Genomic DNA, 72,089 nt, shown 5'->3' with positions numbered 1-72,089 from the left:
GTAGAAAGAAATTAGTGTGCCATGACAATCTCCCACTGGAATGTGATTTTTGTAAGTATTTTTAAATTTGGAGTAAATTGAAACATGAGAAACATCTAAGGGCCTAAATCACAACGAAAAGTGAAAATAATGCACTTTTAACATTAGTAACTACCAAAGCAAAATGGCTACTTGTACATCTCTAGAACCAAATTATAACTTCCACAGAGTTATGTCATCCAGAACAGTCATTTAAAACATGGAGAAGGAGCCAGTTAGGTGTGCAGTGAAAGCTGAGAAAGATCCCTCAGATACATCAGCAAATAGAGTTCCAGGTAAAGAGATTCTTCCTTTGTTTAATGAAGGGAAGTTGGAATAATGTTTCGTTCTAGTGGAGTAACGTTTAGTTCTAGCATTCTATTATACAGAATAAAAAAATAAAAAAAGTCATGGGCTGCTTTAGCTGTCAGTAAGTCACAGACTTTAGCTACCCTAGATTTATTCCCTCATGTTAAATCCTGGTTTTCATTCATCTATTCCTCTGTAACACCAGCAGAGATATTATGCCACGCCTGCAGCAAAGTAACACGCCTGCCTTGGCACCAGGCTGTGCTGGATGTGTGCAGGAGGCCTGTTCAAACTGTACATTCTTTTTTTGGTGGAAAAATACTTGCCTAAGTGTTTCCTATTTACATCTACTTTCCACAGACAAGTTTCAAACACCACTAGGTGAGGAGCCAGGATCATCACTCTGAACCCCTTTCCTGCACATTAGCATATCAGTGTGCAGACACTGAGCTCTGCCATCTGGGAGGATCAGACTCTTCTCAAAGCAGACTTCCCCTTAACATATTTATACAAGATATACACAACAAGTGGGGAATGCAAATCATTGCTTTTAGCTTGCTTTATTTCAGTCTTATCAAGTGCCCAAGAGTTGTCAGTCTCATAACTGAAATATTTTTAGTGTTAGTTATACAAGACATATTTTGTGTTTTGGCTCTCCAGAGTTGCATGAAGTACCATCAACTTGATGGGGTATTATTCAGCCAGAATGCAGTTATAATGATTGCTCTTAACTTGCATGCCCACATTTTTTTGTGGGGAAGAGACAAATAAAATGAGTATAAATCAAGACATGGGGAGAGAAAATTAATTTATTGGAATTTCACCAGAACTCCCACCATGGATATGAATCTTGGGAAGAAAAAGCCACTTACTTTGGAATTTATATTTTAAAGATCAAAAGATTTCACTAAATAATATTGCAACATGACTTGGAAATCATCTTTAAGTTTTGTGATACAATACTTAAAAGTACTTAAAATGTTTCCAAGAGATTAATAATAATGATACAAGGCTTGTCACAAAAGTTTGAGTGGTATTTCTTCCATCAAAATATGCTTGGTCAAATGAGCTATTGTTTTAGCAGCACACAAATCTCAGATGATTTTACCAGCTCTGGTTTCACTGTCAGCTTTTCTTGGCTCCAATACTCTTCCCTGGCTAAGTACCCATAAACTGGACCTTTGTATCAGGCTGATTTAACATGCAAGGATTATGACAGTTTTCTACACATGGCATCTCTAATGGAACTTCAAAAGTTTTTCACACCTGTTATGTTAAATCAGAAGGTCACACATTTCTCTCCATTTTTCGGGGTATGAGATTATCATAAAAAATAATTTTGAGAGAAGTTGTTAGAGACTTCAGATGATTTTGTACAGCCTTTATTGGATACCATTTTATTCAGGCAGATACTCAGGTTAGATACTCAGGTTAGATATTGCTCTTAACCTGAGCAGTTCATCTGCTGGTGATTCTCAGACATGCATGAACAGGATTCTCTTCAGAAAACACAATATAACTCAAATCCCTGGTTTAGGTTGCAACACATATGATTTGTTGTACATGCCTGGGGGTTTCCTGATTTGTTGCCTATTTCATGCCAAAAGGATGTTATAGACGCACATGTCCAAACTCAGTTATTACCTGAGAGTTTTAAGGTTGGGGTTTTTTTGCTTAGTTATGTTGGTTTTGGTCTTGTTTTGTTAAATTAGGACAGATGATGAGTTCATCTGGTTTTGTCTGTGTAATCTTCTAACAGCTCTGCCACCTGAGCATTGAAAAGTGCAATTTGGTCTCTCTTTCTCTCTCTCCTGCTGTCTAACCCATTTGCACATGCATACACACACTTTAAATTCTTTTATTAAAGCTTATAAGCACTTGCATTGACAGTTTTGGCAGAAGTGCACTGCTGGCAATCAGTCTGATAAGCAATGACTTGTGATTGTGGTAACAGCAGTGACATGTGAAGGTAGTGACAGCTCTGGAGTCCAAAGTGTTGATTGAAAATATGCATTTAAAAGATGCAAATTTCCAAAGCAAGTGACAGTTGCTGCCTTGGAAGTAATTGATACAGCACTGCTTACTATTAGAGCTGGTTAAACAGCAGGATTGCCAGTTCACTGGGAAATTATTTTTTTCTAAGCTCCCCAGTAAAAGACCCCTTCTTTCAGTTGTTCACAAGCAGTGTTTGTCCATTTTATTGCTAACAGCAACAGTGGAGTGCATTTTAAAAATTTGCTGAAGCTTATCAGGGACAGACAGGGTGGTTTGAGATACACAGCCTCTTTGGGAGCCCGGCTGGCCAAACCCTCCCCTGAAAATTGTGCTTCTTGTTAGTGCCCAGCAGGATGATGGCCACAAACCCCTGTTTCCTGTTCCTCACTTAAATCTCTTCTGCCTTATGTCTCTTCCTGGCTCTCCTTGCCCTTTGCATTTTTCCATCAGTGTTGCTCAAAGTAGAAATTACAGATGATTGGAGCTACACACTCTTGCAAGCATCTATGGACTATTTTGTGTCTTTCTGCGCTTCCACAGTTTAAAACTCCTTCAGGTTCTCAGTGAACTGAACAGGTCTCTCTCCACCATTCTGGCCCATGTAGATAGCCAAGGTACCAAATTACCCAGGTGTCATGCTGCCTGGCTTGTTTCTTTGCTCCAGGTCATCCTTTCCATCAGAGGGTCTGTCGTGTGCAGGCTGTGGACACAGAACTGCCACTCCTGAGACTCTTGTGACATCAGAGATCCTCCTAGATTGCACCTCATACAAGTATCAGTGATTTTCACACTCTGCCCTCCCCAGAAATGGGGTTTGTAACTTTTTACTCAAGTATCTGTCTTACCAATGTTCTTCCTGCATGAATGTTGAAAACAAGCGACACTGACAATAATTTCTGGCCATTGTATGATGTATGAAATAAGTTCTGGAACTGGAGATACCTGAAAGGACACCTTTTTGCAGAGCCTCTCATCCAGCTAAGGTAGCTTTCGGTACTGGAATCAGCACGGGTGTAGCTGTGGAAATGGAATTTAGAAGATGCCCTTTCCTTCCATCAAATCCCCCAATCAATGTGTCTCTGACATACTGTAGCTGGTTTCTCATGGCCTGGGGAAGGCAGTGTCACAGCCATCGTTAGTGTGTTGATGAACAGGAGTGGCTCCTCCTGCAAATGCCAATCAATCTCTTTCCCTGATTTATTTCAGGAGCCTTCAGCCTTGGCAGCCTTTCTAGCACACAGGGAGCACAAATAGTTGGAGATGATTTAGTGTGATGAAGAGAAATAGTTGGTGCAATTGGTATAGGAAGCATTTCCAGGCACTTTCTGCAGCCACATCAGAAGAAGTAACTGCACAGGTGGAAATGTTCCCTTCTGTCCTGCACACGACTTAAAGTAGAATGAAATACTGAAGTTGAATGTGTGTCTGAGGTGTCTGTCAATTTACCTTGGCAAAAGGAAAATGTTCCTAATATTTCACCATTGAGACCAGAATATCAAGAAACATCAAAGTTAAGTTACATTTCTGGTATTCTACAGCCAGTTATTCTGTATTTTATATATATATATAATTTTATTTGCATATTAATATATATATAATATATATAATTCTGTATTATATGCAATATATATTATTGCATATATATATATGAATTTATAAAAATAAATATATCATCTATATATAACATATATATATATTTTATATATATACATGTTATATATGTATAAAAGTTACTTCTTTTTTTTTACTATATTCTCATTTGTAGTAATTACTGATTTTATTAATGTTCCAGTGTTTCTCCCACTATGGTCCAGGCTGATTTCCTGGGTTAAACCATGACAAGCTTCTTTTAGCTATGAGAGTGTTTAAGCAGTGACAGACATCATATCTATTTATATATTAGGATTTAATTTTGCTGAGAAGAATAAACTATAAAGAGGACACAATTAAATAACATGCTCTGAAGGTATTTAGGTGTCCCACAGTTGAATTGAACATCTATAATGTGGGCAAAATATGATCCCCGTGCAGTGTACATATATTAATATAGGTTTGCCTCCTTTATCCTAGATTATTACTGCCATAACATATTCTTTATAAAAGACATTAATGTGAACAAACTGAATCCAATAACCTTTTAATATGGTTCAAAAATATCAACTTCAGACAGATAGAATTGTATAAACATCCATATACCACCTGAATAGATCTCTAGCTGGTTCCTTGGGACATGTAGCAATGCAAGTCACTTCATTCATCAGTGAAATGAACTTTGAATTTGGTCACTAAATGAATTATTAGAGATTAAACAATACACAGTGGTTCCCTGAACTGAGAAGGCTTTGAATTACTATATTCAGATGCCAAAAGCATAGAGTTCACTTTCAGTCACAGAAAAGAATCTCAGGATACTCTGCAGCTGTTCTTCAAAAAGCAGGGCAACACAGAGTGGACTGTGTCTGTCCCTTCCAGGACAAATTCTGCTCTCATTTATATGCACGTGTGCACTTGCAGAGAAAAACAGGGCAGTGTTTTCACAAGTGAATGTGAGCATCAAATTGCCTTCAAATGGGTGAAGTGTTCTGCAGTGTCCCTGAAGGCTGCATGTTGCATGTGAAGTGCAGGAAGAAGTCACCCTATGAAAATACCTTGTCTTTTTTTTTTTTGAAACTACTTATTTACTAAGTAGTTTCAGGATGTAATCACACCTTTATGGCAGTTACCACACAAATAATTCCAGCTGTGTAATCCTGCCTCTTAATTTTGCCAGTCTGTTCAAATATGATTGTACAATAATACATTCTTGTGCCTACCAAGGGCAACACACTGAAAGCTGCAACACATCCTTGGAAATGAAGCTGTCCTCAGATGTTCTTCTTCAGTGTGAATGTATAAATAATCCCACATCTACAACTTTAGAGGCCTTGCATAACCTTCTCCCTCCATGGAGATGCAGAGGAGAAATGGGCTCATACAGACAAACCTTGTGGAAGCTGTGATTTGCAGTCAAGTTCTCAAGGAGTGTTTTGTACCTTCACAACAGGCCTTGATGGAGATTATTATCCATGCACAGCTACTCCTTCTAAGATTTATATACACACACAGGTGTGTGGAATGTGCACCTCAAAGGTCCGTGGGTATGGCAAAGTCCTAGGAATGTACCTGCTCGAACGTGCGCACACCAATACCTGCTGTTAAAGAAGCTTTCAGAAGGAATGTGTATGAATTCTCAGATTAATATCTCATTCTCATTTCTGGTGCTACTTAAAAAGAAAATCAGAAATGAGATCCACTGGGCTGTTGAACAAATTCAATTGAAAATGCCTGTACTTGCTTTATGTGCTTAGCATTATAAAGAGTGGGCAATCGTGAAATAAAGCAGTAGGTTTATGAATGAGAGAACAAGTGGAAAATTTTCCTGATAAAACACCTTTCCTCTAAAAATGCATATTTGACTAAATTATATTTTGAAGAAACATATTGCTTTTGGTGCAATCCACTAAAATTGTCAAGACTTAATTTTAATTGAGTTGAAAATATATAATTTTTTCCTCAGAGAGATATCAAACTTCTCGAGTCAATTAGCATGGATTCCTACATGCACCAGTGCAAGCCTAGCATCTCAAGAGAAGGCAGTTTTCTCACAGCATGGATTCCTATTCCTACTCTTCTTTTCACATGGGAGGCACACCCTGCAGCAGTAACCAGCCTCCACAAGTGTTCTGAAGCACATCCCAAAGGACAGGATTTCTGGAAGGCTGGCTTAAGTGGGAATACTGTAGGGATTTTATTCATAAAGCTTTACAAGATATCTCAGTGTCTCAGAAATCTGAATGTCATTGTTTACCACAATCAATATTAAATTCTTTATTTCCCATTGTCATCCATGGGTGAAGCCTTTCAAATGGCAACCCATGAAGCACCATGAGCATCCCAACATGTCTGAAATAGCTTCCTTAAAATAAAAGCCAGGTGAAAGGAAGGGGAGGGTTCCCAAATATTGCAGCAGTTGTTTGTGAGTCATCTTTAACTCTTACTGTAAGTCCAGGTGATACTGAGGTAAAATTAACTTCACAGACATTGCGTTCTCTTACAGTGGTGAGCTCCTAAAGGTGATGAGTAAAATTTTTCTAGGTATTTTTTCTAGGCGGTAGTTTTACTGGCAAGATTTCTGACAGACATGATCATTGTTACACTTTCACTGAAGTTCCTAACTTCAAGTATGAAGTTTAAAACCTATGAGTGTTATTTTTATATGCAAAGCCATGCTTTATGAACTAAAGCATAATTTGCTATATAGTGTGCCCAGACTGCCCAAACTATGCCAGTGTGGAATTCCAGAAATGTTAGTGGAAACTTTCTGTTTTTTAAGCAAGTCACAATTTTCTCTAAATTCTTCACCCAGAAGTGGTTGATGCAATGTAACGAAGCTATTTCTACTGGTATAAGTAGATTTGCCTAAATGCTTTTAAGTCTATAGTGTCCATAATAGGATAAATAGGAACAAGAGCAAATATAATGCACAGATTTAAAATTATTTGCCTCTTATATAGAGGCAATATCTTTTTTTCCTTTAGCAGCTATTGAGAATTATGCATACATCAGTCAGTCTGTGTCTAGCCTCTGTTCATCATCATTAAAGTAAATGTTCTACCTTCTATATATTATTGGTGATGGAGGCTGTAATACATGCATCAGTATTTAAGAAGTTTCTGCAGTGTTGACTTTGTATCCCAATGCATGTTATAAGTGGATTTATGTGTAATAAATCTATGAAACAAATGCATGCAGAAACACATTTCTGAATTTATTACTTCATTAAGTTAAGCTTCAGTAAGGTTGCTGAGGTAAAGTTAATATCAGGGCATGCTGTATTGTACAGGCTTTCTAGATTTTTCTAAGCAATAGAAATAAATCATTGAAACATTTCTTGCTGTGTTGTGGAGGCTTATGGGTAATTACCAATGTGGCCATTCTCCCACTATTTTAGGATTACTCCTATATTTCATTTTCAGCAGTAAAATCTTTCTAGTAGTGATAAAAATGTTGAATTTAAAGAAAAATATAACAGTTCATAAAAAGAAACTGATAGGGTGGTTTTTTTTTTTTTTAATGCGGTCATATTTACTTACCATTTTGCATCTCTAAATATGTTTTTTTGCTAATTAAAACTTATGGAGATGGGTCCAGTCTGAAAGGTCTATAATCTGCAAGGACTTTCTCACAGGACAGCAATTTAGGGCCAAAATATACAGAGAAAGTCATAAATCCTGGCGAGAAACCTAACTTGTACTACAATCCCACAAAAAAAAAAAAAAGAGAGAAAAGACACTGCTTTGTCATTGTTCTAAGTTCTTGATTTTTAAAAACAGATAGTGCCTTGAGGAGAAAACTTTCTCTATTTGAATTTACTAACTATGAACATCATCTGCAGAAGCTGATGACCGTGTTGCCATGGCTGTGACTGTACACCTGGCCTTGCAGGCAGGGCTATCAGCACAGACCCAGCATTACTGGCACATTTTTGTCCAGCTCAGAGAAGAGGCAAAGCTTCCCAGGAGCTCTACCCCAATAGACATACATTATATAGAATATCTCCTCATGGCCAGCTATAGCACTATGCTCCAACACTGAGTAGAATGGAAAAATCCTGCTGGCAGTGCCCTGTCTAATGTAGGCTCTTTTCTGACTTCTCTCCAGCCTGATGTCAACCAGAACCCCTGTGTCATTTTCTGCAAAGCTACTCTCCAACCAGTCTGTCACCAGCCTGGCCAGGTGCATGGGATTATTCATCCACAGAAGCAGGATTTTTTAATTCCCTCTGTTGAAGTTCTGAACCTTTGTTGAGGGTACTGATCAGTCCATTTCTCCACATTGTCCACATTCTTCTGCAAGGCAGTGAATCCATTTGGTGTATTGACCATTCCTCCTGATTTTATACCAGCTGCAAACTTATTGAGAGCGTGCTGTGCCCACGGCATTTATGATGATGTTAAATAGTAACTGGCCCTTATGGGGTACACCTGGTAACTGACATCCACCTTGATTTCATGCCACTCATCCCCATCCTTTGACCTTGACAGTTCAGCTGTTTTTTAGCCCACCCAACTGACCACTCATGCAGTCTGCACTTCTTCAGTGAGTCTAGAAGGGTGCATTAAAATCTGGTTGGATCTCTTGATTTTACAGGATAGCAACCTCTTTGAAATTAATCTTTATTTTATAAGTTAATTAGGAAAGGAAGAAAACACACCAAAAAAGGGCTGAATCCCACCTGTAAAGATTGGTCTAATGTGGATTAACTAGACCATCTCCTTGTTAATTCATTCACAAACTTTCTAATTTGCAAGTTCTCTAATCCATAACTCATAACTTGCAATTCATGACTTGTGCACCTAAGAGCAAAATAATTACCCAGCCAATGGTGAGAGTGCTCATCCTTCCTCCTCCATCACACTGTAGGGTGAAGAAGGATCAGCAGGACACTGCAGAAATCCACGTGTGGTTATAACCTTCTCCTTGCTTCCCATGAGCCACATGGACAGTTAGGCTGTGGTGCAGAGTGGAACTCCTACCACATTAGTTAGGAAGATGATCCCACAATCTTATTCATGTTGTTCTTTGGAGTTCACGGTTTGAATACTTATTGTTATTGTTTTTTGCCCTTTTGTGGCATTCACATTCTCTGAAAAAATTCCCTAGCCCTTGATTTTTCCCCTGGGAAGCTGAAAGGCAGTGAGACAGGCCTCAGAGAAAAGGAAAACAATTCTTATCTAATTTGCTTCTCCTGTGTTGTGCTCATATGGAATTGTTTGGAGATTGTTTACCCACAGGCAACTGCCTGATTGGATTCCAGTGCGAGTTGTTTTGACTCTTTGGCCAGTTGGGGCCAAGCTGTATCAGGACTCTGGAAAGAGTCAGGAGTTTTCTTTATTATCTTTTCAGTATTCAGTAAGTATCTTTTCTGTATTCTTTAGTATAGTATAGTATAGCATTCTTTAATATAATATAGTATAATAAAGTAATAAATTAGCCTTCTGAGAACATGGAGTCAGATGCATCATTCTCTCCCCTCGTCAGTGGACCTGCATTTGCAATACCCTTTCTCCCCTTTTTCAGATAAAACATGAAGTAATTTTTAAAGCTTTTGTTTATGTGGTCTTACAACACAGCATGGTTCAAGGTTTAAATATTGTGTGCAAACGTGCTTGACAGCTACTTGAAGATTTTAGCTCACTATTTGATATTATCTGCATTTCTAATGCTAGATCTGTTTAAAGAGCAATTAATCACCTTTTTTTTTCCTGTTTGTATGCTTCTAAACACCCATCATAATATATAGTTGTATTTTCAAGATCAAGAAGATTACAACTATTCAAGGATACCCTATTTATCTTTCTGTCCTTGGAGACAAAGTTATCAGAAGTTATGGATGTTTGTGAGTTATCAAAAGAAAAATGCCTATAATGAAAGTTACAGAAAAGACATGTAATGAGTAAGGAGTAATTTAAATTCAAAAGAATGAAATTAGATTCCATAATGAAAGATGCTGTCAAATTATATGGCAATATTTTGTCACATAATGACAATATATGCTTATTGCAACAGAGTGATCTGAATTGTGAAGAAATGGAAAATATTTGAAGAACTGTGCAAATGTGATGATTCATCATATTTCTTTTTAGATAAAGACAACTTAGAGCTTTGAGAAAAAACTGATAGTTCTCAGCTTATCTTTCAATTGGGTTTTTCTGACAGTTACAAATTTGACAAATTTTAAATCCAGCTTTTTATAAAAATCAGGAGATTCTTCAACAAACTGCTTATTAACCTGCAAGAGGTTTCTGCAGTAAAAAGTAGTTTTTGCTTGCTTATATGTTTTTAACCCTATGCTATTACTTGTCTACTTTTAACTGGATATGACATTAGGAGGATTGATTACATGCAGGGTTTGCACAGCATCTCAACACAGTGTTGCATTTGGGTGTGTCATGTATATTTAAGCACAGAATTGCATCTGAATGTGCCCCTCCTATGAAACTGTGCACCCACTGAAGCCCTAAAAGCTGAAGAAAGATGGAAGCAGAAAATCAGAACCTTACTGTTCAATTTGGGCCACTCTTTCCCAGGACAAGTTCACTGCCAATACAAAATCAGTGATTTGGGTAAAAGACATTAGATTTCTGATAATTGAAAATCCTTATGTTTAAGAAGTTTTTTTTAAAAACTGTTCAAATAAGCATGTTATTATGGCATGCAAAGACCAAAGAGGTTGAGTGTATCTTATCTCTCAGCATCTAAATTCTACATGTTTGGGCCAAGCTAAAATCTCAGTCCTTTTGGAGAGAATTGCATTCATGTATATAACTTAAATTAATTTGATGCATGTAAAATTATGCATTTTTAAAAGCAGCATTAATATTCTTCAGCAAGAAACTCATGGTGAGAAGCCGTCACCACACCTTGGAGCCCAGGTAATGCTGATTACATTAAAATACCTCACCTAGCACAAAGCTGATGTAGCCCAAAGACATACACTTATTTGCATGAGGAGAATGTAGCACTTTTAGCTGCAACACTGTGTGTTTAATATCTATTTTGCCAGCACCACTGAAACTGGAGTACTGAAGCTAATTTAGTTGGAAAACAGTGCAGGAAAAGGAGGAAGCTGAGACCTCACAACTCCACAATCCTGATGGAGCTCCAGATGACACCCCAGCATGATTTGGAGTTGAAATGGGGGAAGAAAAACCTGATAAAAAAGATAAAATTAGTTCCCCCCAAGGACATTTTAATTAGGGTTTATTCAGTGCCATGTGATTTGGTGAGAAAGCAGCTCCTTCAGAATATGGTTGTGTTTGCCTGTATTTCTTTCCCTCTCTATCCTCTCTTTGAAGGCAGTAGATAAAACAATCCTAAAGTAGAAAATGAAGGAGCAAGTGGAGGACAAGAATTTAATTCCATCATTATTGTAATTATGTTTCAAGTCTTCATCACATTAACTGTTCTAAAACATTAATAATGCTAACAGAAAATAGCAATACACTGCAGTGTTCCTAAGGCCATTGGGGTTGCTACAAGCATTGCAATGGAAATGTTATGGACTCTGTCATGCAAGAGGTGGTTTGACTTGAAGATCAGCTTCATCCCAAAAAACAGCCTCAGAAAGCAGGATTTTCATGAATAAACAGACTATTTTGATGCTAATCACCTGTCTCACATATCTGCAAAGGAAAACTGCAACTTGCTCCCAGATGTAGCCAGCAACGTTGAAGCGAAGTGCTGAGTTGCTGAGTTTACAGAAACAATTTAAAATATTTTTGTTTGCTTGGCAAAATAGTCAGCAAATAAATAATTTGATCTCTAGCTCTAAATAGAAGTGTAAGAGGCTGAGCTCTGTTGCCTGATGTATTTTCTATTCAGGTAAGGAACTAGTAGTGAAATTTGCCTCAATAATCAATTCTTTCACTTATTGCTTTTTCCTATTTTAGCAAATAACTATGAAACTAAGGTATTTATTTACTAATTTGATGTGGAAGAAACATCACTGTGCTGTGAGAATTTGTACTAAGGTGCATATAGCACCAGAACATGAGTCCCAGTATAAAAGTCAATTGATATATAATCTTCCTGCACTAATAAAGTAAACTTATATTAATGAAAATTTTAAGAATTCCTTTGCCAAATGGGACCTGATTCTGATTTTTTAACAGCAGTTTATTTCTTTATTTACAACAGCAGTTTAATTTATTTACAAACATTGTTGCTATCAATACCAATAATTTTTCTAAACATTGGTTTAACAAACCCCAATTACATACATAGACATTTTGTAGGTTTTTACTGTATTCTAATCAGCTGATCTAAACCACTAGGCTAACCTGCAAAATCATGCTTGGCTTTGTATGTTGCTCATCAGTGCTATGTGACTCAAGATTTTGCTTCATATCCCCCAGTAAAGGTCTTAGATTTGCTGAATATAATTTATTAAGGGTAAGATGAAGCGTCTTTTAAATTTCACCACATGATCTAGAGCTGGTGATGAGAAAGAAATATGGAGGCTCCACAATTCTTGGGAATCTATAAAACACTGTGCTGGCTTTAGCATTTATCAATTTTTAACTACTGCTACAAGGCTTCAAGCAATCAATTATTTCCAAGCTCAGTAAGAGACTCAGAGTTTTACCAGATAAACCAGAAATCAATTTTACTGCCTTGTGGCTGGTTGCTAAATATGTTTCTCCATACTGCACTTAAAAACAAACAAAGCTAGACTTTTTTTTTTTTTAATTACAGACATGGCTGAATTTCCTTCCTACTTCACTTGATGTTTCAAATTCAGATAGGGATAAACCTTATCTTTTTTGGGATACAGATACATTGTCCTTTTAGTATTGTTTTCTAAAGAAACAGAAACAAATCTGTTCTTTTTCATTTTTGAGCCTGGCAATGTATCAGGGAACTATTTTTCATTGTGAAGGGTCTCTTGGCTGTTCTTGGATATCACCCTTCTGGAGTTGTCTGCCATAAGGGAAAGACTGGATTGTCATAAAAGGTGCACAATTCTGCTAAGGAACCATGGGAGGTATGATGGAAATTACCGGCATGTTTATGAAAAGCACAGTCTCCCCCAAAGAGGGAGCAAAACCTTTCATGATATCTATCTAAAGAAAATATTTTATGGATGTTTTTAAAGGTAGAACGAACAACTCTTCGTTATAGGGGAGGTCTAGAGCACACAAAGGCCCTATTCCTCCTCTGCTGTGTTTATCAGCTCACATGTACTGTGTACCTCAGCCTTAATATGCACTGTAGCTCCATGGTTCTGTATAAAACACAAAACAAAACAAAAACTATTTCTACTTTCGAAACATTTGAAACGTAGACAACTTCTAAGGAGTGTTCTTTCTATTATTTTCCAGTTATATGAAATTTAAAAAACAATTAAAAAAACTTGTCTATGTGGCTGTACTCAGGTCCTGGTGGATTTTTTTCACTCCTGCATCACAGAAAAACATTGAATGGTTGAGGTTGGCAGGAACCTGTGGTCCAACCCCCTACAAAACCAGTTGTCCAGGACCATGCCAAGACAGGTTTTGAGTAAATTCACACATGGAGACTCCACAACCTCTGTGGGTAACCTGTGCAGGTGTCCAGCAACCCCCACAGTTTCCTGACATTCAGATGAAATTTCCTGTGTTTCTGTTTTTGTCCATTGCCTCTGGTCCCTGCCCTAGGCACCACAAGAGGGCCTGGGTTCATCCTCTTTGCATACTCTCCTGTAGTATTTATGCATGTTAATAAGATTCCCATTCAGATTTCTATTCCACAGGATTTTAACTTCTCTGTGAGGATCTTATGGGACACAGCATTGAAAGTTTCTCTAAATTCTGGGTAGCCCATATCTGTTACTCTGCCTCTCATCTAGTAGGCCAAACATGTTATTATAGCTGCATGTAAAGGCTAGATAGAAACTTAGAAAAGTAGAACATATTCTAATTTTCCAGTCTTTTGCAGCATTTTGCAACTGTTTTTTGTCAATATCCAAATAAAAATGTTTAAAAAAATCACTTACTAGATGTCAACCTGTACAACAGGTCTCCTTTGCCTAAAAAATACTTCTTTAATTTATTTTAAATGCATTAAATTAAATACTCCATAAATTATTTTAAATTATGCAAATATGAAGGCTGGAAAAAAGGACAGATTAATTTCAAAGCCTCTGAAATTCAAACTGCTTGATATAGTTATTTTCCTATTGAATCCTTTTCTGTTCTGAGCAGCTCAACCTGGACAATGTCCAGAGGCCAATGAAACTTTGACCATCAGTGAAAGCACAGGTGAACAGTGGTGAGGACTTGTGCAAATGTTGGAAGCATTTTCATTGGAAATGAGTCAAAGGTTCAAAGCAATAGTGCCCTGAACCCATTTCAAATACAAACTAGGCGTGTTCAGCTGTTTAAGCCTGTCTTACCAGGAGATTCATGGCCACTACAGGGTCATTATCTTCCTCAGGAATGGCATCAAGCACATGTTGATTGCCTGCAAGTGTTCCTACAGCACTTTGCATTGAGAACAGTTCTGCTTTTACCTTTTTACAAGCTGAGCCATTTGCCTAACAGCAATAACTCATTTGTATGTTCTTTTCACTCAGCAGATATATAAACAATCCCCCTCTGGTATGACTTGTAAAGATATTTTTTGAGGCTTTGCCATCTTATTCCAAATTAGGTTTATTTTCCTGCATAAATTTTTCCCTATGAAAACTTTATTAAATAACTAAAATACAGAGTCAGAGTAAAGACCTATCCATTTATACTTTTCCAAATGTACAGAGAAATGGTTTAAAATGCTTTATGCAGTCTGTACCCTATTGGATTTCATTAAAATTTAAAGTAAATACTGTTGATTTACAATTTCATATATACAGCCTTTTTTTTTCTCTGAGAGAAATGTACATACTCTTTTATCAGATTTTACACTATATGAGAAATAAAATCTTTCTGCACATTGTAAGCTCAGAGTGACAGTGACTGTGTTGTACTGCACTGTAACCTGAAAGGGGCCACCGAGGACAGAGGTTTCAGTTCAAGAAAAGATGACATCTCTGACAGGATTTTGCAACCTGGTTGTTGTCATAAAGTGACTGGAACTTATACAAAATATATATATTTATATATATTTCTGTCAGATCAATATTTTTTATAGAATCCTAGAATGGTTTGGGTTGGAAGAGGACCTAGAAGATGATCTTGTGCCAGCCCCCATTGCCATTGGAAAGGACAACTTCCACTAGACCAGAGCCCCAGGGATGGAGCATCCACAACATCTCTGGGAAACCTGTTCTAGTGCCTCAAAATCTTCACTGTAAAGAACTTTTCCCTAATATCCAATCTAAACCTACTCTCTTTCAATTTGAACCTATTCCCCCTTTTCCCATCACTACATGCTATGGTTAAAAGTAATTCTCTATCTTGCTGTAAGCTCCCTTCAGGTGCTGGAGGGCCACAATTAGGTTAAAGCAAAGCCTTCTCCTTTCCAGACTGAGAAATTCCAATTCTCTCATGCTTTCCTTGCAGGAGAAGGATCTCCAGCCCTCTGATCACCTTGGTGTCCCTCCTCTGGACTCACTCCAGCATCTCCATGTCCCTCCTGTGCTGGGGATCCCAGAGCTAAAGAACTGTAGGTTGAGTCTACAATTCAATTTTATTTTTAATTTCTTTTTTTTTTTTTTTTTGCCATGCCTACATAGTACACATTTTTCTGTTTTACACAATATGTAACACAATAATAGCTGCTTTTCATGCCTGTTAAGGAGAACAACCTATCACAAGCTTTGTTGACATGTTTAAATCACACTAACAGAACATAAACCAAAGATTTATTCTATTAAAATTAGTTATTTTGATATATTTCAATATATGTGCTGATATTACATATATATATATATACATATACACATATACACTATAGTATAATATTAGTTATTATTTATTAGATGAATATGCAAACCTATAACCTTTAATGACATTTTATACCACACATAACCTGCATAAACTAGAACCTGGGAATGTATGGTATACATACACAAGAACACTCAATGAAGAAGAAAGAGACAGAAAAATAAAAAAAACTAACTGGTCATCCTACTCTATTTAATATCCTTTAATGAATATAAATATAAATAAAATCTATGAATATGAATATAAATCTATGAATATAAATATAAATAAAATCTATCTTTAAATATATATATATTTATATATATATATATATATATATATACACACACACACACACACACACACACACATATATATATATATATAATTGGTTGGGGGTTTTTTTGGTTGTTCTTTTTTTAAAGAGTGGGCCAAAATCTATTCTCACATCAGTGCAAACTAATTTCAGAGAACTAGAATTGTGTGAGAGTAAATGAAAGCCTAATTTCACAATGGATCAGATCTTAGACAGATGGAAAATTTGCTTGAGCTTTAATTCCACCCAAACAATTTTAATCAATATATGATAATCATCTGAAAGTTTTACTTTGCTTCTCTTTTGAGCAGTTAGCATGATACTCTTGTTGAGAGAAGATTTCATTAAAAGTTATTAAATTCAGAAAAAAGGAAAGATTTTTACCTTTCAGGAAACATTAAGCCTGGTAGTGATGCCTAGAAAAGGTAAGAAGTTGTCCACTCAGCATTAAATCCCCTCTGGTCTGTGTGTATCCATTGCATGTGTCCATGGACACTGGACATATGGACATTGCTTGGATTCCATGGTCACCCCCTCTTTCTTGATCAGATGACCCTCTGAGGTCCCTCCAACCTGACCCATTCTGTGATTCTGTGAATCAAATCAGCTCAGGGGATGGAGCTTTTTCACCCCATGAGAAGACACCCTCCTCTGAGTTTTATCTCCCTTATTAAATACGTAATCCAGTGCCTTCTTCCCTTTCTGTGATTAAAATCCTGTTACAGAATTATTAATTTCCTCAAGGACTTTCCACTATATTAGTAGCTATTACTAGTTCATAAATACACATTTACTTTGCAACAGCAGACCATTGCACTATTTTATAGAAACAGTGAAGCACAAAAATACCACATTACTTTCAAAAATGGAACTGATCCAAAATTCATAAGGCCCGAGTTTGGGAAAAAATGAAAATTTAATGTTAAAGTGTAAAATACAGTTTTTATATTTTATTGGCTCAGAAAAAAAGGAATTTACTTTCCATCACAAAGTCTTATCACATCTGCAATTCAGGACTATGTGTCCATCTAACCTCACATGAAATAAGCCAGACTGCTTTGGCATGGCAAAATCAAGTTGCCTCAAGATAGGACCGTACAATAAAGTGATAATTCAGGTTGGAAGAACCTGTCTGATATATCCTTCAGTTTAGAGCACAACAAAAAATGTTATGACTTGTTCATTGTAAAATGGGTATAAAAACTGATCTTGGGCAAACATCATATTATGCTAATGTCCCTATGTGAAAATCCTGTGTATTCACTACGTGGGACCTGCAACATTGTAAAAAGTTCTTGGAAATAATACTTTGGAAATCAGCTTACATTCAATCCCAGATAAAAACCATTGTCTCCCATAATATAGATAAAGTGTAGAGGAAAATACAGTAACATAAATTCTATTAAGACTATAATAAATTTTTATAATCTTATTTTAACAACTTTTCTGCGTGTTTCCTTTCTGTTTCTTAAAAAGCTAAATTTCCATGATATTAATTTCTGTATGGTTTATCAGCCACTTGGGACCTCAAAAAACTCTTCACAGAATTCTGCTTCCTTTTGGACAGTATTAACTGCAAAAATACTGCATCTCTGTCTTTCAGCCTTTTTCTAGAATTACATGCAAAAATATATGTCTAGTACTGAGATAAAATGTTTTAGTTGCTATTGCCTACAATCTCAGCCCATCTAATCAGGGAGACTGAGACTAAAAATCTCTTTTTAGGCTCCCAGATTTGAGCTTGCTAGCATTGACATTAAAGAAAAAACAGCTGCTTTGTTGAGAGCAGTAGCATCCTGTATTCATTTTAGGACACTCAAAAAACAGGACAGCTATGAGGAAGGAGGATTATTTTTCAAAACGGCCAGTGGCCATGGCCTAAAGCCTAAAAGGTAAGGATGGCATTGTAATTTGCACGTTTTATTTGGAAGCTCTAAATTGGGCTACTTTTTAATTAAGCAGTAAATTCTTTTACCTGACAAGGATGAAATTGGTTCTGTACTGCAGCAACAGTGTCCGGTCTGTGGCAAAAAAAAATGCATAAAAAGCAGATTTTTCTGGTGGGGGCAGACTCAGCCTTCCCTATGTATGCAGGAGAGGAGAATGCAGAAAGTGTAAAGGAGATGAACTTTTGGTCATTTTCCCTTAAGAAGGAACAAAGGCAAGGTCAAAATATCAACTTGAGGAACTGACAGTTCCAATAAGAGAGTAAAAAATGAAATATTACCCAATTTCATATGATATCCCTCAAATTAAGTTGCTGTCACACTTCTGCATCAAGAGACCGGGGTTGGAGGCACCTCAGTGCTGTGCCCAGGAGATCTCAGGAATTTCACACACTGTCCTTGATGGGTGACAGCTCAAATCACCTTCCTCACCTGCTGGGGATCATCCTTCCAGCACAAGGTGCAGACACCGACCTAAGACACTGCCTAAAATAAGAGGTGGGCAGAAGCAGAAAGAGGAGGGAATAGATTCATTAGAGCTAATTAGCAGCAAGGTTCTCGGAGTTCACGGCAATGACAAATATTTTGATTTTTATGAAATATATGCATAAATGTATGTCATTCTTTTGGCAGGAGTGATCTAAAACACTCCTATTTCTTGAAAAGCACATATAGTTGAGGATATTAGTGCTAATAAGCCTACATCAGCTTACTACTGCTATCATGTAACAGAGATTGAAAAGAGAGTATTTACAGTCACCCACCTACCTATTTTTTGATCTTTCCATCTGCCTTTAGCTCTTCTGACATTCCACAGCTCAAAAAGGAGAAAACGCGTTCAAGAAAGGACAAGATTCTCTCCTGGTGTTTTCAGCTACCAAATCATTTTTTTCTCTGTCAGCCACTGAAGCAATGAAGCTTCCACCATTAATCCCCATGTTCTCAGGTGATAGCTGCCCAGGCCCTGTAACACAGGGACTTTTCTGGCTGAGCTCTTTCTGATCATCACCACTGCATGCCCTTGATTCATGGCATCAATATCGTGGTGCTGACAGGAAATAAAAATGGGCAGGAATGTTGACAGTTGAAAATACCTTGTAGGGCTGAAAACCAATTTTATGAAACAAACTTCAAAGAAACTTCCAAATTCAGAGGTATCAGTTTCATTTATAGTAGTTTCTGTGGGTTTGTGGAAGCTAATCTCTTCGCCTAACAAGATTTGTATGAGACTTTTCTGCTCCATGTGTTCAAACATACCCCCAAGTCAAGAAATATCTGTATTCTTTGATTGCTTTTAATCTCAGTTCTCCAAGAGCTGTTGAAAAGATGCTTTGCTTCAGCCTATAGCATTTATAAGAGTCAGCGGTTAAACCAAATTTTTGTCACACTGATCAGTTAAACTGTCTGTGAATTAAAGAACTTACAAGGAAAAAAGCAGGAACAGTGTGAGAAAAAAAAATCCATGCTGTTTTGATAGGGAGAACAAAATGATCCCATGGCATCAACATCCCAGTAAGATAGCACTAAGAATTCTTTATCTACAGTAGTCCATCCAGTGATATTGAAGCTCACAAAACAGTTTGAAAATGGCCAGTTCTTTGAACAGTAAGCAAGTTTGAGCAGTAAGAAATTTAGCAATGGAATGGATGAAAAAACCACAACAATAGCATGGAAAGTGTATACTCTGAATTTAAATTTCTGGGTCTCAGAGAGAATAGAAATAGACAAAACATAGGGAATGGTGTTCCTCACCCATAAAAAAATTGATGTTGAGACAATACTCTGCACAGTGATGCCTGTGCAGTGGTACCACAGGGATGAGCTCCCCAGGTGTTTTTTGGCATATTCCTTGAACCCAAAACTTTATAACAGCACCAAATTTCTCCTCAATCTCATGAACAGTAACAAAACTAGAGGAAATGACATGAAGATGAGTCAGAGGAGCTTTAGTTTGGATATCAAGAAAAAGTTTTTCACCCACAGGGTGCTTGGGCCCTGCAACAGGCTCCCCAGGGCAGTGCTCAGAGCACCAAGCCTGGCAGAGTTGAAGAAGCATTTGGACCACAGTCTCAGGCACACAGGGTGACCCTTGGGTTGTTCTGTGCAAGGCCAGGAGCTGGACTGGATGGTCCTAATGGGACCCATCCAACTCAGCACATTCTATGAGTCTATGATAATTTTAAACTTCCTGAATCTTTATGGCTCTCCAGGTGTTTTCATATAAAATATAAAGAACAAAGCAAGACTAATTTATACCAACACTCAGTGGTCAGACAAATCCTCTGAACAATTATTCCCACCCCAGAAAATCCCAGAAAAACCACTGAAGGGGTCAGTCCTACAGTGCCAGAAAATAACACCTCTGAACTCTCTTAATAGGGACAAGATGTCTTGTCTGAAGACTGGACACCACATAAACACAGAGAAGGATGTTAAATATGGGCTGAAAATCTATGCCAAGCTACAAGAAGGTGACAAGACAGCGTCATTCTATGGAATATTACTTCCCATTTCTCTTTGTTAAAGAAAATAGGGGTTAATGTAACTAGAATAATTGATGGCTTATCTGGCTGCTGCATTAAGCCAATTCTAAAAGTACTTTTGAAACTAAAGATTTTCTGGAACATTTTAGTTTCATACCAGGAAGAAAAGCAAATGAGAGAAAGACTAGACTCACAAAACAAGAGAAAAGTAGAGGATAAACCCAGTGGTTAGAGAAGACATAGGAGGGGAGTATTAATCAGTTTTTCATTTTATTTAATATATTCAGAGATCCCCAACAAGACAGAAAATCCTTAAGCAGTCAAGCAGAGTATCTTAATCCTTATCTTGCTATAAACATCAATAGATCAATCCATTCTTTAAAATGATCTAGCATTAAATAGCAAGGTAGCTACACACACTGTAGAATTATCACAGCCTAAGGACATCAAACAAATGGACAAAATGGTCACATTTAATTGTTTTAATCAACCAATCTTCATTATACACACTTCTTTTGATTTGTTTCACCATTTATGCATTTTAGCAAACAAAGGAACTGATGATCATTGGCTGCACAATTCTCTTATTCTATGTGTTAAATTAAATTAAGGGAGTGGTTTTAGTGGTCAGGGATGAGCACTGGCTTCTTTTACAACGTTTGCCATGGTGGGAAGTTTTTCTGGATGCATTACCGAGGATGTGATAGCCAGAACCTTACCAGGCCTGGAGTCAGCTCCAGCCTGTCACTTTGTGCCCATCCCATGGCAAAGTCCTTCATTGATAACTGTGTTTGAGACAAGCAAGCGTGATCTTTAAGTCCTTACAGCCTCTCAAAGTGTTTTTAATGTAGATTTAAGGCTGAGAGGGAAAGTAACAGCCAAAAACAATGAAAACCCTTTCAGAATTTTTGGCCCATCTGTGTTTTGGCAGAGGCACACGCAGTACAGGACCCTGCAGAAAAGAAGCCACTGGTCACACTCCTCTCAGTGCTGTGAGCTGTTTGTAAGATCCCTGTCACTTATCATCTTCTTGCTCACAGCTAATACACACTCCCAAAATACAAAGAGAGCTTAAAAAAAATCAAGTCTAGCTCAAATTAGGAAAGCACTTTTTACCCTGTTATTTTGATTGCAGCTGTGACAGGAATAGGAGTTTAATGACATAAAGGCTTAGCAGAAGGGAGGTTGGCAGATCTAGGACAAATGAAAATGATATTTGTGAATTGCATTCACCAGTCCTTATGAAACAGTAAAATACTGCTGTCTCAGAGGTTTCAATAGTGTCAGAACCCATCTTATTTTTTAAATTAAATATTTTGGTAAAGTCTAAGGAATTCTCCCTCAAGAGTCATACTCACATTATGGCTCTGCGTCCATTTTTCACAGAGGGCTATATTTTGAGCCTGACTCAGTCATTTGTGACATAAAAAGGAAAGAATTTTAGCTAAAGCTGTGAGGGTTTTTTCACAATATCTGTTTGCTAAGCTGAACAAAAGAAAAGTCAAGTTGAAATCAATGATGCTTCCTGCTCTCCTGAAAGATAACATGCAGGCAATAAACTAGTGTGTAAAATGGTACTGTCAACAGAATGTGGGGCTCTAATGGCTTTCAGTCTTTGTTATAGATATATCACACCCCTTTGGAGCTAACAAAGCAGAACCAAGACCCTAAAATACAGCATTAAAACCTGCCCAGTCCTGTGCAGACACCATCCCTGGAGAGGAACACAGTGGGAAGTAAATTTGAAATTGACGTTAAGCCAACTTTACTCAAGGCTGCGTCAAATCCACAGCCCAATTTTGTATTGGAGATTGCTGGTGGGGACTGGAATGTAACAAGGTTTTTAATTGGAATTCAAAAGACAAAGAGAGAGCATGGAACACTGTCCTGTTACTATATGATATGGGCACATGCAAACCACATAATTTGATATCTATTTAACATCAGTCTGCATCTGCAGACATGCTGCTGAGAAGCAGTACAGCGCCACAGAAGGGGGTGTAGCAATGAGCATTTGCATAAACTAAAGATTTATCACCTAGAAGGTAAAAAGGCAGAGGCCATGGCATGTACGGACTTGATAGTCTCTCATCTATAAGAAAAGAAGATTATAAGATTATTTTTTTTGTCTTTTTGCACCAGAGTCAAAAAGCAAGTTTGATGGAAAAGTTTCTTGAAATAAAGACCACACCACTAGTACTTCCCATGGACAAATTCATTTAGGGAGTCCTTCAACTGACAACAACAACAGAGATGCATTTACTTAGACTACAAAGTTTTCAACAAGTAGTTAACTTTTTTGTCGCTTTTTATCTGTAGGTGATAGGTGTAACAGAGATTACATTTCTGCTTTAATTTTCCGCAACAATTTACTCAGCACCTGGCATCGAGAGGCAACAGGCCCAACCTGAAACTCAGAGGGGCCTGTCTGACCTTATTGGAGCATTGTTTTCTCTGACAGACTGACTGACCATTGTCCCAGACTGCCCTGGGAGGTTGTGGATTCTCCCCCCTTGGAGATATTCAAAAGCCACCTGGAGCTGGTACTGAGTAACCGGCTCACAGGGACCCTGATTGGGTAGGGGGGCTGGACCATCTCCAGAGTGGTGCAGGGCATATTCTGATTTTTCATCTGATCTGCCAAGGCAGGGTCTCCTTTATAAATGAAATATATCACTCAAAGACGGTACTGAGCCATGAGCAACCTGCATGTATAGGTATGTTTGAGTTGAAAATGAGAAGTCTGCTGGAAATTTCAAATAAAAAGGTGCTTAGAGTATATAAGATTTTATGGAATGAAAGACAAAATATGTGTAAAATAAAGAGGTTTCTTACAAACACAGTTATTCCAATGCAAAATCTTGAGATGAAACTGTCACTTTGTATATCTTACAAGAAATAAGAAAAGCTCAATAAAAGCCTGATGGAATTGTTTAGCAAGTAAATTAGAGTGTCTACCACTCTATCTTCACAACCACATTTCAAACCATTATGTAAATATCCAAAAATGCCACGATGAAATCCCCATTATTTATTGTCAAATGTACAGTGAACAATGAAAGAAAATTTTCTTCCTTTTCAAACTGAAATAATCTCTTAGCATGTGCCTCTCCCACTGAGATTACTTATGGAAGTTTTTAAAGACAGTCAGGTCAATTCCAAAGTATTTGTCACACCTAATTATGGCTTCTCTCTGAAATTGCAACAAAGAAAAGCTGATTATTATTTCAACATCAATCATCCTGACAATTACAAATATTTGCTCCATAGGGGAAGTGGATGCATCATGTCATATTTATACATAGCTTCATGCTATTGGAAATATAAATTGTTAGCATTCTCTCTAGGTTTCTTGTTTACTCCTCCTGTATAAAAATTTTACTAATTAAAAAAGAGAAGAATCCCAAATGTAATGCACATTCAACACAAGTTAAGTCTGGGAATGTGGCTGCTAATTTGTCAACTGTGAAATCACTGCAGTAATATTTCAATGACTTCAGTAAAAATTGCATTCTTGGAAAATTCAGAAACACTGCAGTGTCTTACTGCATGCACTAAGGTATGACAACAGAAAAATTAAGTCACACAAAAAACCTTAGCTCTACTTGGGATAAGGAACATTAAAATTTCCAGTTGAGAGAAAATTGTCCTTATCATTTGTCCTGGTTTCAGGCTAGGACAGAGTTAATTCCTTCCCAGTAGTGGTTACAGGGCTGTTGTTTGGATTCAGAATGAGAATGGTGTTGATAATACCCTGATGTTTTGGGTTTTGCTAAGGTGTGTTTGTCCTAAGGACTTTTCTTCTTGCCTCATGCTCTGCCACTGAGGATCCAAAAACACCTGGGAGGGAGCACAGCCAGGACAGGTGACCCAAAGTGACCAAAAGGCCATCCCACACCATAAAATGTCATGTCCAGTATATAAACTGAGGGGAGTTACCTGGAAGGGGGACAATTTGGGGCTGGGAAGGCAAGTCTGGTATTGGTCAGCAATTTCCTTGTGCATGAAATCACTTGGTTTTGCTTCTTACTGTCACCATTATTATTCCAATATATAATTATTGTTGCATTTTATTTTCAATTATTAGGCTGTTCTTGTCTCGTCTTACAAGTTTTACTTTGATTCTCCTCCCCATCCCTTCTCCCTTCTCTGGGGGGAAGGGGCTGGGGAAGATGGAAGATTTGGGAGGATTGAGTGAGTTGTTTAATTTCCAGCAAAGTTTAAACCACAACACCATTATTATCTGATTTTTTTTTAAATGTATATTGTAAATAAAAAGTGCTACATTCATATTGCATAAGGTCAAAGTAAATTTGTTAGCTGCAGCTCAAAAATGCATTTCCATCTCTTTACAACTTATTTTCCTTTTTTTTTTTTGGTGTGTTTAGTTGGGACTAATGAAAGGGACCCAAAAATTATTGACCTTATCATAATGGCACTGCACTAGAAACAAGTGTCAGTTGAACTTCGTGTTTGCCTGTATTAAAATACTTGCATTTCATGAGTTATCCTTTTAATCTAATCTGTGAAAATTTCATTTTCCCACTTCTGAAATTTCTGATAGCTGAACTTTGATTTGCCCAAATTCACATTACTTATGAAGCAAAACCCAGTGTACAAACCTCAGCATGACTGCAATATTAGATTGCCCTTCTCAGCCTCTTTTGCAACCCTGCACACATAGCTTAACCAAATCTAGTACAGAGCTGAATTTTAAGTATATTTTCTCCTTTGAGAAGGGGATAAAAGTAAAACTTTTTAACTTTTCACTTTTCTATAACAGCTGTTGAGGACTGAACTCCAGCTCTTCCAGAACTGCTGTAGTCTGGTTTTTCCATGGATTTTCTACACTGGTATAGAAAAATCAAACCAGGTTATTTGGCACTAATTCTGACCTTCCAGAATATCTGAATAGTCTTTAGAACTTTGAAATACAGTCCATTACAGTTAGAATTTTGCTGTGATTATAAACTAAGGGACTAAAAAACAAGTTAATATTCTCCATCCAGCTAAAACTGTCATATAATAATTTAATATAACCAGGTAACAATTTTTTTATGCACCAAGCAAACAAAAAGGAAGTAACATAGCATTTATGCATTTAACTGAGACTACAGACTTTTATTATCTCTAATAGATGCTATACATTACTTCAAATATGTAACATTTAATCTCTTCATATGCTATGCCAAAAGCAATATTCATGATAGAATTTTTGTTCCTTCAAAAGATTCCATTGAGGCAATTTTAATGAGAAATTCTTGTTATTGCTATCACGTGGAAATATTCCCAAAATACATGCAATGCACAAAATCTAAAAATACACTGGTTATTTTAAATTATATTTGGTAGATAAATATTTTAAAAGTTTAAAAACATTTGTCTTAAACTGCTTGCCCAACCCTCTTCTCTTTCCCTGGCTACTTCCTCACAATAATGAAAACATCTGTCGTCTGTGGTATGAAGTGAAGACATTTGAGCACACCAAGATATTTATTGTCTTTTGAGACACTCTCCTCATAAACAGCTGCTGATTGTCCTTAATCTGCAGGTACCTGAACTGATATTTCTAAAGCAAAAACCAAGCATACATAAACAAAAAAACTTTTATATGGTGTCATAGATCTCCTATAATGCCATGGAAAGATTTTTATACCACAGCATCAGTCTCAGGGAAATGAGACTGAAACTGATGCAGAGTTCATGACTCACCCATCTTTCAGATGAAGGGAAATGTGATAGACAAATCTGTTTAGGACTTGAACTTCAGGATTTTCATGTTGACACAGGTATTACAAAACTGTATACATTTTGTTTATTTTCTTGCTACTTTTTAAAATTTGTGTTTATTTTAAACTTGGTTGAATTCAGGGGAATAGGGGGAAAACAAAGCTCAAGCTCAAATCCAGCTATTCAGTAGAAGTTTGTAAAAGATAGAAAATATATCGTCCATGAGAATAAAATAGTTTGCTGAAAAATTTAAAATCAGACCAAAAACTGCCAGAAGAGCAAAAATCTCTTTTAAGAATGGAAAAAAACCCAGCAGAACAAAGGCAAAGGGGTATGGGGGAAATAGGAGCAGTTCCAGGGACACACAGCATCCTGTTATCTTAATTGTTCTGCCTATTGTTCTGTAAACACTCCATCAAATGTTCTCCATGGTTATCAAGCATATGTTTTGAATGCATTATGTGAAAGAATTAGAAGCATGTGCTTCTTTTTCTATTCAGAGAAATATGCCAATATTCAACTTATTGTCACATCCCTGCCAGAGCTCTCCTTTGGCTGGGCACTCAACCATGCAGCTGCCTTGGACCCCAGTCTGTGTGACCTCTTCCTGTGAAGTTCCCCTCTGTTTTCTGCAGGCCATAAGGTTGGCACTTCTTTAAGCCTTCCTTGCACTTTTTCTTCGCCCACTTTCTTTCCCACTACTGCATTACACAGAGACCTGACCCTTGCAGTTCCAGCACCTCACCTATTTCTTCTGCATCTCCAGTAGTGATTAAGGATGGTCTGGGTTTCAGGTTCAGCTCTTACAGGGACACTGAGGTCCATCTACACCCAAACTTGAACAAGAATTACCTTGGTAAGGTCCTGCCTGAATTATTTCCCTCCTGCTCTAAGCAGGGATGGCAGCACCAGCTCTGCCACAGAAAATCTTGGAGTGCACATCAGACCCAAAAGCACCTCCTGCCTGCACAGAAGCACTCTGAGGGGGAAGAAAGTCCTACCTGCTAAAAAGCACTGGAACAGATGCTGACATGGGTTAACAAAGCAGGAAAAAAAACCCAAAAACATGTAGACAAAATGGAATTGGGTACTCCATTTGCTTTTTCTGTGGGCGCACACAGCCTGCTAGCAGCAGGATTTTTTCACAGAAAACCTCATCAAGAAAAGGATTTAGGAGAAAATCCTAAAACCCACTTACATCTGACCCAAAATTCATTTAGTCTTTTTGCTCTTTATGCTCCAACATTTGCTGTTCCAAAGTACTCTATGGAAAGGCCATCTAGAACAAATGTTCCTTTCAATACTAATCTGATGTGGAAATATAAAATGCCCATGCATAGAAAACACAGCCTTGAAGAGAATTTTAAATAGCTTCTCCAGGCCACCACTTGTCCAGAATTCAAATATCTCAGTCACTTTTTTTTTGTCAAAGTTTTGAAAATCTGTTGTTTCAGATGATAGACAATGGAAAAAGAATTGTTCCTGATTTTAAAAGGGGAGGAAAAGCTTTAGCTCCATCTTCCCGTATAAAAAATAACATTGTAAGGAAGTAAACATTCAAAGTAGCTTTAAAATACTCTCTTTTTTTCTGTAATAGCTAATTGTTTGCCAGACCAGTGTGCAACCACAGGAGTGTTAGAGCTCAGCTCCCATCCTTGGGCAGCTGCACAAAACTGATGGGAAAGAGGGAAAGGAGACCCTGAGCAGGGTCATTCTTTTATAGCACATTAGCTTTTTACAAAAATGTAATTTGCATTTCTATTTTTCATGCTTCTAATTTATGACCTAAACCACAGAAACTTAGAAAATAATACAAAACAACTGTAGTATCTCCCAAGGATTAATTGTTTGTGTAATATATGCTTCTCAATGCTACAGTCAATGTCAGGAAAACAGTGAGCTCTGGTCTCATTAATTTTCTTAATGACTTAATAGCTTGGAAATTCCTTCTTTAGTGCCACCTTTCATTTTTGAGTAAAAAATTATAGCAGTTCCATTAAAAAAAAAAAAAGAAACCTTGAAAGTGCAATAATTTGTGATTTTAGTTAAAACTTTCAAATAATAAAAAAAAGAATATCTTGTCCATAAGTCAGCAAGAAGAAACACTTTTTTCTTAGAAGAAAAGAATGAAAGTGGTAAAAAGCACAGTCAAAAGACAAATCTGAATTAGTACACTGAACTTTGAGGTCCTTGCCTTCGTCCACAAACATATACAATATTTTCTCAAAACTAAGTAATGTACTAGTATAAATATTATTTAAAGAGTAACATTTATGACAATATAACATTCAAAAATATTTATGAAGTACTTCTTTTCAAATTAGTTCCTCAAAATCATGGATTTTCACTGATAAATATTATGACAGGTTATGATATTTATGGTTTCAGAATCATTGGAGGGTTGAAATATTATGGTCAAGACTATTTTATGATTCTATCAATGAAGGATTGTTTAAATACTCAAATATATATTTTTTAATTTTAAGTAATGTGTATTTTGTTGTTGATTTACTTTTCTCTTTAAACTCTATCAGTTTAACAGAAAGTTGAACAACCACTTTTATATTTTTGGCAAACCCTTCAGTAAAATCTCTTTGACTGAGACTAGGCCTTGCAGAAATCATCAGCAATTATGGGGAAAGAAACCTGTTGAATGATGAAATAAGTTGTTACATTGGAGCAGGACAGCAGCATATGTCCCACCTTCTGAGACAACAGAACATGATATAAAAAACCATCTCTTCCACACATGATAGTGTGACATAAAAAAAAGTTTGACACAAAGAGGACACATGGAAAAATCCCTTCCACCACAGCATGAATATCTATATAATTCATTTATTATATTTTCATTTTTTCTTCCTCTCTCTGAATGGGAACATAAAATTCATGGCTAAAAAAGCTTCCCCACTTTGTGGGAGCTAAGCCAGGCACCCACATGAGAGCCTGGCTGCTGGGTTATTAAGGATATTTATTAGGTTATTTAGGTTATTTAGCAATGTTTGAGATTCTCACTGTAATTCAGGGGCTGTACAAGCCAGCCTAAAAAGAAACACCATAAAATCAAATATTTTTAAAAAATTAATTAGTCACAATGTTTGTCCATAGGGGAAACAGTTACAGGAAGGAAGAAAGACACAATTCCTGGGCTTTTCCTAGAATCTCTCTGCATTAAGTGCCAATTCCAGCCCTGACATGGGAAACACTTTTATTGACACCTACACTGGATGATTCACATAGGTCAAAAATAACACTTCTGTTTTCAAAGCAAATTAAACCATACACCAAAACAGACAAAAAATATGGACTTTTATTTTCCTGAAAGCACCAGCTCTTACTTTACTCTGAAGATAACATCAAAATTAAATCCAAGTCTGTAGCTCAGATGGATGCAATGGAAGCTTAAGTTACTCAGTACCTAGCAGGACACCACTAGATGATATTACAACAAAACACAAATTTTCCCTTTAATTCACGTAACAATTTACATCAATGTCAACATCACAAAGTTGCCTGTTCTAAGATGAAAAGCTCTTCCCATGGTACACAAACTGAATAAAGTCTCTGCATATCCTGTTGCATCAGTCCAAGGAAATTCTTCTGCTTCTTTGAGTCAGTCCAAAGCCATATTGAAAGCCACTGGTTTGGTGACAAGCCTTTTATTCTGAAAAAGGCCAGAATGAGTAATGCAATTGCATGGCTCATCCTCCAATGGCAAGCCCTTAACTAGCACTGCACAACTGATGTGCAAATCTCATTTCAAAGGAGGACAAGTTTGCACACATTGGTCTGAATGCTCTTGTGGGCATTAATCTGGAACTTCTCCTTCCAGAACTACCAAAGATTGGAATTTTTTTTTAAGTTTAGTTTTTTTGCACTGTAATAATGGAAAAGAAATACCAGGATATCAGGTAATTAAAGTGTTATAGTGATGAAACACCTGTAAATAACTTATTATTCCATTAGTTCTGACTCTAAATTACCTGCTTACAAAAAAAAAAGAAAAGGGAAAAGAAACAAAAGAAACAAATGCCCTTGCAGCTGGTGGCAGTGAACTTAACAGAAGCGCCTACATCAGCTGCTATGACCTTCTCACAGTAAGCAGTGAAAAGGGCATCCAAAAGCAGCATAAACCATCTGCTAACCCACCAGATTACTGCAGTATTAACAAAAAGGCTCACCACAGATTTCTCCATTCCTTTTTGTTGCAGGGGGAAAATAAATCCCACGATGCTGAATTGTGACTATGTCATCAGTGGAGCAGAACACTGTGAAAGACTGGGTGGCTTTTATAAAACACTGGAAACACTGCAAGAAGAGTTACCCTGACCTTAAAGCGCCAATTTTGTAACTGCCCAGCTCTCCAAGCATGATTCTACCTCCACCTTCAGTATGACCATGGAGAGCAGGCTGATCAGTGTCCATCTGCATATTGCAAACTACACCTGGAGAAAATAAAGAGGTGATTGAGCCAATATTTACACATATAACAGAAAGAGATCATCGTATATATGCTCCAGTTTCTGCAGGTAGATCTGTGAAATGAATTCAGACTGCATATCATCGCTCAGGTTAATGCTGTAGTCACAATGAGGAAAAATGTCCCATTTAGTTGGTTGGAAAGTTGTTGGGAATGCAGGAATTGGTGTTTTGTAAAATAATTTGAGAATATGGGGTTAGCAGAATTGTTCTAGATCTGTCCCATGTAAATAAGATCAAAATACACCAGCATTCATTTTTTTGTGGTGGAAGAATGTGGAGTATTTAAAATACTTACAAAAAATACTTACAACAAAATACTTACAACAAAAATACAGAATATTCAAAAACATGAAAAAGGCCCAAATGTGTCAGTTATATCAATGGCAATGACACAGTTGACAGAAGAAACAATTTGTCCCCTCATTCTGAGCCCACCTGGCTCACATGAAAGTCACAGGAACTTATTGGAGACTCATGAAAGTAAAAATGTGTCACATTCATATTTTCTGAAAAATCCCTTCACCCAGGATTTTTCTCCTGGGAAGCTGAGAAGCCTCAGAGAAAAAGGAAAACAATAATTATCTGATTGCTTCTCCTGTGTTTTTCTGCTTTGGAATGTGTTTGGAGATTGTTTATCCAACAGGTGGCTGTTTCATGGGTTTCATGTGAATTGTTTTGGCTCATTGGCTAATAAGTGCCAAGCTGTGTCAGGACTCTGGAGAGAGTCACGAGTTTTCATTATTGTCTTTTTAGCCTTCTGTAAGTATCCTTTCTGTATTCTTTAGTACAGTATAATTTAATATTCTTTAACATAACATCATATCATAAAATAATAAACTAGCCTTCTGAGAACATGGAGTCAGATTCATCATTCCTTCCTGCCACGAGGGACCCTGCAAATACAATAAAAGTGCAATGTTTACATCTAAAATATTACACATTCTGAGCACCAAATTTATATATAGAGTGTGTAATGTTTTCAGGAGGCCATTGTCATTTAAAGTCCTTGCAGAGGGTGTCTATAACATTTAGCAAAGATGGCATTCATCCCCAGAAGTTCCTGTGGTTGAACAGGGAGCATTTTATGCCCTTTGAAATGTCCTGTGAATGTGAGTATTTAAGTAAAAAAAGCAGGCAACAATTACCCACTCTCATCACATCTATATTTCCTCTTGTTCCCAGCAGCCACATTCAGGCAGACAGAAATATATAAGAAAAACATTCAGAAAAGAGATTTCCATCCTAGGAATTAGCCATCAGCATTCTCCATTTAAAGCCCTTGTGCTCAGGGGAAGCTCAAGCTCAGATCTGGTGTCTCCACATAGCTTTAAAGCTGCTCCTGGAAGCTGCAATGGAAGGGAACACCCTGTGCTGTTTGTAGGTTGTGATCTCAACAAGCTCATAAACATGTCCAGGACTGACTATAATTTATCTTGATTTAGCAAGTCAACGAGGGTAAAGTGTTTAAAATAACTTCTCAGTTGTCCTCCAATTTTCAAAGGTCAGTTTTGGTTCCAAAAAGTTGTGGAAATTTCAAACGAATATTAGCAGAATGGGTTTTTCACTAGAAATGATGATTTTTAGTGGCAAAAAAAAGTTTGTATTGCGTATGAAATTCAATGCTGGCATATGTCAGATTTACATGCAGATCACAGAAAAAACCCTGTAATTCAAACACCGTTAACCTTCATTTCTATACCACTATATCTTGCTTGTAGTAAAATTCACAAATATAGTACTGTTTCTGCAATTCTAAACAATAAAGCATCTGAAGTCAGGCACTAAAAAGCATCCTTTTATTTCTCTAGGTATTTTAAAAGTATATTTTCATTCCTTTATATTTCCTTTCTGACTTTTGAACCTGCATGACACACATTTTCCAAAGGTTCTTTGGCAGCCACAAGAGGAGATTTTCAGATGTTTTCAAATAAAAATTGAAAGGCTTTCATATTCACATGCCTCCAGGAACTCATGCTTTAACAAACACATCAAATAGTCTGATGCTCATTATGGCAAGGGAAGTTTGTTATACAGATCATAAAACACCTGCAAGAAGCATCTCCATAATGCTAATATCTCACTTAGATTAAAAAATACAAGTAGATCTGGCAAAATTTCTCTTCTTCGGTATGTATCCAGATATTGTAAATCATACGCTGTATGGAGATTAGCAATATTTTGGCTCTGCAGGATATCTTCTCATGACAAAACACCTTTCCAGGTTGGTATCACTGAGACACTAAAATCTGGCCTTGAACATTGTGAGAAACAAGACGCCATTTACCGTCATAAACAAGACACAATTAACCATTTGTTTAACTGTGAAAATTTTAAGAACATATTAAGTGAAGTTTTTCTTTTGTAGCAGCTAAAATAATGTAATGTAAGAAGAGGAAGCATCGAACAATGAATAAGAATGGATAAACAGTTCTATGTAAATTTAATTCACACAAAACCTGCTAATTGAGTGGCTGAGGATGGCCTAGTCTAGTATTGTGGCAAAGTTGGCAAATGCCTTTGTTGTCCATACTAACATATCACTTTTATAGCTTCAAAAGCATAAGTTACATTGCAGTTTCAACTGGACCAAACAGCTCTAGGACAAGGCTTATATTAATTATCAGCATCAGTTGTTGGGGAAAGATGTGGAGGGCAGGGTGTGTGCAGAATTGCTCGATATCCCTGGGTTTTAGGGTTGTCTAAATTTTAACAGTGTAAAAAGAACAAAGAAGACATCCTTCTCTGTAGTTTCAAGCAAAACCTTTGTTCAAAGCTATGAAAATCTTGCAGTGGTTTCCAAAAACAGGAATTCAGCAAGCGTTTGTTATTTCCTCTGCCACATTTTTCGCCACAATGAACAGAAAGGACCCAGAATTACAGCGAAAGCTTTAGTGTGCAAGGGATTTCATTGCACCTTTCCAGACTCGTTAGCTCAGCTAACAGCTTCTGCTTGTTAAGAGGCTCTGTGGGTAGTGGCAGCAGCAGCAGCAGACAGTGATCCTAAAGCAGAGGCACCTGCAGAGACCAGGGCTCAGGCTGCCTCCTGGGCTGGAGGTGACACCGCAAACTCTGGCTAGGGAATGTTCCATTTTTTTTCCATTTTATTCCCATTTCATTGTGATTTTTGTCTCACACACAGGCCAGCTTCACACCTCTAAGTCTTGCCTTTTGTACCTCAAAGGGAACTGAAGGATTATCTGTCATATGCTGCTTCTACTTACATCCCTTTAACCCCCATTCAGGCAGGGTCATAAAGCTTTGAGGGGAAAAAGATGCCCTTCATGTTAGCATCCGTCTGTGACAGATTTTTCATTTGCTTCTATATTTAGTTGTTTTGAGCGATAATAGAAACTGAAATTTCACTTCCTGGAATACAGTGGCTGAAACATTTGAGATGTTTTTGCTGGAGGGTGCTGCTAGCATTTATGTGCTTTCCCCCACTGCCTCTTTCTCTCCCAATTCAGTACCCATTTCCTGCTACACTGCATGATGAACATGAAATGTGGTTTTGATTTATATACAGTCAAAGAGGAAAACCTCCAAGTTGAATGATGAAAGCAACAACACATCCATAGTTGAATATACTCATGCACTGCCTTTGCTCTTGCAATGAGCACAAATTCTGTTTCATTAAAGGGGGTGGATTTCATAAGCTCCCAGTGTGGTGTGAGGTTTGGGGATGTAGCAGCGCCAGCTACACACATTCCACCACAATGGAGGCTGCCCTTAAAGAATTCACAGAATCCTAGGATGGTTTGGGTTGGAAGGACCTCGAAGAGATCATCTATTCCCACCCCTCTTCCATGGTGACATCTCTTGCTAATCCAGGTTGCTCAAATCCCCCCCAAGCTTGGCCTTGACCTCTTTCAGGGTTAGATCACCCACAACTTCTTTTGGCTACTGGTCTCAATGTCTCAACCAAATAACGAATTTCTTCCTTAGAGCTCACCTAAATCTACTTTCTTCCAGCTGGAAGACATTGACCCTTCCTCTGTCACTACATGCCCTTGTAAAAAGTCTCTCACCTGAGTCCCAGTAAGAAATTCAAAGGAAATGGATCCGTTTTTCCAGAAAAGGATCAGTTATAGTTCTTATCCTTCCTTGGGCATCTAGGTCAGAGACAGCACAAACTTTCTACCTTCCTTGAGCTCTTCACAGAAGCCCACCCAGGAGTTGCAAAGCAGATACATCAGACATAACAAAATCCCCCCAAATTACTTCCACAAACTTTCTCCACATTCACAGGATCAGCTGGTATGGAGAAGTTTAGGCTGCTCCTCCTCGCAGAGGGGTCATTGCAGATATCCTGTGCTACAAGAAGTGCATGTTCTCCCCATGTAACAACTGCCAGCTGGCAAGATGTCACTGGCAGCTGGCAAGTTCAGGGGACAGTGCCACAATTTCATGTCAGTTTGTATAATGTGAAATAGCCATGCATAACTCAGTAAGAAAGGAGAACACGAGTGCAACACTTAGACAAAAAAACTTTTCGTGCGAAAACAAGAGTTGACAAACCGCAGCTGCTTTTAAAATACAATACTCTCTTACCAACTTCATTCTGCAAAACTGAACCTAGAACCAGTGCTGTTGTTGCAGGCTGCCCTGCATAATCTGAATTATTGTCAATTTGCTTTGCCTACACAAGTTTCATGTAGCAAGGCTGAGATGAAATAGACACCCCTGAATTTGATACTTATGTGCAAATCTCATAGTGTGTGCAACAAGAAACATGGCACTGATGACTTCCACTCTTCACACTTTTTTGTATATACTTATCTCTGAAAATACTGCTCAGAAATAATACTAAAACCTTCCTTTTTGTTCTCATTTTATACTTCCTTGATTGGTCACAGGAAATAGTGCATCTGGTTTATATTTTTTGACTTGTTTTTGTGAGCACTTGTTTTGTATGAAAACACAACATTAAGTCAAAACCTGCTAGGTCCATGTGCTGTTTTCAGACTGAACAGGCACATGGCCAGTCTGATCTCCCAGTGCTCTGAATTTTAAAGTAATATTTTTTTGCCTCTCTGTGGTATTTGCTACTCACTTCTATGAGATTTCCTCTCGGTGGACAGTTTCAATTTTAAAGCTGAAAATTCGCCTCAGGAAAAATTTCCCTGGAGATTTTAACCATCAAGATAAAGACCTTCAATCAATCAGTATTTTAAAAATTTGGAGTAGTGTACAGATCAGAACAATGTGTTTCTTTTCCTTTTTTGTTGTAAGAATAAATGGGTTTCTGTCCTTAAAACTACTTAGAATATTTTCAGTATGTAAATGTTCACTCCTAGGTGTAAAGAGTTCACCTAATCATTTCCTAAGGTCATGAAAATATGTGTCAGTGTACCCTACACTGTACTTCAAAGAATAACAGACAGAAGGGTGTTTTGTCACCTTTTTTATTACTTGTATTGTTGTTTGGGAGATGGTTTCCTGAATCATTTAGCTTGGAAAATACCTTTAGGATCAGTGAGTTTGTTAACCAAGCACTGCCAGATCCACCATTAAACTGTGCCATTCCAAATCATCTCTTGTCATTTGAAGAAAAAATATCGTTGATATTTTGTTGTAATCAACTTTCTACCAACTGGAAATATTCCACCAAAACAAAGACTGATTTTAACAACATATAAATAACATTATTAGCTAAATTATTTGAAAATGGGAGGAAAATAAAAACTCTCTTTTCTGGGATTTTTTTTCCATTATAACCACTTGTTTTTTTGGAAGGAAACAATTCCTGGATTTGTCTGAAAGGTAACTCATTCCTTCATTTTATCATGTGTTTTCATTCTGACAGGCACATGGGCAGGGTCTTTGATAGTGACCACAATTCCTTACTCTGCACTGCTATTAAGATTTACATCTGCATGAGATCATTTTCAAGATGAAATAATGAACTAACAGGCTTAATTAACTATTTAATTTTCTGTTGTAAAACTGCCAATTTTTACTTCATAAAGCTACCACCCATCTCAGGAAACAGAGCAGACTGAATTTGCTCTATAAATCCTAATGGTTGTAGTTATTATCTTGAACTTACGCAATCTTGCTAAGTTATCTACAGTGGGACACAGTGCCTAAAAATATAGTTTTGTATTCCTGAAGTTTTTAAGTTAAAGTATTATGACAATCTCATCTCTGCTTTGATAGAATTGTAACAGTAAGTGGGGTCAAAGTCTGCCTGAGCCAAAATCTCCTCACTAATTTCTATGTGCTCTGCCTCTATTTATGTGGTAGGTGGGCAATGATCCTGTCTTTCAGTATGGAAAAAACTCTTACACTTATCACCTTGAATTTTTTTAAAAATCACTGGGGTTCTTGATGAATAAACTGGGGAAAGAAAAAGAAAATTTGAAAAAAAAAAAGGAACCAAAGTCATTCAAACTTTATCTTAGAAAAAAAAAAAGCAAGCTCAGATCAAAATGCTGATGAAATGACCATATTTGCAATGGAAACATATAAATAAATATAAAGTCTCACTAAGGGAACCTTTTCCTACACAGATTTAAGAAAGTCACAAATTTTAACTGCAGGGTTTATGTGTTCTGTGGCAATAAAGGGATGAGGAAGTATTAGTACACTTGGGCAGAACAAGATTGACCCTTCTAGACCAAGGATGCAAGTCTCCCATGTGTCACAAAGAGCCTCCTATGAAAACTTAGTGTGACCTGTCAGGAGTTTGGTGAGCTGGAACTGTCATTCTCTGAGAATTTGCCCATGAACTTTGTTCAGGAAGGAAAATTAGGACACTACCAACTGCAGAAATTGTCTGAAAGCTCAATGAAAATCCAAACTGACCTGGTTTTTCGTACTGTAAGAATGAAGGGTGTGAACTACTGGAACAAAATTCAAAGGAAAGCTCTGGTTTTTATCTGTTGATGTCTCCAGACAAAAAAAAAAAAGGGTACTTTTTCACAGAATAGCTTTTAATCTGACACAATTCAGCGGTAAAATAAACAAAATATTATCTTTTATTTCAGATATTAGACTAGATATTTGATCCAGTTTTCACCGTTTTGCTATAATATAAGGATTTCTAAAGGCAGAATAACCCATGATGCCTTCTGAGATGCATCAGCTCCCATCACCAAGGCAGAACTTAGGAGCAAGTACCACATTTGCACTGAAGCACAGCTTCACAGTACATCCAGAAAAAATTGAACTATCATTAAATAACTACTCACAAGTCTGTAGACAAATGACAGACAACCAAAACTCAGCAGCTGAAGTGCCCAGATACCTTAGAAATCCAGCTTAAGAATAGGAAGATGACTTTGAGAAGGCGCTGACTAAGAGTGAGTGGCAGCACCTGATTCTAAAGTTGAGCTGTTTCCCTTTCTGGCAAACTGATGAAATTCCATTCAAGGAAAGGGAGTCTGAGGGGGTTTTGTTGTCAAGTTGTGGGTTGGTTTTTTTTTTTTCTTTCTTTTAACAGTCATAAAATAGTTGAAGTGATCATTTTCATCTTATTGTGCTTTATTTTTTATCTGACAGTGTAGCAGCAGCAACTCAGGGAATCAATGTGTTACTTTTCTTTTTAGGTGTTACTTTTTAAAGTGCAAGTTCCCTGGGATCTGATGGTATTAAAAATACAGAAAAGGAAAAGAGTCAATGGGAAAAGTGACAGAGGTCTTCACTGAAGGTGGCAATTTTATCTTGTACATAAAAAATGATTTGAAAGTTCTCAGTTATGGGGAATCAGCAATTGTTGGCTGCAATCCCAACAGACCTACACTTTTAAATTCTGGGAGCAGCAAGAATATTAGTCCTCAACACTGAATAAAGCAAATTCATAGGCTGTTTTTAGGGTGACACTGAATTAGTTGAAAGGCAAGGCTTCATCTACCAGCCTTAACTCTGACATGAGATGAAGGATAAAATTTCTTACCATGTTTTTTACTGTCATCATCTGCCCCTCTCCATCCCCAACCCCAACTTACTTGGCCTGCTCAGAAAACTGCAGGGTTTACAGACAAACCCCTATAAAAATAAGATACTGGAGCATTGATTAGTGATAGCACAGTGTAAAACCACTTCATCGAGTGCAGAAACATTTTCAAACCTGATTAATCTTTTAGCTTACAGTAGAGAAGGCAAACAGATTATTTTCTACTCCTGCAGCACTAAGAAAACTCCACATGAACAGACTTGTTTTACCTTGATAGGTTTAGGCTATCCACAGTCTGAGTGCTAAATGTCATCCCTTTTGTCCTACATAATATATGAGAAAAATGTTCACATTTTAGTACAGTAAAAACATTGTGTAGAGAGTACAGAGTGGGCTGGAAATGATGACTTCTTTAATTAAGCCAACACCAGTCACAGAGGCACAGGGAAAACCTTCCTTTCCCTGAGTTTGCTAGTGAATATGGACACAATGGTTTCAAAATGGGTTTTTACAGGCAAACATTAAGATTTTTTTCCATAGGATGATGCACTGGATGCATGGCTAGTTCTTGATTAGAAGGCAAGTTCAAAATTCTTTTTCAAGGGATAAGATTAAAGTGGTTTTGATTAAGTTGCCATTACAAAATTAAGGTTCCTGAAAGACCCTTCTTTTAGTCAGTACAAATTTAGATCTCACACAGTCATAGTAAACTCCTTCTAGGACTTAAATTTAGCCAGATTCAATGCTGATATGAAATCCACCTTCCATTTTCAATGTTCTAGATCTTAAAAGACTACCGCTGTCAAAGCTTTCTAAAATCTGAGGTCTGGAAGGGAGAAAATGGATGTTAATTAATCTATATTCTAACATTTCAGGTGTCTTGTTGTGTATACTACTGATTGGAAATCTAGACATAACTATGCCAGCAGTATAGAGGTATAATCTCGGTGACGCTATTTTGAGAAATATCTTCATGTTTTATAATGAAATATTATCATGTTTTATACTGATTATTCATTTAAATGATGTGGTCATTTGCAGTTTCTGAATGGCTCAGACTTAACACTGAGCTCTGGGAAACCTAAGGTCCTAAGCATATTTTTTGGTTAAAAGTTTTCTTTTTTCCTTCTATAACTTTATGGTTCATTGGGGAATGAGTGGTGTGGCAAGTTGTTCCAATGTCCTAGCATTTGAACTAAGCAGATTAGTAAATGCCTAAACTGCCACACATGACTACTATTCTTCATAAGTAAAATATCTCAGCCTGTTAGAAAGGATTGCTGTACAGGACTCCCAAGTTATTCCCTCCCCTTGGCTTGTGAGCACTTATGTCCTGGAGGATGAATCCCCCAGCGCTCAAGTGTCTTCAGCATTTTTGCTATAAACCATATTTTCAAGCTCTGCCTGAGCAGAGAAGAGACTGCACAGTGTTTCACAGTGGGAATGAGACTGCTGCTGTGGTAGGGAACACTGACAGAAAATGGGACAATCTATCTTGCTTTTAGTGGGATGCATGTTCATGCCAGGGGTTAGTTAGGGTCAGGTTCCGTGCTGGAAATTCACACTCCACCATTCTCCCGCCAGACATGGGAACTCTAGAACCCACAGGCACTGAGCAAAGACAGATTTCAACTCCTGATACATTGGTCTGGACATGGGGAACGTTTCTCTTACAAACAAAACCCCTTTAACTGAAGTGTTGGCTCTTAAAGAGCCGCAACCACAGGTGACAGACAGCCTGGGGACAGCCAAAGGGACTCAGAAGAAAGAGCCTGCAGGGATAAGCATAATGTGAAATCCTAAATGAAGGAGGAAACCAAAAAGCTCAAAGGATGACAGAAGTCCCAGCTGCGTAGGGAACAGGAACTGCTGAAACATCTATTTGGAGAAGGCATTCCTCACATGGAAGATGTCTAACATTTCGGGCTAACATAGCACTTGTGACATTATCCCAAAGCACACAGAAAGAATGATTATTTTTCTTTGTCTTGAAATGTTCACGGGTATTTATGTAGCAAGAACTACTATCATCACAAAAAATACCTCCCACATACCATAATACACAGACTTTTTGAAGACTCCTGATGGTAGGAGCCTGTCATTCACACCCACATATTTGTGTATAGTGAAAGAATGCACCTTATCATCTTTGGAGAACTGAAACATTTGGCTGTTTGCCTTGTACAATGTAATTCCCGAATAAATAGAAGGAATCCAAAATTTGCAATGTACTCCATCATTCAGGTAATCATGTGTGATTTTGCTATAGTTGGGATATCTATAAAAAGAGTATGGCACAGATTTAACTTCTGTGTGATACCATGAATTGTATATCCAATACTTAAGACTCAATGATGATGACTCAAGATGATTAAGCAATATATAAGTCAAAGACTCAGTCTCTAAAATTTAATTTAAAATATAGTTTAAAATATCTAAATTAAATTTGAAAGAATATTTTTCGTTAAACAACTACCCTCTATATTTTATTAAATTCTTTATTATCTTAAAAGCACTGATCCATAAGTTGCATTTCTGCACACTCCATGTGAACATTATTGTACCTATATTAAAATAAATATTTATATATGTGGTTAAATTAAATGTAGACACTACTGATTTCTTAGCAAAGCACTTACATGACAAATGAAATCCAAGCAGAACATCATAATCCCCTGCTAGGAGACTGCCTGGAACTTTGTTCTTAGCAAGGAGCAGACAGATGCCCTTTTATCCGAGGATCTCTATCTGACTGCCAGGACCTCACAAAAACATGGACAGGAAGAAGGAAGAAAAGTAGGCTCCAAATAAGGCCTAACCATCTCTACTTTCCATTCACTTGTTATTTCTTACGTCTCAGATAATGCAGGTCATTGATTTCAGGACAGGTTTCCCCACTCCCAGTTACTTTTTAAAAATGCCTAACTAGATGGAAACCCTTCATAGTCTTAATTGCAGTTTAGATTTACTAGTGAACCCATTTCTTGAGTCATATAATACACTGAAAAGAGAGAGACAGCTTTTCTTCCATGCAATCTGCAAACATGGTAACTGCATGATATTTTTATAGCACGAAGTTTAGATACTGGGAATACTAAGCCTGAGCCTACATCTTCATAAAACCATCATTCCTTGTAAAACCAGTATGTTTTTACAAATATAAAGATTATATAACCATACATCATGCCTCTTCTTGCTACTTTCTGAGTGTTAAGCATCTGTGAGCGGAATTTTGTCTTGAATTTCATCTCTGTTGTAGGAGGAGCAGCTTCAAGCAACCCTGAGGACCCTTGAGCTGGCATTCTGCAGTGAGGCTCTCCACAGCGCAAAGGCAGCACCCTCTCCACCAGCCACCCAAGCTCTGGAGGGTGTGCAAAGGAGGAGCAGAGTCATGGATCCTTACAAATCACTGGGACCTCCAATAATCCCAGTGATATGGAGCTGCCTTCAGGCTCTCTCTGCTTATTCCAGGGATCAAAGGAGCACATTATTGCTCAAGGCTATATTTTAAATGGTATTTAGATGCTGTAAGATTCAAGAGGGTGCTTAGTGGGACTTATAAATATGGCTGAGCATCTGAAGTCCATTAGTCTTCTGCTTTTCATCTGTAAACCTGTGCGCTTTTGTAAATTTACCCTATAAAGCTATTTGCTCTAAGTGGGTGTACGTACTTATTATTGCTCATGCACCTATCCTTTTGAAGCTTTGCTTTTGTCTGCTCAGCTCCTGCTGAAAACCCAAATGTTTCTGTCTTTCAAAAGACAGAAAATGGTGAGCAGCTATGAAAACTGATGCCCATTATGTTCAGCTGAACAATCAAAAAGTTAACAAGCTAGGAAAGACTTGTCAACAGAAAACTATTAAATTTGTTGGCTCAAGCTGGCAGCTAGAACAGACATTTCTGAATCTAATGCTGAAGGCAACCATCTCACTGAAATGTGATGTCATTTATGACAGAAGCAGTGTGACAGACTTTCAGGGGGAATATTAACCTGCCAGTTTTACCACTGGTAGCAAATTTAAGAGAGAGAAGGAATATATTAATATTGAATATTTATAAAGCATTGACTTGCTTAACAGTTTCTTCTTTTGACTGGCAATCCAGAACTAAAGCACAGTTTTAGAATGCTTTCAATGTGTCACAAAAAGAAAAAAAAAACACAAAAAACTGGAAAAGTGTCAGATCTCATTGTTAAGGACCTGAGCCACCTGGTCCCTTGGGAGAAGAGATTAAGTGAAATGAGTGGGAGACAAAGAACGCTGTACAATTTCATCTGAACTTCAGAACCCAGCAGCTCTATTTTGCAATTTCAGATAAGTACACACAGTACTGTATTTAGTTATAAATTGCTTTTCCACTTTGTTTAAACTACATGGAGAGCAGATCTACACTACTCGCCTACATTCCAATCAAAGTCAACTTTAGCTCTTTCTTGCTCATTTTGTGCTTCACTTCTGCAAGCAGTGCACAACATCTTCCTGAGTATCTGATTGTATTATATTTCATATGTTACAAACATTTCTAGGCTGGTCACAAACAGCTATATAAAATGGGCAGTAACACTTGGTGGAAACAATGTGTGTTTGAATGTAACAGCTACGACAATATCATAAATTATGTGTTGTATACACAACACTAAGTATTTGTCAAGGCTTTGGTACTTAGGTGCCTCTATTAGGATTAATATGTTTCAAGAAAGCTGAAATACTGCAGCAATTAATCAAGTTTCCATAATTAAGGTAACCTTGATTTAAGCAAATTATCCTTAAAGCTCTCAAGAATCAATGGTTTAGGTAAAACTGCTAAGTCAGTAACTCTGTGGTCTGTAACAGGATTCTAGGAGCTGATTTATGGAATAATTCCCATGCCTTAGTTGTCCCCTTGACACCTTTAAAATTCAAATGCTCTCACCAGTGCATACAGCAGTTCTGCAGGGGACAGCCCTGGGAGCCACCCACCCACCTGTAAGGGCTTCTCCAGACCTGAGCTGCAGCACCAGGGGCTGTACAACATGTTCAATGAAACACCGTTCCCTCCTCCTCCTCCTCCTCCTCCTCCTCCTCCTCATCCTCATCCTTCTCATGTGCTTTTTGAAAAAACACTTCTATGTCTGAACTCATCAGCAAAGTCCTAATGGATTCCAAAGGGAAAGAAATTGGGTCATACAAAACCATCCTAGGTGCTGGATCAGCAAAAACGTTGTCCATCTCTGGGGCATCTTAGACATGCAAGGGAGACAGAAATATTTAAACTTTCTAACATTTAATTAAAAAAAAATAGGCGTGTATTTCTAGGTTATTTAATTAATGATGGAAAATGAGATGAGCTAGGAAATCAGCCATCATGTCCTTCCAATGGAAAAACAACTGAAAGAAAGGAGAACTAGGGAACTATTGATGCTAGATTGTACTGCATTTGCTTGGTAAATCTCCAAAAATAAATGCAAATCAGGGGCAGGAGAAACAAACAATAACTGCCTTGAAGAGATGTGGTGGAAAAAGAAGGAAGCACCTGTTCAAATATTTTTACAGAGAGCAGAAAAAAAATTTGCCTGGAAGACAACGTGCAAATTTATTCTATGGAGAATCTAGACAGTGTTCTGGAGACTGTTACAAATCTGGTTTTAAAATGTTTGTCTTGGTGGTGAAACACAGGGCACAGATCAAGAAAGGGAAGCACTTTACAGGAAAAATAGAATCTCAGTAGGATCCGTGGAATAATTTTGTCCAGGAATTTCCCTGTTGAGGCTTATAAATGTGTATTTACTTTCAAAGTAAAGTTTGACCTTGCTGGACAAATTGTCAGAAGCTGGCCTCTAGTGCCACAGTGGCTGACACCACTTCTCTACTTCACCCACAAGAACTCACCTATCACCAAGCAAGTCATGAGTACCAGATTCCTTACTATTCACACCCACAGAACTCCAATGAGTAAGAAGAAAACAAAATTGAATATAACAGCAGAAGCTGTGGAAAGCAGTGTGAAGCATGTCTTTTAATACAAACAGCAGTATTGAAAATGTTCTCTTTTTTCTTTTGTTATAGAGATTAAACAAAATGAAAACAGAGCTAATGCAGTTTTAGGGCAACCACGACCTAATGCAAAGTCCATTGAAATAAACACTTTATCTCCTATTGATACCCATGACCATAGTATGAAAAGTGAATTTCTTGTGACAAATATCAGCAGGCCATGTGCACTAGAAATATAGCTAATAATGCTCTCCCAGGAAGAAGAAAATAATAAGGAAGCCTGCACAAACAGGTTTTGATTCAGTAACACTCCTGCTTGTGCACGGAAATCAATGACAGTGGCAAAGAGGATAGCTCACCTTTCTTCAAGCCTTGCTGGAATGCATTGCTAATGTTACTGTAACAGTTAATGAGTTGATGACATCAAATGCAAATGTGAAGCAAAACTTCCAAGACTTAATCAGAATCCATTACTTAACCTTTTTTTGGAATCTACCACCAGCTCCTTTTTTTTTCTTTTTTCTTCTCCTTTGTATCTAAAAGTAATGTTTGTGCCAAAAGAGCAAAAAGCAGATGCCTCTTGAATTCAAGTCTGTTAGAAATGGCTTTGCCACATTTGGTTTCTAATGCTGCAGAATGCACAAAAATAATGTGTTTGCATTTTGACAGTAGATTCTAAAATGTATCATGAAGTACTTTCCAGGAATATCCAAATACAGCATAACAAATTTAATCCTGAAATAGGATTCACAAGAACAGATCTCAATAAAAAACTCTTGGTTTGTCAGAGAACGTGAGAAAAACCAACCAAAAAGTAACAAGCTTAGCTTGGTGATCATAAAGTGCCCCCACTCTTCTGATGAGTTCATCAATGATTTACGAAAGGCAGAAAAGACAAAGGCACGTATTTCTTTATATGTGAAAAACACCCCAAAAACTCAGAAAGGAAATAAGTAAATTACTAGGCATTGGAAAAGAAGAAAACACTTCTTTTCAGCTGAGCTTTGCTGAGAGTGGAGTATCAATAAAGCAAAAAATATCCCCCTAGGTAAGAAGAATTCTAATTAGCAAACAGTGAAATGGCAAAGTGAAAACAAGACCATCAATTAGAGGTGTGAGGCCAAAGCAGCTCAGAAGTAGGCAGGAACATATTCTACAAGGTAAAACCCAACTGCAGACTTAAAGTTCAACATATGACAGATATTGTAGCTGAATTGAAAAGCCTGCTGAGAGTAAGATGAAATAGTAATGCTAAAGTGAATGAGAGCATTCTACAGCAAGGGAGTCCTTTTCCTAACAACGTAGAACCAAACTCGTCAGTTTAAAAGCAGATTCCATTTTCTCATGTGGCAAAACTACTTTCTGCATTTTAAATTTCACTCCTTCTAAGATATTGCATACTGGGATTAGGCAAACAATTTAGCATTAACGTGTTTGGAATCAGATTTATTATTTTTAAAAGCAGAAGAGGTGCACATATGAAATGCTATTTCTTCTCATAAATTTTGCAGTATCTGATTTGATGGAAAGGACATCTTTTTTTTATGCATCAACAATAAACCAATGATTTTCACATGCAGGGAGGCATGAAAAATTCAAGGATTTCAATCAAAGGTTAGATTTAAATTAGTTTCAATATTAGAAGTAACTGGTAATCTAAGAAGTAGTCACGAGCTAAGGTGTTCCAGATGTTAGTAAGCCTCTTTGTTAGACATGTGCAATTCATTTCTAATATGGATTTCTCACATTTGGGTCATGATCATCTGCTGTGAGACACACTTCTTAAGCTTTATGTGGGAAAAAAATATATAGATTACAGTGCTCAGGCCTGTAATGAAAGGAACTATGTCTTTGGAACTTTGATGATACTTCCCCTTTCCTTTGACATCAATAAGAGGAAAACTTTAACACATATTTCTTACTTATTTCACATTTAGAGAGAGGCTTATACTGACTACTCTGCTCTTGCTCACATATATAAGAGTTTGATTCACTGTCTCAGTTGTAACTCTGGAATACAAGCACATGTTCTATTGCTACTGCCACTATTTTGCACAATTTCACAGCACCAAATTCTTCCAGTGATTTGTAAACTGAATTTATTGAAATTTTAGGCCACAGGAAACAAAGAACTCCAGCACCACAGAGACCAGAATTCATCAATAGCCAGAGCCATAAGGGGCTGGTTTGGAGCTGCTTATGGGCACTGTTCACTTGAGCAAGAAGTGAGCACAGGAGTCAGGGCATCAGTTTCTTCCTGGAGAGAGAATAAGAATGCCATTTTGACTTAATTATGGCCTGCTGCAGCAATGGAGAATTTTCCAGTGGGAAGAAAATCTTAATCCCCTGTCAGTTACTCCTCCAGAATTAAAAAAAATAGTGTGATACAGCCCAGATGTTCTGTACAAAATTTTCTGATGGGCATGTGGCAGAAAAGCCCAACTGCTGAGATTTTAAGCCAGTCCATCCAGCCCTTCATCACTCTGCACCTTTTGTATTTACCACCCATTAGTCCTGTCTTATCCGGAGGACTCAACATGAACCTGAATTTCCTCATTCATATCAATGGAGTGCTAACCTTAGTAACTTTGATCTAAATTAGTTCTTAAAGTTCTATATAGTTAAATTAGTATATAAAGATAATTATCAGTATCTTTATGATACTGATATAAACAGTATCATAAAGAGATGAACAGTTTTCAGCATCCTCTTAAGAAATGGCCTTGGTTTACAAGAGATGTTTTGTTTTCAGATACAGTGTAGAATTAACACCTGTTACTACAGTTCAGAGGTAATACTTTCTGTTTTAATATTTATGCTAAAATTACCTCTGTCATGGGGTTTGCATGATGTGTCTGAGGGCTGTCTTTTTTCTACAAAGATATGACCTTCAGGTTTCAGATGCTCTTTGGCTTTTAAAATTAATAACAATAACAATAACAACAACAATAATAATAATAATTTGAAACAGCAATTTTGTTTTCTGACCTTTGATTATAAAAAAAAAGAGAAAAACAAATAAATTATATCCTACCAAGATTTTCAACATTTTCTGTCTAGAATTAATGGGAAAACACCTTTATCTGTGAGATTCTGGCATTTCTTTCTTCACTTTCCATGACTTCTAAGGACAATTGAGCTAATAATTAATAAAATATGGAAAATTATACTTAGAATTTTCCTGATTTCAGAGTAAGTTGTGTGTAACTACTGGACAAGCACTTCTCCTTCCCCCAGTCAAAGTCATTCTAGTTTTTATTCCGACATCTCTGTGTGTACATATATATATGAGATTTTTATTCTTTTATTGACAAAAAAATAACCATGAAAATAACCAAGAATCCCCAAAAAAAATTTTGCAAAAAGAGGTCATATATTTAAATATTAATCTAAGGTTAGTAACTATTTAACACACTCAATTCCTACCCAACTAGGAAAATGGTCAGCAAATAAGTTATCATTTAAAATATAATTAGTAGAACTATGCTCCAACGAATGCAAAAATTAGGCAATATTTTCCACGTATCTTGAAGTTAGATCTGTTAAAAGGTAAAAGGGAACAATCCTCATAACAATATGGGGGAAAAAAATCCCTTTTTAGCGTAGTTCTAGGCCTCAGCAGCATCCCTTCTTTATCTGGACTGTTTAATTTAACCTGGAAGGGCAAAATACACGGAGCAAGTCTGAGCAGAGGCAGGGACCCACAGAGCAGCACAAACAGAAGAGCTGCAGCAGGGGAAGGAGACAAAGATATTGAGGAAGGAACTTCAGTGTGTCAATAATTGGTGCTCAGCAAATTTTTCTTTTTCTTAGTAGTAAAAATATGAAAAATAAATCTCCCTGGAGCTGATGTGGTTGTAATTTTTACATTTCTGCTGGTGTTTGCAGGGAAGCAGGCCCCCAAAATATGTAATGGTTATCAAGCCATGGGAAACAAAGGCAGCTAAATGTCTCCAAGCTGAAGCAGCAGGTTTCCACATTGCCTTTAGATATCCCCCGAAACAGCCACAAAGTCTGCACCTGCCAAATCTCCTGACGTGACAAACCTGTGCCTAAAGCAGCACAGCTGTCTGTCCCCTGGAAAGGAAAGGCATACAAGTCATTTTGGGCAGCAAGGGAGTTGCAGCCTAAAATCCTGCAGCTCTGTGTGCAGCAAGGAGACAGGACTGGCGCAGGAACCCTGTGGATAGCTCTGATTCTGCTGAAATACCCTTGAAAACCAAATCCAGTGCCAGCCCTGTGCCAGCAGAGTCCTCACAGATGAGCTGGTGTGTAATATATTGTTTGACTGGCTTATGAATCAGCAGATGACTGACAAGGAGAGCTGCCAAATGGGTAATTACATCAGGCTTTGTAATATTAACTAAAAAGCAGGGAAAAATGAGGCCTGATAAAAGTAATTCATAACTTTTATCACTTGTCATGCAGAATCTATAAAGTGCAGTGCCAGAATGTATATTATTTTGCTATAAAAATGCTATAAAGGTGCTATAAAGATCAGTGTTAACTGCTGCTGGAGACCAGTGGTAATTTGTCCTCCACTTAACCTTCTCCTAAGCCCCTGTCAAACTGATTCCAGCCTGGTGCAAACATTACCTGTGCGGCATCTCCCAGACCATCAGTTTGGGAACTGCAATCCTGCTTTGCCACATGTCACTGTGATGTTTTATGAAAAATCCCTTCCTCAGGATTTCTTCTCCTGGGAAGCTGGGAAGATTCAGCTTCTCCCTCTTTTGCTGCTTTGGAATGTGATTTGGAGAAGTGTTTACACAGCATGTGAATTGTTTGTAATTAATGACCAATCACCATTAGCTGTGTTGGACTCTGAGGAGTCAGTCACGAGCTTTCATTATCATTCTTGTCTAGCTTTCTGATGCATCCTTTCTCTTTCTTTAGTACAGTTTTAGTATATAATTTCTTATAATATAATATCATAAAATAGTAAATCAGCCTTCTGAGAACTTGGAGTCAAATTCTCATCTCTCACCTCGTCCTGGGGACCCTCACAACACCACAGCCACATGACTTGATGGGATCGATGGATGGCAGAGCATTGGGTGCAACAAGACCTAGGTACCAGAAAAACTGTGGCTGTGGATGGTAACTCCTGACCCCTTACAGCATTCTAACAGCCTGAATTTAAGATAGCCCTGCCTGAGACGCTATCAGCATAGGAACTGAAGATTTATCAGAGCCTTGGACTAGCAGACAATGGCCTCCCCTTGAAAAATAATCATGAATGCATTTGTATTAAAAAAAAAGGTCACTCTCCAGCCCAAGGTTTATTCAAGGCTCACAATCCCTCTTACCAAACTGAAATGATTTTTTTTTTCCTCAGCCTATGCATATGATCTTCTAAACATGTCTCAAGTGGTAAAGTCTAGTAACAAAAATCCCTATCACATGTTAGTAAATCAAATCAAATAGTCCCACTTTTTCATGCCAAAATTGTAATTCCCACATCCCACCCTAACATTTGACTTAGAAAGAGAAACACTTTAATTCAGCTCTAGTCCACAATAAACATTGAAGGAATATAATATTTTAGAAAAGGCCTTTTATTCAGTATAGCTTTCTATTATAGTTACAAATTTTGGAGTAGAAACATGATTGAAGACTACTTTTCATTAAGTTTTACTAGCAAAAAATATGCCTTTACAGGGGAAATAAAAGTAGAATAAACTCAAAACTATGACAGGCAGAAACGGTGAGTGCAAGAAAAGATGACAAATACTCAGTGATGTCTACAAAAAGCAACTGTTTCTGCTTATAGAGGAACAGAGAGATGCAGCACAAAGTGCTGGGATGGGACTGGTAATGTATTTCCACGTCTGTGTGCACTTGTATTTCACGATCTGTTAAAAATACTCTAATTAAAGCTGTTGACCTAGAATGAAGTAAACTGAGAAATAAATAGACCCTATCTAAATCATAAATTAGAACGCAGAGCTGCTACAAAGGGTTTCTTAATTCAGTGAGCATGGCAAAAAGCATAATATAAAAGACAAAACCCTTTATAAATTAAGTGTGGTCAGATCCTCACAAGTGAAGTATCTCCAGAACAAAAAACCCAAAAAACCCCACAAACAGCAAAAACACCCCCACCACCAAAAAAACCCTAGATCTGATTCTGCAGAAGTTTAAGAGTTTTCTCCCAAACTCTTATACTCAAGTCATCAAGATTATTCATTAAAATAAAGATTTTGTTTTAAGTCTTGGTCCTTTGGCAGAAAATCTAACTCTGCCTTCACATCATCTACCTTGTACCAAGCTGCTTACAGAGAAGCAAATATTGAACCTATGACAGTGTCCAAAAAACACAAGCTGAATGAACTGAAAAATTACTGCTGTACAAGGAAAAGAAGGTGGGAGTAGATCAGTGGTTCACTCCACACTGCACAGCCCAGTTTAGATAACTAGAAATAAAATAAGCTGGTTTTATATGGAAAAATGATACCTGACTATAGCCAGAGCAGAAGAAATTAAGTTATGAGTATCGACTGCTGGGGAGGAAAACATGATCAGTAGGATTTGTGGCAAACATTCACAGGGTTATAGTCCTCAAACAGAAGATGTCAATGGCAGGAGGAAAAAAATGAAAAGAAAAACCTGTGTATTGCATCTTTGCCAGCTTTCTCACATGCATTTCTTCCTTTTTGCACCAGGATTGTTTTTCTGCCCTGGGCAGAAGTGTGAATGTACAATCCACTTGATCTGCCTGACCACACAAGAGTCTGGAGCATTGATAAAATTCTCTGAAACACAGGCTCAGTGTGCTGCGTGATGTGGTGCTCTGTGACTCTAAGTCACAAGGATGGCTTTATTATTCTTTTGGATAACTGACCACAAAATATTCTTGTAATGAAAAAATAAGATATTTCCATCTTTAAGAACTACTTCTTATATATAAAGTTTATAAAGCTTTTTAAACTTTATATATAAGATATATATAAAGCTTTTTTAATGTGTATATATATATATATACATACATATATATATATATATATATATACACACACAGACACACGTACTCTTCATCTGTTCATGTGCATAAATGAATGAACAGCACCATTTCCTTCCTAATCTACTAGGAGGGAAATTTTGTAAAATTTAGATGGGTTGACAAAATTAGTGCATTTTCAACAGCCTCAGTTTTTCTAAGATAAGCCTTGATCTTCTTCAGAAATAGCATCCTAGGGATTTCTTTTTCTTTGTTTTAGTGTCTATGGTGTTACCTCTGGAAAGGTAATAACAGAGCAAGATGAGAAGATTCTTTGCTCAGATCCTTTCCACAAAATGGAGGTTAGCAATCTGTAATTGTAAAAAGCAATAGTCAAAAAAAACAGAGTCTTTCAGAAAACATTTTTTCTTATTTTATGTTACTAAATTAAAAACAAACAAACAAAGAGGATTTTTTAGGATTTTTATAAGTCAAATTCTACAAAAAAGCAAAACACAATACTACCTGTTCTGGACAGTCTTTAAAGATAAGACAACTGGTTTCAGTATCAGGTGTCTGTTTGACATAGATGGGAATTGTGTGTTTGGAAATGTTCTGCCTTGTCTTGAACCAAGGCAGCCACTTGAAAAATACTCAGAGCATGAGATCTGTTTCTGAGTACACTTGAATTCCTTTGGTGGATACACATGCAACTATCCAGTCATACTCCACCAGAGGTTGAAGTGGAATTCTTTTCACCTGCCCAGACAATAATTTTTTTCCTTTTGTTTAAATGGAATTTTCTGTATTTCAGTTTTTCGCTTCTTGTCCTTCACAACTGGTGGATCTCGCATTCCAAAAGCTTTTTACAGCTTGGATCCTAAATATGCTTATAGCCAGCTTTATAAAAATTTTCTGTGTGCAAACACAGTCTCAGATTAAATAGCTCCCAGCCTGGTATTCCCTTCACATATTTATCAAGTACAATCATTTCCCTCCTTCCATCTGTGTTTTGCTAAACCAAACAAGCCAAGCCTGTTTACTCTCTTGCATGATATTCTTTCCTTTCTCTGATCATTCTGCTGTTCTTTGTCTGCTTCAGTGTGTATTAATAGTTCTCTAACACAAACTATCAAAAATCCACACAATGCTAAATGAATCTGCAGGGCAGGATGGTAGTAACACTTCCCCTTTTCTGAGAGGATATTGACCTGTGTGTTTGCAACTTGAAAAAATTTAATATTATTAAAGTTAAAAATATCCATATTCTCCATCCTAAATGCTACATTCACTTTCAATCAGATTGGATGATCAGCAAGATCTATTGCACAAAAGAAAACACAAAAAGCAGGGTCACTAATCCTGCTTTTCTAGACTGCAGAATTGTATATTATTCTACATTTATCTTTACATCTTTTATTTTACCCATTGTTCCAAAATAAAAATATTGACACAATACTAACAGATCTTTGATTTTTCTAGATTTCACTTTTTTTCCTGTTATTTTCTTAATCATACTTGGCCTCCTGCAGATTCCAAAATGGAAAAATTTCAAGAAGACATGTACCTCTATCCAGCACGCTTTCCAGTGACTGATTCTGACACTGCAGAACAAACCCCTCGCTTCATTATTTTGTTGAATGACATGTTCAGCATTCTAGAACCATCTGTGTAAGTCCCAATGAAAATTAAACATAAGGCAGCTTATCCTTCTTCCTCCAACTCTTTGAACATCCCTGCAGCGCCAGCAGAGGGTTGAATGACACGGACAATTTTCAAGGAATGACACGGACAATTTTCAAGGAATGACATGGACAATTTTCAAGGAATCACAAGGACAATTTTCAAGGGAGGAGAACCTCCCATGTGCTCCCAGTCCCTCCTGCCCACAGCACTCCTGTGTCACCCCACTCTCCCCAGTGTGTGAATCCAGCAGAATATTGTGAAAGCCACGTTTCCTTCCCTGCTGGGGATGCCTGCTGCGAAACATCATTTTGAATCATGGTTAATCACCACCTGCTTGACCACCACAACTGTGTTTTATAGCTACCAGATGGCAGCTGCACAAAGCACACCCTGGCAGCTTTTCTCTACCTGCTTATTAGTGCTGTATTCCCCAGAAAACCAACCAAAAAAAAGTATTTGGATCCTGCCATTTGTCTGCATTTCACTTTACTTCTAATAGATTGTTAACACACAGCAGACAGACTTAGGACTGGGCACTTTATTTCCTTATTAAAATACTGGGCATTTTCTTGAGTTTAACTAGTTGGGCACTTTTTTGCAGAGAAAATAGTACATTATAAAAAGAGGTAAGAAGGGAACAACCAATAGTCACATGCAACATATGGGTTTTTACACACCATGGCTGAGAATTTCCTTTCTGTGTAGATCAGTTAAGGTGCTAAATCATACTCCAATATATTGTGAGACTTTTCACTGCGTAACACAAATCTTGAAAATAAGTATCTAGAATTTCTTCCAGAACAGAAGGCAGTGATGGCCTCAGAAAAGTGCAATGTATATACAAACAGCAAAGACCAGGGTCATCTTTTCTCAATTTGCCTTTAGGAGACACTACTTACAATCCACGGGAGCTTTTGAATATTATGGAGCTGTGATGTTTGATTGGGCCTTTTCTTCTCCTTGGTCAGGTGGGACACCATGCCACTTTCCCTTTAAAACAAAATACACCAGACTTATGTTGTCTTACTTAGAGGCTACTACACTGCTTTCGTCTTGAGAAAATACTTGAAAACTATAAAAATCTAAGAATAAGTACAATTTTGGTTGCCCTGATTTAAAGCTGAGCACCTTTGATTTCCCATGAAAACACAGAACGAATGTAAACCAGTTTCTGGAGAAACTCAAGAAAAATATTTGTCACAGTCCTCAAAATCATCCTAATGGCAATGAAATACTTGGAAGAGGTTTTCTGAATAATGCATGTAGATCCAGGTACACACTGGAGCTTTAACTGATGAAATGTAGAAATAGATGATCATTAATCCTGCATTTTTCATTATCTCCCTTCCTCATTGAGGGCAATGTTCCTTAGATCAGGCTGCATCATACCAGTTTCTCAGATCTTTCAAACAGCCTTGACATAAGCATTCATTTTTAATTCCAACCCCATCAGACAGAAAACTTTCAAAGTTATCTTTGTTAAGAAATATGAATTATACCAGAAGGGCTGTAAAGAAATATTTATTTACTGCATTCAGTACTTTGAAAAAAAACCAAAAAGCTAACCATGAACAGGGAAGATTATCCAGGCTATCCTTCAGTATCAAGAAAGGGCTATATTCAATGCTATAAGCAGTAATGAATACATGAAAGATAATTTTTTTTGGTTATTCAAGGCAAACATGACCTGTGTGAACAATAAGCATGAAGTCATAGTTCGGGAAGTATTTAATTAATGGGAATATTGATGGATAAACATTTGAAAGTGAACTGAAATTAACATAGATAGAAAAGCCAGAGATTAAAATTTTGGAGGATTTTTTTTCTGCTTGCCAGTATTTGACAATATTTTACTAATGATTTCATAGTAATGGTAATTTTATGTAAAGAGAATTGCTAAATTACAACTGTTGCATATATATTTTATTTACCTATATGCCTTTACATTACATATACATATATATATATTAAAATAGATTTCAAAACATGGAATAAGTTTCCATCTAGTATAAGGGTGATTTCTTGCCCATGAATATCTCAGTGCAAAATAAGTCTTAAATCTGTATCCATGACCCTGGCACAAGGTGTGTACTAATGGAATGTGTTGATTCCACAGCTATTGGGAGGCATCATGGCTACAGAAAAAGGACAGACGTTGGCAACAGAAATAGCAAGATTGGGAAGAAATTCCACTGCACAAAAAATTATCTTCGGTCAAACACTGGTAACAAATTTCTTCTAAAAGTTTGAATTACTACATTTGAAATTTATTGCCTGAAAAACAGGCAAACTTACTGACATCTTCTGAACAAATACCAAGATAATCTAACACCTAAAATTTTTCTGTTAGTCAATCTTATGTTGTCATTTTATGTTAGATATTTCTTTTAACCAACACAATGAAAAACAGGAACTCTGACCCATTAAAAAAGTTACTATTTAGTTTGATTTTTCACACCTCTTACTTTCAGTGAATACAGTAGCAATAAAACATCCCAGCACAATCGGCCTTCTTGTGTATCAAAATATCAGCTGCATGTTCCAGAATGAAAGAGAAGCATAACCAGGTCCTTGAGACTTCAAAAAATTATGTGTTTTATCTCCAAACATTGTAAGTAGAATTGGTGTGTACTTTTTCTTGATTTTTTAAAGAATCCTCTGTATCTCTTTCAAATTTTTCTTGATTAAATGAAAACATTTGACTACCCATTTACCCTGTTCTCTGATCTGAAGGCAGTGGGAGTTACCTTAGCTCACATCACAGCTTCTGACTGGAATATCTGGGGCACTTCATAAAAAAAAAAGGTTCTCCCTATTTTATATGTAGCAGGTATGGACCAGAGGCCACATCTAGACAAAAAATTTCACCATTTTGTGTTTCTCACTGTGCTCAGAAGGAGCTCTTCATTACAGGCTGAAATGAAGGGCAAAACTCTTGCCTGAGTTCCTTGCTGCCCAGACAAACCCCTGAAACAGAATGGCTAAAACAAAGCCCCACCCACTGAAAACAGATCAAATAAAGAGCTCTGAAACAGCATTCTCTGCTTTGCCCCTTTTGCAGACCTGATGAATGCTTCCTATTTTCACAATAATTAAAAATTATTTTATTGCAGCTCTGCATAGTTCATTCACAGCTTTGCAGTGAAAGAAATAGTTCCCATCTTTTCAGTTGTCTGAACCTCCATTAGAAATGCTCATAAGTGGAAACATCCAGACTTGAAATCTGCTTTTCCTTGACTGCAAAGCTTCTATAGTACCCCTCCAAGTAGTAAACATTTGCTGACTTATCACGAGAAAAACACTCTCCCAGAGTTAAAAGCCGTTTGAGAGTTAAATACCACAGCTTTGTGAATTCCCATGCAGCCACAAGGACTATGCAATCTTTTTCTTAAATTACAAGTTTTATATTTTCAAACAAAAATAACCCTTCTCAATACTCTTAGGGCTGCAATGAGGAATAGGCTACATCAATTTGATTAGAAGAATATTTTCCCTTCCCTCAAGATTGATTTCCTACACATCACTTGAAAAATGATTCATAGGAGTCAGTCATTTGGAATTGCAAATGTGGTATGGGACTCCTTCTCAGCTGAAAAATGGGTGAAGTCACATTTAAACAAAGAAAGGCAAGACAGAAGTCATAACCATCACAACTCCAGTTCCCCACACTCATTCATTGCTGTAATTACTCTAATTAAGGAACTTCCCTGCCTTACTGGGTCTCTTAGTTCACACATGTGTTGTCAAAAGTACATCCTGCCTACCCCTGGTAGCAGAAACTGGCACAGCAGCCACTCTGGCTCACAAAATACAATATATTAGCTGTCCTGCATTGCTTCTGCTTGAAATGTTGCTGTACACCACATTTAGCCTGCTTGAGGAGCAAACTTGGAACAGCAGTGGGAATGTCATTCACCTGTCATGTAAGCTGAACTTAATTATCCAATAATTGCACATCCGACACACCGAGAGTGGAAGGAAGCAGCATTTCCTTGTACTTCCCATGACACAAACATGTTTTATTCATTCACTTTGTTACTATACTGAGGTTCTGTAGCAGGCATTACCATTTTGCTTTAAGGTGCAATGAGTAATTTATTAAGTAGTGATGCAGATGTTTATAAAAATGCTAAACTGGAGTCTGGAATGAATCATCGCAGAGAGCTCATGGGACTGACAGACTCATTCATGGCCAGAAAAAATAGAGTTATTAAGGTTGGGCAGGACTGCTCTAAGGAAATTTTTGTAATTTTTTCACAACTCGAAGTCGAGATACCTAGGAAGTATCTGTTAAAAAAAAAACATTAAAAAAAAAAAAAAACAAAAACAAAAAAAAAAAATTCTCCTAAAACTTTGAAGAAAGAAATGAGTCAAGGTTCCCCAATACCCCAATAAATGGTACTGTGCTGACTACCCCTCACAGCTGGATCTTACCCTGAAGTCATTGAATATACTGTTGTGCAATAGGAGGGATTTCATAGCAGTCACATCAGAGGTAAAAACGACCAGAAACAGGGAGGAACAATATGCAATTCAAAAACAAAAAGATGTGCAGCTTCTTGGAGAATTTAAAGGATTTTAAATTTTGGTTTCATTTGTACCATAAAAATCCACAGATGGTTCATTATACACTTCTCTATCTCAAAAAATACGGATTACATTATTCAGTTGCCTCAGATTAATCTAGTCCATCCTGAAACAATAATTGAAGAACATTTAAAATAGACATATTAGTGAAAATCAGCATCCTGAATAATATTAAAAACCACCCCAAATAGTTGCTAATACACTTACTTTCAGCTTGCAAGATTTTATTCTTCCTGATTGACTGAAACAGAAATGAGCAGCTGCACTCTGTCTGAAAGATATGAGATATTCTGTTGTTTAAATTAGTGACAATAGGTCCTGCATAAAAACATAAACATCCTTTTTAAAAAGATGACACAGCCCTAAGTGCCATAGGATGAAGGTCTATCTAGTGTGGAAAGAAACTACTCTTTAAAGAAAATTGTGCAGGGAGTAAAGTGAGAAAATAAGAACTTTCTCTCTACCTTTTTATTCAAGAAACTACCTGGTCATATAAGAAAAAGGAGCCTTGCCTGTTGGCTGACTCGTCCACTTAAATCTTACCTCTATTGATATGGTCAAAAGGTCTTTTTCAGTCCAATTTGAGAGCAGTTTCCAGTCAAACTGTAATAAGATTGTCAGACTGAAGTAATTATAGACAGAAATCACAGATTCAGCATACAGAGGGCAAAAACGAATAGGGAAAGTCCCTTCATTCTTAATCAGCTCAGCAGAAAATAATTTCCTTTTAAACTGAAGGGAAAACATGAACAGTTTTGTCAGTTTGCATGACAGAGCAAAATGCCTGGGCAAACTGTGACAATGGACACTGCTATGCAATTTAAACACTAAATATTGCAGGCAATTAAATGCTCCTCCACAGCTTTCTCACATCTCTTTTCAGACACATATATAGCAATACACTTAAACATTACAGAAAAAAATGATTTCTCTATTTGCAAGAGAATATGAGTAGATATAAATTGTGTCCAGCTTCAAATGTCTGAGCAGGATATTCACACATCCAGCTTTATTCAGTTAAGAAACACGACTGAAATAGAGCCTTGTCTGCCACATAGTCAGTGACAGCAAAATGACACTTGAGTGGATTGACTCATCCTCTGGAAACTCCACTGACTCATAACTCCATAGGTCACTAACTCAAGCACCCACTTTTCTTCAAGTGCACTAAAAGAATAAGGTTTTTTCCCATGTTACACATCAAAGAATACTTGGATTTTGTGTCCTTTTCTAAAACTCCTCAGGTTTTACACAGAAAATTTTGCCAAACTTCTAATCAGTCTTCAGGAAGATTCACCCAAAAATTTGCATTCAGCAAAGTATAAATAGTAATATCTCTTTTAATTAGATATGGCTTGATCAGCCAGTACCCTTCACAAATAGTGTCTGATTATACTACAGATGGTTAGAATTTGGAAATTTACAGGACTATTCTTGAGCTAGAAGAAATGCATAGGAATCCTTCAGAATTCACTTGGTATTTCTAAGGCCATGACAATTATTTTCAGGGTATATGAGGTGAATATTTTATAAGTTGCCTTATTTGGATCATTGAGTTTTATTTTAATATCTAAAGGAAATAATTCATTCAGCACAATAATAAGAATTTATTAACATCTTTCTTGTACCAAACTAAGCAGAGCAAGCAATTGATTGCGGGTTTTGTGTGCTTTTTTCCTTCTTTTTTTCTTTTCCTCATGGAATGTTTTATACACAAGGGTTTTCAGTGCTCTGCATTGACTAATGAGTGAAGCACCAATTCAAGCATACAGAACAGCTTAATGCATTCAACAGCAGCTCACTCAGAGGCATCAATTTTAGAATATCTTCTATTCTGAAGGACTAAAACCAATATCCTTGTATATATGACATGATACACATATAACCAAGCACAACTGAGAGTGAGTAGCAGAATGCTGGGCCAGGAAAATGCCTTTAGATTTTTCAAAAGTAAGGAGGAATATTTTATAACCAGTTCTACAAGAGCTAAAAATTAAGAAAAAGCAATGCCAGTTTAGCTTCTTATTATTAATTCATCATAATGTGCATATCTCAAGGCCCAGTCAGTTTGCATCAGCAGTGGTGGAGGACAGACATTCCCTTACCAGGTTTCTTTAAAGCTGCAGGAATTCCAGGAAAGCAAATATGATCATGTTTTCTTACAGCTGCTAAACAGTCACAGCTGATGTTTTCTTTAATCATATGAACACAATGAACTAGAGCTACTGGCACTCCCTAGTGCTCACTGGTTTCCTGGCCTTCAAGGGCAGACTTGAAAGCATCAGACAGTGAAGGTGTCAGCTGGGAATAGTGTTATATTCAGAATGTTGCCTTCTCTTGCAGTTTTATCACAGAATTTTTAATGATTCCTATGTTTTCCAGTAGTGCCAATGCATGTAGCATCATACAGGTAGACAATCATGTAAGTTACTTAAGTTTTGGAGATTTCATTAAGAAAAAAAACAGCCTGTTGGTAACCTTAGATCAGCAGCACAAGTAATAGAAAAGGACTAATGACAGAAATTAGGAAGGTATTAAAAATTATAGTTGCGTTTGGCCTGTCTCTCAATTTCACACGAGTTTCAACAGGGTGTTAACCCATAGATTCGTAATTTTGGTGAACAGCACAAAAACTTCTTAACATAGACCAGAAACTCCATTGCACATGTTACTACTCTGACTCTACCCAAAGGGACTGCAGCTGTGGACATTCTGCATCGAGTGATGGGTTTTTACACCATCACTTTTAAACTGGATTTTGGAAAGATGGAGCAGCAATGGCTTAGCAATGTGCATCAGAACTCCTCCAAAACAGGTTTGAAGCTGGATATCATTAGTGCATATCTAACAAAATTCAGCTTTATTAGCATGGAAGTACTGAGAAAACAAAGATTCCTCTCACAAGACTGTGCAATATATTGAACACCTTCCCAAGACACTGATGTTACCCATTGGCAGAGGTATGTCAGGAATGTGTGGCTGGATGGGTTGCAAAAGAGCCTTTTGTCTCAAACCTGCACCTTCAGCTGAGCCAGCTAAAACATTGTGACCTTGATCCTCCTTACCCAGTTAGCAACCTTGCCTCACAGAGATGTCTTCTCTCTACTGATTCTTCACATCTGAAAGGCCACAGAGAGCACACAATCTCTCCACAAACCCCTTGATTTCTCTTGCGGTATTTCAAAATGCCTTTGTTTCTTTAGTTTACTGTATTTTATCATCACTGCAGCAAAAATCCCACAGAAGGCCATAGCAGCAGGCTGATTTGACATGGAGAGTGATCAGTCATCCACGGCTGCAAGGAACAGTGAATCCCAATTTCATTTCAAAATCTAATGAAGTTGGCCTCTCAAATCCACTTGATGTATCTAGTAATATTAGGCTTAGATTGAAATATAAGATTTCTTCCTCAAGACCTGTCATGATCATTCGACTCAGGGTTGTTTAGAATAGAGGAAAGGAGGGGAAAAGGGGGAACATGGTAACATTTTCAATGACACAGAAATCTACTGGAATGAAGAAGGAAATGATCTTAGTCTTCACATCCACAGCAGACAGGGGCAAGGAATGAGTGTTGATTAGATGAAAGACATAAGATACAGGATACAGAAAACAGGACACAGGAAGGGTTTTATGATTAAAAAATAAATCAGCCCTCAATGACAGAGGTAATGAACTAGTGTCAGAGACTGTCTGTGGAAGCCCCAAGTTGCTGTCTTTGGCAGTTTCTGAGGAAAGGATAACCATTAATAGCAATAAGAATGGAAAATCCATCACAGATGATATAGGGGAAATATTATCATACTGGACTAGGTGACCCCATGAAGTTCCTCATAGTTCTATGCCTCTACCAGTCTGGCCATTTGTACTCATATTGCACATATCATACCATCAATTTAGTCATGTATTTCTCACAAAAATAATTATGGAAAGATACATCAATAAACAACTATAGTTTGGAAGCAAAAAAAGAAGATCAACTTGGTCTTATAGTGGTGTCTGAAAGATAAACTCTATTAAGTGTAATCCCCTCCCTAAAAAAGTATTGGAGCATTTGGGGTGATTTATTATTAAAGTCAACTCCGGGGATTGAATGGCTGTGGTAGGAGCATGTGTTTATTTTCTTTTGCAGCATGCATTATTTATTTCCATTAAGTTTATTTTGCTTTCACAGGACTAAGCACTTCTGGTTTCTGAGATGTATTGTCTTGTTACTACTGGGACATCTTACCCACTGCCTTCATTGACTATTTTATCAAGCATCAGATAGAGCCATTGTATAGTCTGCAATCAGTTGTGTAGCCAAGGATCCCAGGACTTTTGTCAGGCCCAAGTGTCATTACAGCTGCTAAAATACTGCAGCAGCCTGCACAGCATAGAACCTCACCAAGCTTTGCTGATGTTTTTTTGCATTTTCTCTTTTGACTATCCCTTGGCTTGTTTCTGATATCTGAACAGAGTAAGGAGATGATACAGTGCTACTCTGACAGCCTGCGCTAGCTGGAAACATAAAGCACATTCTCTGGAGGTCATTTCCATCCCTTTCTGTAGGCATAACTACAGCTGGATGTTCCAGGTGATTTGAAAATAATTATTTTAATGAAATGAGTACTGCTCTTGCCTTTGCTCACTGCTCACATTTTATGGGTTGAGAAAGCATTGCATCATTTAGCAAATACAGCAACTAAAGTGAAAAGCAGCTGGTTATGATAAGGAAACAAACCAACACAAAGAGCAATAATAATTTAGCCCGTGATTGGAAAAAGAAATAAGTAATTGGAGACAATGATTGTGAATAAGCCTGTCATTTGAAGTGGAGTATTCAATTGTCTGCTAAAGCTAATTTTTGGTACGTTTCAGCACATGCTTTTCCCACTGTTATGGCCATATGGCAGCCTTACATGCACTCTGAGCACCTATGAGAGATCTAATTCAAATTACCTCAAGCACTTATATACTGTTTTCTATATTCAGAAATCTGCAAGATTTTTGGCTGGATATGATCCTGTCTTTTCAACACCATCATGGAGAGAGCACTGGGGGCCAAGCAGAGCCTCTCTCTGAGCAGATCACAGTCAGACCTCGCCCTTACAAAAGGTGCAGGTGCAGAAGCTCCTTTCCCCAGCTCTGCTGTTGTGTGCCAGGCTCCAGCAACTGCTTCACATCAGATATTTCTCCTTAGCAGGAGCCTGACTTTGGATTCTGAACACTATTTCTGAGTCCATCTAGTGGATAGTATAAGACAGCATATTTCTACACACATATCTAAGCACACATGCGTGGATTTTTAAAATATTTTCCCACTATTATAATAATAAAAATTTTAAACAATATTAAACATCTGAAATTTTGGTATAGATTTGAAAAATTTCCTGCAGATTCAAACCTACCAAAAATACTCAAGTATTAATCTTGCTGAACACTGAAGTTTGCTGCAAATCTCTCTGACCATCTTGGTTTGTAAACTACAACACCATTTTGCTGCTAATACAATATCAAGGCCATCAGTGCAGAAAAAGGGGGAACATTGTTTTAGTTTGATGCAAACAGCTTTAAACTTTCCAAAAAAGAAAAAAGAATCAAACCCAAAACAAGCAAAAACTCAAAGCCAGGTCACATATTACTTTACATTTTCAGAAAACTTCCTTTTGCCTTTGGGTAGTAAAATTCTACTGTTACTATCCACTAATTTTCTGTGAACACATTTTTATTCTCTTTACTTTTTTTCAGGCTATTCTTTTCCACTGCTTTTCTTGTCCCATGAGTTCTTATTACCAGAAGCTAAAGCCTAATTACAGTGGCTGAAATACAAATATTAGTCATTCACAGTATAGAAAAGTTTGTCAAAAGCTCTGCCAGGTGAAAAAAGCACTTTGCATCCCTTTTATGCTGTGTTGATCCTTGGCTGAGTGCTCCATAGAGGTGAGTACAGTGTGCTTGGAGTTTTTGAAAGAAATTACCTTTTTATTTCTGTCCTGGAAAAAGCTGAAGAGGAATGAATCTATTCCTTCTCCACTCGTGTTCCAGCCCTGTCTCTGAACTGCAAGCATTTCCCACAGCACCACCTGCAGGACTGGCCAGCTGGAGGTCAGGATTTTAGCATGGCAGGAATCAGATTAAGCATCAAATACGGTATGTTGCTGAAGGATGGCAGCAATGTTATCTCTGCAGATAGACTGACAGTCAAACTTAATTCACAGAGCAGTTAATTTATCAGATTGTGCCCAGACATACAGACAATTTAAGCACCATATGGTGGAAGCAAGACTTATTGCTCTGACAGATGTTTGGCTAGAGGTAAATTTGGGTAAAGCTGAAAGGTCTTTAAATGTATCTTCAGATACTGGGTGTTTTTGTTTTGGTTTCTTTTGAAGAAGAAGAAAATTAACTTTCACTTAGTCTTGTGTCTGTTAAAAAAATAAAAAAATTATGACAAATTTATGAATAAAATTCATTGGCATTTCTAGAATTTTAAGGGAGGAGAAGCATCAGATCCGTCTAGAAGAGAGAATATGAATTATTTACTATGTTAAAAGCCATTTTCCACAGATCTCTCACCTGGATTCCAGCAGCTCCTACAGAAGTACATCCTACCAGACACGTTCTTCTTCACTTGAGATCATCATTATTCCTTGCTGCAGATGGCAGCCATTTTAAAATACATTCTCCAGCTAAAAGACACTCTTAACTTTGTAGCTGCATATCAGCAAGAGCAGATTACACCCACAGGTCCCACATTACTGTAAAAATTACTTTTCCATTTCTGCTTTCTCATGCTTACCATTCTCACTTTAGTACTGAGTTCAATTCATTTCAAATCCTACCAAAATTGCTTCACTTTAAGAAACTAAATTAAAGTACTACCCAAAGTAGCTCACTGACCCATTTAATTGTACTTAATATTACACTTACCACTCCATCTCAGTGGTTTTTAACATAAGCCCATTGCTAATTTGTTTATGTGCAATATTGCAAATTAGTGTTGATGACAGCTACATGACAATTTCAGTAGCTGCTGAAAGAACTTTGTTCTTAATGCTGGTTTTTTCAACATTTCTTTTTTTGTATTGTAAGAAAGAAAGCAAAATTACGTTATCTGACTAAACCACTGTTTATTATTCTTTACCTTGAATCAAAACCTTGCTTTTTTAACCTGTGATGAATTATTGGTGAATTTTTTTTTCCCATGGTGCCTTTCTATTTCTGTGCCTAATTAAAAATGTCTTACACAGTTTTCAGTGAGGTTTGGAAACATTGTTTGGAGAATTATTTTCAGGTTTCTTTTATTTACTTCCTCAATGCTCAGACTGCGAAATCTGGAGCAAAGCTGGGCAAAGCCAGAAATGATGAAGGAGAAGGGGAACAGAGACAGATGAGGGAAAAATGGCCATATTCCTGATCTCTGAAGTGCCTTGGTCGCTCTCATCTTTGGAGCACCCCCTTGGCAGTGCTTGCTGAGAGCCCTTGCCAAGTGGCTGACTTCAGCTCTTCTGCTGCCTGTGCTTCTCCAGATTATAAAGGTGCAGGAGCTAGAAATCAGCAAATAACCCTCTGCAACACCAGCCCTGAACCCTGCCTTGCCTATGGAAAAAGGGGTGCTACCAAAAGTAGTGATCTTCTGCTCCTCTGGGATTGCTACTACAGAAAAAGAGTTTTTCAGGGTCACAGCTGCAAACAACACCCTTCTGTAGGAATCAAGTGTTGGCATCCCTTGGGAAAAGAATATGGACTAATGATATGGACTAATGATATGGACTAATGATATGGACTAATGATATGAACTAATGATATGGACTAATGATATGGACTAATACAGACTAAACAGACAATGAAATGTGCCAAGAATAATAGAAGCTAACAGGGATTAGGAATGTACAGTGAAATCATTGAACAGCCACCGGTTGCAGAAACTTTCAATTATTTTCACATTCTGAACTATCATCCACAATGAGTAAAAGATGAGAGAATTTAGGTCATTCAAGGTTCACATTGCAATCTACAGATTTGCAAAAATTTTATTCTTTATCAAACCACTGGAAACCTTGGTTTAAATGGACTAATTCTAGAAAAATTTTGCTATTGAAGTTGATTAAGCGTTTCAATTTTTTGCACACACATGAGGCAGCCATGAATATTTATTGGTTACTTGAGAATATAAATATTTATCTTTGAGGATTATGTTTACAAGAACAAGGAAAAGACAAAGAAAAGCATGTGACAGGCAGCTCTGTCATCCCCACTTAATAGAACAGTTTTCTTTTAACTATGAAGTGCTACAGAGGCTTAAGGACTAGAAATTAACAACAAAAAACAGCAGCAGAGCTAATGCATGGCCTCACCTAGCCAAATATTCTTATTGATTTCTAATAAATATGCTTGTCATCTGGTAGATTGCTTTTGGTAGATCTTTTATTGCAATGTTTTTATGGTTTTGAATGCCTGTGGAGGTCACAACTGCTTTTATCATGTTCCAGAACAGACAATACATACTAAGACACACAAAACATGAAGAAGTCAACTTTTTTTGCATGTACTCCCTTCTACTGAATCCAGAATAGGTTCTCTGATACACACTCTGATTTCTATTTTGTGCTTTAAATACAACAAAGTTATCAACACAGTGAATCTACATTTGACATAGATACTATATTTTTCAAAGGAATTTACTTTCCTCTAGAAAAAAAAGAGAATTTTTAAAAACGACAAAGGAGTCATACATATTTTACACAGGACAATTCAAACAGGCCAGAATTTTCTTTCATATTCAACAAAATTTACTCAGTTTAGACTGTAAGGTTTTTTATACTTAACTCTGTGTGGGGTTGTGTGAAAGAATGGTTAGAACCAAGCATTCACATGGCTGGCTGGGTGATTTATCAGACAACCAGTAGAGTCCTTCTGAATGTCTGCCACAGGCAATTTAGCTGCAAATGACTATTTCATTTTCTTGGGTGTGTGTGCATTTCTCTGGAAAAGGAGCTGGGCATTGATTTTGGGCCTCTGTATGGGTATAGGCACTGGAGCAGAGGGAACACTGCTAGTTTTGCTGAAGTAAATGCTAAAATTCATACTAAAATAAATTGGGGGGAAAGGGGAAGGGTATGACGTGTCACTTCACACAATTTTAAAAGTCATTTTGCTGACATCCATAAATGTGAAAAAGTATCTGAACTTTCCTTTAAACTATTCTTTGGAGCACAGGATGGTTTAAATAGCTTCTCTCTGAACTTTTGTTCTCACTTGTTTACATGTCTTTGCATGCAGAGAAAAAGACTTTTTGTAGAAGTGCCATGTCTCTTATTTCTCATGTCTCTGATTTTTCATGGATATTATTTTAATTTGAGGTCCAAGAGCTACTTGTGAAAAATGTCATTCTAGTTAGTTCAAATTGCATTAGAAAAGGATGGGGCAGAGGGACAATGGTGTTCTTTCTTTGGACAACAGTATCCTTTTAATTACCTATTATTTTAAGAGTTTATTAAGTAACCTCTCACCTGTGCCAAGCTGAGCAGTGCTTATTTCCAATAAAGGAAAAAACCTGTCAAGTGCTAAGATACTTTGAGTAAAGGAGTAAGGAAAATGGAAGTAAAGATTAGACCTATAATTTCAATGAAGTGTTCCTACCTCTTTTAAAATTTTAAGAGAAATGACAAAACATTGTAGGAAAAATGAATGATCTGACACATTCACATGTACTGAGACCCTTCTATTCATTTATCTTTACAAATTATACTCCATTAGAAATATGCTTTGTTCATGCCAAGAGATGCTGATTTGATAGGAAAAGCAGGTTTCACATACAGATCCATGTGGATGAGACCACCACAGCCAACTCGTGTTGGGCACTGCAAAGCTTTTTAAAGTCCCTTAACAATCAATAGATAACTCATCACCACAAGCACAATGCACATTGAGATCATTATTATCCCTGCTTTACTCTGACCCTGACTCATTGTGCTTCAGATCCTTGATCCCAAATATGAAACCTTCCTGCTCCCTCCACTCTACCCCCATCAAGCCAGAGGATACATGACTCATGAAATTTTCAGTTTTTCACAAACGATCAGCAAAGCTTAGACGTGTGAGTAGGATGCCAGGGGAAAACAGGGAAATAATTAAATCCCATATATACATTCATACACATCCTATAACTTCAGCCCACAGATCTCAGCTTTACTTACAAATAATTGCCACAGCTCCCAACACTACTACAGCTTTATCAGCGCTGGCAGCCCTGGTGTGGATGGCACCCCAGCAGCTGTCAGCAGCATCATGTCTATGAAACCAGCTCAGTGCCAATCTAATTAGCACAGTGCTGAAACAGCTGCTGGTGCTGGAGAGCTGTGAAAGTTGCAGCTCGTCCTACCACTAATGTCAGTGGAGCTGCAATAGGGGGAATGTTCTGTAAGTGTTCCCCAGTGCAGAACAAGCCTGTGTTGGCACTGACCTGGATTTCTCCCCTTGTTGGACATAATAGTTAAATAAGGCATCAAACTCAACTCTGTACTTAAAATCTATTTAAGGACTCCCCAGCCTACATGTTTCCTTAAAAATGTTGATGTCCTGTGTTTCTGATGACAGTCTCCTTCCTGTATCTGACTTTAGCACTGCCTATGATCCCCCTGGTCCAAAGTGAGCTGTACCTACAGTGCAATGCATGCAATTCCTGCTCAGCACTAAAGAAAACTTTGCAAAAAGGCCAAAACTATTCTGGTAATGGGTCCCAAAAGGGCACTACCTGGTTTTATCATTTCTTAATGAGACAAGAAGGACAACTCACTCTTCTTAAACTACTACAATGAAGTAAGTTGTGTATCCCTCAAAACAGGATACAGATAAACTTCAATATCTGATGCCTCCCTTCTGTCATTCAGATTAATAAAATATCTGTATCTTCAGAGACGCTTTCAGGACTTGTCTGAAGAACGTACTAAAATCACTTTTGTCTTTTAAAAATGACAATTATGTGAAAAAGACTCAGGATGAGAAAAACAGATAAAATACCAATTAAGTATAATCAATCAGACAAGAGTCGGTCAAAACAAAAATAATATTTAAAAATACTTTTCTTCTTGGGGAACAGTCTCCACCAATCTGCAGCTCGCCTGTTGCACAGAGGGTAGGAGGAAAAGACAAGACAATAATCTCACTGGCAGAGGCAGAACTTTTAACTGATGTAATTCTCTCCTTGAACAGAAAGGATATGGGAAGAAGACCTCCTCTCTGTTTCATGGGGAATACCCCAACAGTCTTTCCAAAAACTGGGCTTGCAATAAGAACACAAGAGAAATTTCTGGAGGGGAACAGGGAGATGTGTGTCCAGAAAACATTTAGGAGAGTTCATATTTTGAAGGAGTGAATAAACAGAACAAAACTCTGCCTGGTCTCTAGATTAATCAAAACAACCTTTTCTCTTGGCATACAGCAGAGATATAACTCAGGATGGAGTATGATTTATTGCAGTGGGAACACATTCCAGACAAGAATTGTCTCTTTTCCATCCTTGCATAGCAGAACAGCATCCTCTTGAGTGCTGTCACTATATAAACAACTGGTGACCCTTGGCTGCAGCTGAGAGCTCCACGTTGTCTGCAGTGAACCGCAGAAGACCAGCGATCCCCTTAAAACACTTCTGTGAAAATCTTCCTCCAAATCTGCCTCAAAAGCTCCCATTTATCTGTCAGTACTTACACAAAATGATAATAGACCTCGCATTTACCTTTGGGTGGGTGTGTGCTGTACCCAGCTCCGCAGTTCAGGGAGTAAATGGCCATTTCTCACTCAGCAGCGTTACCAGGGTCTGTGAGATCTTTGCCCCTGTCCCATCCCCTAAAGCAGGATGACCAGAAATCCCATTCTGGACACAGAGCCATTCCAGTACATCAGGAATTAAGAGAATCTGTCCCTTAATGTAGCAGACAGTGCAGATGGCCTTCTTCTAAATCTCCTGCTGGCACAGAACAGTGGCAGATTTTTCAAAGAGGGATAGATTTGGGGAGCAACAAAGAAGCCAAGGATAAAAGTACCATCCAGCTTTGTTCCACGTGCAAAAGGAAGTCTATTATGTGTCCCTTTTTTTTCCCTTGTTGCAGGAAGCAAGGGATTTTAAAGGAGTGAAGTTTAAAGACAGGTGATATAAAAAAGTAAATATTTTGCTTCTCTTGGCTCCACAGAAATTAGGAGCTGTCATTCCACTGAGATTTCTCTGAGAGAATTTTTAATGTAAGGCTCTGGTGGTTATGCTGCTTCACAGATATGAATACCTGTAAGGTTTGAACTCTCATTTCACTTTTAATCGCTTAACAGATCCATTGTTCCTGAGAAAACCAAAGATTCTTTAAGCTGTCCTCTATGGGAATATTTGAGCTCTTGCCTGGATATACCTAGAAGTGATATGTTCTTTTCTGCTAGCTGTGTACTTTAATCCCAGTTACGTCTGTGGGGGAATGTACAAATCTACATACAAAAATATATTTTGCCTGTTTATGTCCACGCTCACCAAATCTCCTGTTAATATGCCAATAGGAGAAAGAGGGAGATGATGCTTTTAAAGTATATCCACAGGTGACTCTAACCAAAGCAAACTGCTCTTTATTAAGACATAGACCATAGAAAATTTAAAACCCAAATCAACATTAAATGGCGAAATCTTACTGATCAGAAAAACAGCCATGAAAATTCCTTATTTCAGTAGCAGTCTCATGGCTTGTCCAACCCTTTTAGGTTCACATTTATGTCACTTCACCAGTTAATAATTCTTCACTGTTACTTGCAAGTTAACCCAGATTTATTTTTAAATACCCTTTAAATGCATGTTATATAACTTTCATTATTAAGTTGAAGTGTTAGGAGGTATAACTGTATTTGCTGTTTGTGTGATATTAATTTCATGTAAAATAAATCTACCCATGATACAATTAATAAAACTTAATGAGGATTTTTTGATATTTGCATTAAAGCTAGCTTCTAGTTAGGACAGAAATGTCAAAGCAATGGAGGGCCTTAAACTAAGTTTTGGTTTTTTTATTGACAGACCTAAAAAGAAATACCCTCCAGTAATGCCAAGAGTTAATAGACAATCTGCCAGCTAAATGTTATGGTCAGTCAAAATATGGGAAAAGAACCCTACCTTCAAAAGTTTTCCTTGCCATTAGCTTATATTTTGAATTAATATGCTGATTCTAAATGTCACGATTCACCAATAAAGTACAAATGGAGGAAGACACAATGCAATGGAGTGACACGATGCCACTCTTTTGGCAGAGAAAGAAAACAATATTTTAACAATTTGGTCATTTGTGCTGTCACCATGAGTGAAGATAACACAGCTTATTTATTAATTTCACTTTATGAAAATAAGAAAAAATGTTCTACATTCCTCAGGGGAAAAGGACAAAAAAAGGAAACAAGATAAAAGCGTATTCACTGCAACAAATATAAAATTCTTGCTATTTTTTTCTTTAAGCAGACTACCCAGAAATATTGTCTGATTGTGAGTGGGGAGTTTATTTATTTATTTATTTATTTATTTACTTGCCACCTCTCTCCTGGTGATCTCCATTTACCTGGATTTAATAATTCTGACACAATTAAGTGAGAGGGAAGATACAAATGAACATAGATCAACAAAAGGAAAATCAAATACCCCTTGGCTGTGCTTGCTACAGGCAGCGAATACAACATTCAGAGCCTTTCTGGACAGCAGAACTTGCAGTGGGAGCAAAGGGGCAGAAGTGCAAATTATGGAAACTGCTGACATAAAATAAACACAATTTTCAGAGCTTGTGTGAGAGATTATACTCCTGCCCTACCATAGTTCACTTTCTATTTTTTCATAGTTTCTGGAGCATAAGTACTGGTAAACAGGAGCATTTACTTCTGGTAAACAATGGGATTTTTTGTTTATGCCCATGCATTTCCTACTCATTCTGCAGCTTCTTCCTCACAAAAGCTCATTCCTGTACTTTACACTCAGGTTGCAATATGCCTCATTTCTCCCTAGTAGAACTTGTTTTGTTCGGTTTTTTTTTTTTTTACAAACTGCATTATTGAAGTTATTGTATTAATAACTTCCATAGTATAATAATAATAATAATATTATATATATTTATATTTATATTTTATAATAATAATAATAATAATAATAAATATTATATTATATAATAATAATTAAAATATTATATTAATAAGAATAAGGTATTCCACTGGGTAATTTTTTGAATGGAATAATAACTAAAAGCCTGGTATTTTTGTTCCAGCTTACAAGGGTAATAGAAGTTCCCTTTAAG

Source organism: Camarhynchus parvulus, chromosome 3 (assembly GCF_901933205.1).
Source record: "Camarhynchus parvulus chromosome 3, STF_HiC, whole genome shotgun sequence".
NCBI classification, from domain to species: Eukaryota; Metazoa; Chordata; class Aves; order Passeriformes; family Thraupidae; genus Camarhynchus; species Camarhynchus parvulus.
Note: the sequence above shows the minus strand (reverse complement) of the source record.